General features: G+C 37.7%; 4 protein-coding genes across 4 annotated transcripts in view; 2 read left to right on the top strand and 2 right to left on the bottom strand.

Annotated features, from left to right (window-relative positions):
- Positions 1-9,079: 9,079 nt before the first annotated feature.
- Positions 9,080-13,366, bottom strand: LOC134619239 (cadherin-like protein 26). The gene is made up of 13 exons (XM_063465010.1): positions 13,322-13,366; positions 13,132-13,224; positions 12,881-13,024; positions 12,626-12,773; positions 12,224-12,390; positions 11,984-12,118; positions 11,726-11,911; positions 11,328-11,545; positions 10,412-10,557; positions 10,080-10,307; positions 9,760-9,975; positions 9,339-9,436; positions 9,080-9,244 (listed from the first exon to the last, which is right to left on the bottom strand). The coding sequence occupies exons 1-13, from the start codon at positions 13,364-13,366 to the stop codon at positions 9,080-9,082; spliced, it is 1,989 nt and encodes a 662-aa protein (XP_063321080.1).
- Positions 13,367-23,297: 9,931 nt separating this feature from the next.
- Positions 23,298-31,405, bottom strand: LOC134619238 (cadherin-like protein 26). Its single transcript, XM_063465009.1, has 14 exons — positions 31,361-31,405; positions 31,164-31,256; positions 30,912-31,055; positions 30,654-30,801; positions 30,218-30,387; positions 29,978-30,112; positions 29,713-29,898; positions 29,327-29,574; positions 27,387-27,532; positions 27,061-27,285; positions 26,738-26,953; positions 26,314-26,411; positions 26,154-26,220; positions 23,298-23,974 (listed from the first exon to the last, which is right to left on the bottom strand). Exons 1-14 carry the CDS (start codon positions 31,403-31,405, stop codon positions 23,298-23,300), a joined length of 2,598 nt encoding a protein of 865 aa, XP_063321079.1.
- A 12,837-nt stretch (positions 31,406-44,242) lies between these two features.
- LOC134619501 (dysbindin-A-like) lies at positions 44,243-57,805 on the top strand. Its single transcript, XM_063465338.1, has 4 exons — positions 44,243-44,701; positions 54,842-54,991; positions 55,172-55,321; positions 55,807-57,805. Exons 1-4 carry the CDS (start codon positions 44,659-44,661, stop codon positions 56,100-56,102), a joined length of 639 nt encoding a protein of 212 aa, XP_063321408.1. The 5' UTR covers positions 44,243-44,658; the 3' UTR covers positions 56,103-57,805.
- A 13,180-nt stretch (positions 57,806-70,985) lies between these two features.
- cdh26.1 (cadherin 26, tandem duplicate 1) overlaps positions 70,986-72,089 on the top strand; it is a 6,445-nt gene continuing 5,341 nt past the window's right edge. The window contains exons 1-4 of the mRNA XM_065469663.1: positions 70,986-71,009; positions 71,483-71,542; positions 71,651-71,743; positions 71,852-71,995. Of these exons, the coding sequence (XP_065325735.1) occupies positions 70,986-71,009; positions 71,483-71,542; positions 71,651-71,743; positions 71,852-71,995 (321 nt within the window). The remainder of the gene's footprint in view (positions 71,010-71,482; positions 71,543-71,650; positions 71,744-71,851; positions 71,996-72,089) is intronic.

The raw sequence follows: 72,089 nt of genomic DNA, 5'->3' as shown, positions 1-72,089 counted from the left end.
CACTATTCTTTGGACAAAGTTTCACATATGAAGAAAAATTATAGTCTAGTAGTCTTCATAAATTTAAATATAGCTCAAATTCAAATAATAAAAAAGTTATTCTCAGTAAAAAGTCTTATACTTTGTTAAGGCATAAAAACTGATAGAGCATTGTCACTGGAGTATTGTCACTGATGTCCACGAGGTTGATCTGGACAGCTTATGTGCTTTTTTTTCATGCTTTGTGGCAGCTTTTGAACATCTGTTGCGTCTATTAATGTCAAATCTAGCCTTTATTTAACAACATAAGCAAACTCTATGTTACAATGATTGCACAGCCATTAAGGATCAAATCAGTTTCTGAAAAATGTTCTGTTTTTTCTCCCTCTGCTTGCTTCTTACTGTCTTTGAGGCTCGGGACCAGCACTCCTGTTGTTGGACAGAAAGACATCAGTAAGTATTTTGGTTTTCCAATATATTTGCAACTGTCAGTGACATTTATATTAATCAGGCTGAACTTTAATCATACTTTAGATCAGCCTGTTTTACTTACTGTTTTGTTTGTGCTTTGGTTTGGGGAAGTTGTTTCTTTACTGATCTTTTCCTGTCTTCTGTTATTAGACTTGAGATATGACTGCACTATGCTGTTGCTGGTGACCACAGTTAATTCTACAAGACATGCTGTGTAAGTAGAGCTGGGCGATAAAACGATAACGATATGTATTGCGAAATAACCTTTTCTCGATAGAAAAATTAAACTATTGCGATAGACACTCGTCTCTCTTGCTCTCTTAAAAAAAAGAAAAGAAAAGAAGAACAGCCAATCCAAATTAAGTAGCGCAGAGCCGAACCAATCACAGCCGCAGCGTCACGTCACGTGACTTGTTACGTACAGCACGAGTTCCAAGACGCACATGTGTAGTTGTTTGGGAAGCAGCCAGCCACCGCGTGGGTCGCGAACGAAATGGCTCTTAGAGCCGAATCTTTGACGTGAACGTCGCGAGCCGGCTCCTTATTGCGAGCCGTGGGGTTTTTTTTCTTTCTTTCTCACCCTCTCTCTCGCACTTTTTTTCGCTTCACTCCGCACGCGAGCCTTGTGCTTTGCGCTGGGAAGAGGGGGGCGGTAGTTACACTCGCAGTGGCACTGGAACAGAGCCAGAGGGAGAGAGAGAAAGAGAGCCAGGGACAACAACGTCACATTAGAAAGGTATAATAATCATCCACAACTATTTTCAGTTGCAGATGATAAAGGATTCAGAAAGTTTAGAAAGCTATACAACAAGGAGAGATTGAAAATTTCCTTTTAGTTCTCAGTTTATTTGATATTGACAAAAGTTAGTCAATTTTGTCTGTTCTTCTGTAAAACAAACTAAGATTTATTTTTAGAATTAATATTTTGTTTCTAAGTGGAATTGACAATTTAGTAGTCTGTTTTGTTTGTTCTATTTTGAAACTTAAACGCTTTAGCGGCTGCCTTTTGTGTAGTTTGCAATATTTGCCTTTATTTATCTGAAAAAGTCTACCCTGTTGAACTTATTATGGGAAATAAATAAATATTAAAATCAAGACAAGCTGGTGATTATTTCACATTTTACTTGTGAGCAACGGCACATTTAAATCTTACACATATAGTTATTTGGCTTATATCGTGATATATATCGTTATCGCCTGAAATGAAAAAAAACATATCGTGATATGAAAAAATCTTATATTGCCCAGCTCTATGTGTAAGTAAACAAACAACAACAGTTTGGTCTGCATTTCTTGAAAGATCACATCCCCCAAACCTAGTTTAGAGGGTCTACACTGTATATAGTGAAGTCTGCAAGTTTTCTAACAGCAAAATTTGTTTTGTGCCCAAATCATTTTGCACATCATTAGAATGAAAGTTATAGGCCATGTTTGCATAGCCCTTTTTAAAATGATGCTTTCATGACATTATTGTGTGTCGGTTGGTGGTCAGGGCTATGCAGACTGACAAGTGGGACATTGAATGTCATCTCTCTGGTGGGGATGGGGCCTGAGATTGTTTAAATTGGAGTCTGTTTTATACCAAATGCAGAAAAAATGTTTTAAGAAAGCAATTAAGTTCATGTTCCAAAAATATGATTGTTTGCTTGCAGGACAACAGGAGAGACGAGTCCTCCTTCACAGATGGTGTGGTCAGTGAAGATGGTCGCCTGCAGGTTCAAGCTCATTGCATCTCCAACCCACATCCACTGCCACTGTACTTAAGGGAAGTTAAAGACTTTCTTCTGCACCTACATTTGGATCATCTCGATCCATGACAGTCATTCAGGCAGTAACACCTGGACTGGAAACAAGCATCCTTAAAATAATACAACATTCCAGCTCCTGTGTTGGAATGAAAAACAAATGTGTTGTTTAAATTAGAGACTGCACTTGTGACAGAACAATAAATATTTTATTTTGATTATATAAGTAATGTAAGTACAAAACAAACTTGTGGTAGGCCTAAACTTATTTTCAGAATAATTAAATCTGAGACTTTGTTTCATTGTAAGATTATAATTGTTTGTTGTTCAGCAGAACAGTGTCCAGTATGTTGGCTGTTATACTTTGTTGTGTTTGAAAATAAAAGTTGGGCTCATTTTAACATCATTACAAAAAGCGTTGTTAATTATTTTTAATCATATTCAGGTTACCACAAATTGTTTTTTCATTTAGTTGAACTTGAAATGTTTGTCAGTAGGTAAACAATTAGTATTGCACAGTCAGAGATATCAAGTTATTCTTAATGCTGCAGACTTGCAATGTATAAGTTGTCCTAACAGTCATCTTAAGTAAGCTTTACTTAGTTTTTTTGAGGCAACGAGTTTCCATAATTTTTTTGAGTTCTGGGAACTAACAAGGCTGTACAGTGTACTCAAAATGAGTAAGTTGCCCTAACTTGGTCATCTTACGTAAACTTGATACAATTTTTTGAAATACAAATGAGCTTGTACAGAGTACTCAAAATAAACAAGTTGTCCTAATTTAGTCATTTTTAGCTAAGCTTTACTCAATTTTTTTGAGGCAACGAGTTTCCATAATTTTTTTGAGTTCTGGGAACTAATTAGATTTTACAGTGTGCGTACCATCATCTATGGCAGTTATGACGACTGTGCAAACGTTCTTATCATCAAGAAATAGTGACTCTCTGTCCATCTTAGTTGATACGATCAGTGGCCACCCTCTCAGCTGCTTTGTCTAGGAGTACATACATAAAGAGAAATCAGAGAGTGGTGCTGAACATGTTAGGTGAAAATGCTGAATTGTAGCTGGTGGAAACCAAAGCTGTAGTTTGCTTGTGTACTGCAATACAAAGGGAATTACTACCTCAGTAGCTATTTCTAACTTGTTGTTATGTTCCTCTGTGACACCTACTGGCCTTGCAGTGGTGATGCAGTTGTACAGGCTTATTTTCATGATAATCCACGCCTGACCAGGTGTCGACATTCATGTTGGTGAAAAGTTGGTGTTGTTCTATATATGTTTCCCATGAATTTACTGACATAAATATCTTCATCAATCTCTTACGATCACAACATGTATTGGATATATATAATTTTGTTAACCATGCCACCACTACCATTTTAAAAAATGACCCTTCACAAGCATAAAAAATAGAAAAAGGGGGCAGGGTAAAATGCTCCTCCGCTAACTGCTGAATAACTAACATTCAGTTCTGTAAAGGAAGATAGAAAGAAAGATCAAGCCATCTTATATCATCTAACTATCATCATGGTCGAAGAACATCATCAGGCTTGATTTAATGACTTGGATAAGATCAACCACAGAATTACAGTATAGCACAGCATGACAAACACCGTAGATAAAATTAGAGTAAATAGTATCTCTTGAAAGTTTCTGTTTAACCGGAGCCCAGGAGTAGAAGGGAGATTATGATCAAACAACCAGAGAGAGTGGGAGGATGTCAGATACAGCACTGCTCTCCCCTAAGCTGCCTTCATAGGTTAGAAGTATCGGTATCAGTATTGGTACTGGCAATACTGGCCCTATGTTTACTTGGTAATTGAGCAATACCAAAATTTGCAGTATTGTACAGCATTAGTGTCATCACTGTTGTCAAGTCAAAGTGAAAAAATCATGTGGCATGTCAGTCCATTTCATTTGCAGCACATCAAAACAGTACTCAGTTGTTTTTATGCTCCCCACATACAGTACACAGTTGTGAATGCAATAACTCAAGAAAGAGGCAACATAGGATTTTCAAATTGATACCATAGGATCTAGGAGGCTGAGGGGCAGCACTGGCAGCAGCCAATATTATTTTAATGTTTATTACAAACAGAATAAACAGTTTAAACACACACACATAGCTTTGATAACCCCTGTTTTGTTTTGTGGTCATCGGCCCTATTATCAGTGTGTCAGCTGCATTTCAGTGAATTTGCATCAGTACTAAAATATTGATATTTTTTTCATACTTCTCAGCAATTCATCTTTGGTTAACACTATGTTAGCTACAGTTTTTAAGGGACTGTTGACGTGCCATAAAAGTTTGACAACATATCAGGTCATCACCAGGAGGCAATAGAGATGTTTTTCCTTCACTTTTGGGGAACTGGTAGGTCATCCATGTTTTTACAGTCACTGCATTGTCCCACACAAGCACCAATCAACTTATACATGCAAACCAGACTGTCCCAACCGCCATTCTGCTCACTTTAAATTGTTTTGCCCACCACTTTGAGGTTAAGGCTAAAGCTGCCTGTTGCCATGTCAGCAGAACTAGAATAAAAAAGTCTTGATTTCTGTCCCATTGCTTGTATTATATTATAGGTTTGTTCTTTTGAATAAATGCTATGAGACCTTTTCACTATGCTTAATTCACAACTTCAAGGAAAATTAGCTTTACCCTGGATTTATTATTTCTACGTGTAGCTTTAATGCAACTAGTTATCTGGGAACACAGTGGTAAAAATGTGAAGAAACTAGAAACACATATTGTCACATCATCATTTGTCAAACTAGTGTGGTGACCAGGGAAAATATTTTTAAAATAATAATCATTCTTCATCATATATTGAGTTGTACCAAAGGACTCTGATGGAGTTTATCTTTAACAGCAATCACTTAATTAAATAAAATTATAATATTAAAATAGAAAATATGACCTTAACTGGTGGTCAGTTTTGCTGTAAGTTTATAATAACATACCAGACTTGTGTGCGTGTGTGTTTGCATGTATAAAATACTTAATATCACACAAATATTTCCACAACCAATAAAACTGATTTTTCAGAATATCCTCACACAGCACAGTGTGATATTTTTAATGAAATCTGAGCTCAAGCGTGGTCAAGTGCATTCCAAATTACAGGTGGTGATATGACCTTAACAGTGAAGAAATGTTGGTCATTTGAAAGCCTATTTTGACAAATACATGGCACACAGCCTGATCTAAAATGGGGAGATAAAGGCACACCCTGTTCTCAAAATTTTTGTTTTTCTTGTCCACATTAAAACACAGCAAATGTGTTTTCAAAAATCTTCACCCTGCCAGGAGTTTTTCAGCAGCACTGTTTTCATCCAAATGTGCGGACAATGTGTATGTGTGAATGCAGTCTGAGACAACATAGTTTCAAAGAGGAAGCAAGTACTGATAAAGCTGAAAAAGCAACAAGCAAAACACACACACACACACACACACAGACACACAAACAAACAAGCACTCAACAACACCATCAAGACTGTAAATCCCCTTTTCTTCGCCTGAATGAATTAAACCTGGGAGTATCTGCATTGTGTAATAAAAAAAAATATGCGGTTTAAATGGTTTAATGCGGTTTCTCTATTTCCCAAAGACAGACTATGTGAAGAGCAAATAAACATCACATTTGATCTGTTGTTGGTTGAGATAATCTTTGATCTCGAGTTAATCTTTTTATTTCCTGACATTTGACATTCATAGCACTTCTTAATCATGCACACAGTTTCTGTTAACATGTGAACTAAAATGATCTGTAATGCACAATCCTCACCTGCAGGTGCCAATATTAACTTACAAATGAGGGAGTGAATGAGGCCTTGGTTTATATGATGAGAGCAAAAGTTCTTTTGCAGCTTTGAGAAACATCAGCCACCATAAGAGTTACTGTAAGTCCCCAAAGTCAGGCTGTAAAGGACACTGCTGAGTTGGAGTGCCTTCAGTTATAAATCTAAACAGATTGCCTGTTGAGCTGTGCAACTTGAAGAATAAACTGAGAACCTCAGATTTCATAGAAAAACTAGACGATCAGTCATATCTTATTGCTCTTCTCCTTACATAGTCTGCACTGTTTTCCATGGCATTAGTGGTTTGACTGGAACAGCCTCTTCCAGCTGAAGTGTGATGTAATTGATTGTTTGAAGGCTCTTACTGAGAAAGGGAGAGTGAGGGCTTGCAATGATCCTAAGTGCCTGTTAACTCCATCTCCCACATATGAAGTGTGAATGTGTGCATTTAAACAAGTATTTTAGGTAAACTGTGTATTTTTAATGACCTTTTCATGCTGTGACAACAGAAACTTCTGTGTTGAGCAAGAGCGTGTGTGTGCCTGTGTGTGGCTCCTGATTGTTAAATTAATTGTTAAACCGCCAATATTTCTTGTTTCTTCAGATTTCAATCATCCAAGCCAATAAACAATGCAATGCAACAATAGGAGTCCAGTGAGGGAGGATGGTACCAGCATATGCATTATGCATATAGCAACATCCTATGAATGGGATACATAGAAGTTATAAATAATTGTGTGCATGCTATTAGGCATTTACACTACTGTGTTCCTGTTTTTCTTTATTATTAATTATTATTATAGTTATGCATTGTTAAAGACACAATTTATTGGACATAGCTGACAGTTTCACACTTTACATGTTATCGAAAAATCTTGATGCATTTATGGTCTCAATAATACAGGCATATAATAAAAACACATTCTCAGTAATTACAAGACTTATGTTCTCTTAAAAAAGATTTTAACAAAAAAAAAACCCAGAATTCCTTAACATATTTTAAAAAAGCTGGAAAAAGTGGATTTGTAAAAAATTATTGTAAAAAGAAAAAAAGCTTCAAAGCTGGTAAAAAAAAAAAAAAAGGAAAAAAAAAAAAGAAAGAAACCCAACAACCCAAAAACCCTTGCTTTTCACACTCCTGTCTGCAAAAGAAGTAGAAATCTCAGTTTTAAGTTTTTGTTATTTTCTGGACACTTAAACAGCATTACACGAGTAATGTTTAAAAATACTAAAAAGTATGCTGTCTGTCACCTTGTTCTCAAGTTGTCGCAGTCACAAGATTTTCAGAAACCTCAAGGTCAAGATAACTAGGAATGAACTTTGTCTGAGATTTTTAGTAGTTGCACCTGGGATCAATTTGAAACCTCATTCGCCTCTTAAGTCTGACGTTTTTAGCCATTTCCGGGTCTAAACACTTCTTGAGTTCCCAAACAAAAGAGCGTTAAAAACTGTCTGTATTCTTTCATTTTTAATAAAATAACCAGTGTTGCCACTCCACCAGGTGTAACAAAGTTTAGCATTTAGACGTCCATGAAAACAGGGTTTATGAAGCCTAACGGCGTTATAAATTTCTGAAAAATTCAAACCTACATCTCTGCTGTCACTTCGGACATAAATGAAGGCAGAAAACTAAACAGCAGCAGTGGTTTCTAAAGTTGGGCTAGCTAGGATATAATAATGTGCTACTTGGTGGCTAGCTACGGCGGTATGGTTAGGATAATATAAGCATATTTGCACAGTGAAGCTGGAGGATGAACTCTAACTTATTTCTCCTCAATAAAAGTTAGCGTGATGGTCCCTGATGGGCAGAGACAAATGCAATCGCATGGCAAGAAAAAGATGCTGAAAACAGCCCAAACTTCAGTCAAGAGAAGATTTGAGATGATCCATCCCTAGCACAAGGTTAGTCCTTAATATACTACGAATATATACATATTAATATCCTTTGGATTATTCGCTATCAAAAATTCCCGATCCTGAGCTTCACGTACCAATTTAAATCTTTATAAGCCTCAGAGTGTAAAATATTTGTTGTCTGGCAAATCTAGAGTTGATGGGCTGTAGTTACATCGTAAGGTTTTAAAACTGAGCTCTAAAACGTGCTGCAGAAAAGTGCTAATATAAACCAGGAGAGGTCAGACTATTTTTAGGGGCTTCTTCAGATTAAACAGAACAAGACACAAAGCATTAAAACACATTAAAAAGACAACAGCCTTAAAGAACACAGTGTAGTTGGGACCAGGTGGCAGGGTGTATATGTCATCACTTAACATCTGGATTGCATTCACAACTTGGGTGTCCACACCTCCCGTCTGCCTGCCCAGCCTGCGGGGTGACGACAATACCCCATCAGCCTTTTACAGCTGAGGGGTAAAAACTGGTATTAGAGCAAATGGTCTATGATCTAATAATTACAACAATTAATATTCAGTGATCTCAACCAAAACCTTTGTGAACTGTATCACTAGTACGAACTTCATAATATCAACAACAGCTCATAAAAAAATTATACTATGTACTGGAATATAGGTAAACACAGCTAAATCCAGTTTTGAAATTTGATTGACCCGAAAACAAATATTTAAAGAATTCTTACTCACCATGATAGACACGTCATTTGTCATTACTAGGACAGTCTCGAATATCTAGTTGGGAAGAACAAGTTAATTAAGCATGGAATAGAGCCTACAGTATATTTTCCAATTAAATTCATTTTAAATTAACAATATTTGAAAACATTGCATACTATATCCTTACAACTCTACATTAATTATTACAGAAATTTTATTTAATAAACTTCTACCTGTATCTTATATTCAAAGGTTTCACAAATAATCAGTAAACATGATCAGTGCATCTAAGAACAAACGTTTCTTCTCTGTACTTCACTCACACTTTTTTAAACATCTATGTTGTAAGCATTTTGATTCACTATTGTATAAAAATGTTTTCCTGTATATAAAGCAAACAGCTTAACCATTGGTTTACATACTTGTCTGTTATCAAAGAAAAATATCATTATCACTATCATTATTTTTAAGCAGGGTTAACAGACACATTTTATGTAACTTGTCTTTGACTATACTATGACCGTGTTCAAATCGACACGACTGATGCTTCTCTGGGAAAAAGTCATCCACCAAAAAGGAAGACTGTCAGAGTTGAGAGCATGAGCACCTGCATTGTCGCCTGCATCTGCCACTACTATACTATCTGTTGGTGACTGGAGACAAGTGGACTCAGCCTGGAACGAAAGGGAGAAAGATTAAAAACGATGCTTCACTTGTGTGGAGCACACTGTTGCCTTGAATTTGAAACAAACAACACAACCAACCTACCTTGCATGAAGAACTCCCTTCTTCTTGGTTGTACATGCCCTCATGTTGTTGCACATTCTTAATCTTCTTCTTTACACACAAAAACACGATTAGGAGTGCTGCAGACACACATGAAAAAGTTGGTAAGAACACAGTGTGCACCTCATGTTTGTGTTTTAAACTGGCATTGCCATGTGTAGCAGAAAATCCCCTAAGTGGCACTTTAAAGCTGGCTGTAAACCAGAAGAGCTTTCATATTACCAACATTGAGGTGCCCACAAGCTGCCAAAGAGAAGTTGCTCAGTGACAAAAAAAAATGAGACCGTGCTCAGGAGCTGCTAATGTATGTCTAACTATGATTAGCGTATTCCTAAAAAAAAGTCTTTCTTTGAGTGAAATCAACCTGGACAAAAATGTTTTGACGTTAACCCCCCATACTCACACAAAAATATAAGCAATCTTGCAGTAAGTGCTCCAATGTCAGCTGGTCCAAAACTTATTGAAGGTGGTTCTTTGCAAACATCATTTTCTTCACATTCGCACACCATCAATTCCAGAGTATCATGTCCAGCTTTGTTCTGTTGGTCCATAATCACCAGGGGAATTGAATAGTTAAGATAAGGAAGTGTCTTCAAGCTAAAAAGAAAAGCATCCACACCTGTGTGAGGAGAGAAGATAGAGTCAGGGTTTGTGGCTTTTTGTGTTAAATTTTTGTTTATTATATATTATAATGATGGTTTACATATATGTAAATGTACCAACCATATTCAGGTTCTATTTTCCATTGTTGCTTTAGAATTTCATCATCCCCCAGAGAGAAGTAGAAGGGTCCACTATAAGGATCGGCATCTAGGTCCTTTGCACGCACCTTGACCCTGTTAACCTTGTTTCCACATATGACAGCGCTGTTGTTGACCAGCTTAGGAGTATTGTCATTGATGTCCGCCAGGTGGATCTTGACAGTGTATGTGCTCGTGGCTGGAGGTTTACCTTTGAAACCACAGCAAAATAGAAAAACTTTGGTTCATTATTCCAAGCATTTCTATAAAAAAACAATCCATTTAACTTTTGATTACAGTAAAGCTCCTTCGTACCGTCATCTATGGCAGCTATGAGGACTTTGTAAACATTCTTGTCATCAACAAATTCTGACTCTCTGTCCAGCTTCTTAGTTGATGTGATTTCTCCTGTTTTTTTATCAATGGCTACCCAGTCAGCTGGATCATCTAGGAGCACATACCTAAATGGAAATCGGAGAGTGGTTTTAAGAATACATTCTAATTCAAACAAAATCCTTGTCAGTCTCCACTTTACGTGATGGCCTAAGGGCAGAATGGAAAATCCTGGATTCACTTTAGACTCAATCGATGAGCCAGTCAAGTACTGTAGCACAGTTATTAGTATATAATACATAATTATAGCTGCAGTTTACATCATGCATGTGTAGCTGGATATAGTAGAGGCAAAGGATGAGGATAATAAATAAAGTTAGGTGTGCATAAACGTGTGTTAAACTGCTCCTAATGCCTATGCTGTGAAAAAAAAACTGTATTTGTTTATCGGAGGAATAGAGAGTAAGAACTAGCACATAATTAAAAAAACTAATTTTTTTTCTAACCAACTCAACTTTTATTGTCAGGAAATATTTTTGCTTAAGAGAATAAGCTTTTTGCCTTAAAAACATATGGTTGCCCAAGTTGAGGTTTGGATACTGTTCCATGTTCATATCACATCTTACTTAGAAAATGGGAATACTCTATTGCTGCTCAACCAGAAATAACAACTGAATCCAAACAAGATATGTTTTTCATAGATATAGACACAGAAACCTTGATTGCACATTGTAGTGAAATCACACGCATATATGAATTTCAATGCATTATATTACTATATAAGTGTCTGAGCATACTGCTTTATAAAGAAAAACTGCACAGTCATGCAAAGTCATGCAAAATATTGTGTTATACACTTATATGAGTAACCTTCATAGGGAGCTTGTAGACACCCTACCTGGTATTATTAGAGTCAACATCGTGAACCTTTGGCTTGAACAACACCTTTCCTGGCTCCTCTTCCTCCTTCAGGTACACGTTGTCTGTATCATTGCCATCAATCATGTGTAGTATGATGCTGGTTGAATCGAACAGTGATGGGCAAACAAATAAGTCTTCAACATTCTTTACTCCAATCTGCAAGTTCACTAAAGTCGTATGTTCATAGCGCTTTGACTGAAAGAAAGTGTGTGCACAGACACAAATACACATACATACACGCACACACACACACACAGTTTAATTAAATACTGGTGCAGTTGATTTTTATTATGTTATGTATTATAAAAGATTATTGGACTTCAGGTTTGCCCAGAATAAAATAATTACGTTTATGAGTAAGAAAAGCAGAATTACCTTGACAATACTCAGGACACCCTCATTTGTTTCTGGATCAGTTTCAATTTTGTAGGTTCCTTCTTCATTCCCTGCAATTATCGAGTACTTGGCACGCCATCCATCAGTGTTAGGAGTATCTTTATCCTCCACAGCAACTCTCAAAATGTTATCACTGGTCTCCATTTCTATTGCTTTACCGTAGTACTAAAAAGAAGGAAAAATTTCAAAAGTATGTGCCTCTTAAAAAGCACTTTTAGTAAGTCAAATAATTGGTACCTGTCTCTCCTTGAATCTTGGTTGGTGAGTGTTTGCATCGACAATGTTCAGGTTAACAACAGCAGTAGAGGACAGAGTCTTTGGCTTTGTTCCACGATCTTTTGCTTGTAAGATGATTTTATACTTTTTTGCTTTCTGAAACATATAACATACAGTATATCTGACATATTTGCAAAGTCCCCATGTGTGCTTTTGCATGTATATTTAACTTTTTAGCGAGAATATCTCAATGAATCTCACATCATAGTCAAAACATCCTTTCAAGACGAGTCGGGCCACTCCTTCGTCTTGCTGCACAGCAATTTTGGGCACTGCTGGACTCTGTGAAACCATTGTGATGTCAAATTCAGAGTTGGGTGTGTTCTCCTTATCTATGTCTGTGGCCACCAGGGTAACTGGCAAAACGCCTTTAAAAAGTTGGGTAAAGACAAACAAGGAGAGTTGGAGAGTAAATGTGGTATAAAGAAAATGTTTTCAGTCAGGAAAGCATAACTATAGAAGTATGTAGTATGATTATAGAAGGATGAAATATGAGACTTTGGTTTGAAATGATTCTATAATGATTCTATTATTATATATTCTCTCAGAGAGTCTTAATATCAAAGTGCACACTATGAGTTATTTACAAAACAGCATACTCACGTGCTTGTATATTTTCCTTTACATCAACTGTTATTTCAGGAAGAGAGAACTTGGGTGGATTATCATTTATGTCTTGTATTTCAACATCAAATGCTAGTTCCTTGTCTAGTTTTTCACCCGTATTTCTGTCCAAGACATCAAAGTTGATCTGTGGTTTAAAAAAAACACTCAAATGAAACATTTTGCATCACTTAAAAAGCATCGATATCAGTTGTGTTTATTATCAGATGAATTTATATTCCAGTATTAGCTCACATGGTAAAGTGGCTTTTGCTCCCTGTCCACTTTTCTATGTGCATAGATGGCTCCAGTGTTTTCATTGACCGTAAACACGTCCGGCACACCTTCACCACTTAAAAGGAACCTAAAGGCTTTACCCTCAATCTTGTCGTTATACATCTGGTCAAGATACAATCAGGCTGTTAGTTTTGGCATATTAGATTTGTCCATAGTGACCAGTCATATAATTTATCATGTCAGTTATTTCTTTCATATAATTTCCTTACCTGTGAAATCTCTATGGGGTACTGTGCGTCCTTTTCTTCTTCTAATTCAATTGTAGATAAGACCCATCCTCTTTTGGAACGCACCAGGAGATCCTGCCAAAATATGGACCAAACTTTACAACAGCTTTATTTTCTACAGAAAGTTTTTTTTTTCCACAAAATTTAAAAACAAAATAAAAACAACGTTTACCTGTTTAGAATTTCTGTCATGGTTGCTACCATAAGAATCTGCCATGGCTTCAAAGACAACCTATATCCAACAGAAAAATATAATCGCAAGAGTCATATTTACTATCATGAAGATGGTTTAAAAACAATTTCAGCTTCAATAAAACTCCTTGATAATTGATAGATGCCGCTTTACTCCTAAATTCAATTAAAATTTATTTGTATAGCACCAATTCAACAGCTGTTGCCTCAAGGCGCTTCGTATTACAATAATAAAAAGAAACCCCCAACAATCACAAAATTATGTCACTACAAGGGCTTAGTTTGTTATTAATTTTGATAATAATGATACTTTTTATTTTAGGTACCTTTCAACATGCTAAAGATCACGTTAAACAGAGGAGTTAAAAACATTCTAATAACAATAAGAAAGATAGTATAAAATTATTAAAAACAGAGGATTTGTATGACAGACAGATAGCAAACAAAGGAAGTATGCCAGTTTAAAGAAGTGAATTTTTACATGGAATGTGAAAGTGAAAAGCATCAGTGTAACAGACATCTGGTCAGAGGGAGCTTCTGGGGCCAGGAGCAGAGCAACTAAAGGCACAAACCTCATGGTGGTCAAGCTGGCAGGAGGTGCAGTGAAATGTAGAGAAGAAGACATGAGAGTAGTGTTGTTCACAAATATTGTGGAGAGAGAGGCTTTTATGAAGTAGGAAGAGAGTCTAATTGACAGGCCAGATATTTCAAAAGAGGGAATTTTCAAACACAAAAGTGATTGAGCAGAAGGGCCAGAGGGAACTGGTATAGAGAGAGAGTTAGTGATCAGTTGCTGGTTAATTTTGTTTACTTTAAATTAAAACATTAAAGATCTGTCCTAAAATGATTCAACTTATTTCTGGCGGATAGATCACTTTTGGTTTCAGTAGGAAACTTTAGGTCAGATGTAGCTGAATTTTGATGCGGTGTTCCACAAGGATCAGTTTTAAGCCCCTTGTTATTTTCATTATATGTTCTGCCATTAGGCATAGGATGCCAAACAATTGTCTGCAGCTGAACAAAGACAAGGCTGAGTGTTTAATTCTTGCTCAAGACAGTAAGGCCGCAGCAAGGCTGTTAACCCATAAATTCACTCATATCAATCCCTTGTTAAAGTCCTTCTGGCTTCAGGTTTGGTACAGATATCAGTTTAAAATCCTCACTCTAACTTTTATGTCTTCGCGAGAAGGGGCCCAAACTTATATCATCAACCTTCTTCACCCTTACTCTCCAAAACGGATTCTTAGAGCCACTGATAGTGGTTTTCTGACTATTCCACAGACCCATTTGAAAACAACAGGGGATCATGCTTTCCAAACCCTAGCACCAATACTGTGGAACAGTTTACCTCCCCCTCTACGCACCATCGACTCTGTGGCTTCTTTTGAAAAACAGCTGAAAACTGAAAAGATTATTCAGTTGATACTACACTTTTTAAAATAGGCAACTTGTCTGAAAAATTTGGATGGCACGAGGGACACACTGGGAAACATTATTTGTATTACCTGACATTTCTCTCTGTCATGTTTGCAAAATGCAAACGTTTATGCTGAGGATGCTGTCAATACCACTTGAAAAAGCATTTTAATGAATGTCCTTGATAATGCTAAATGAAATGACATGTGGCAGATTGTTTTGGAAAGTTAAGTTCACATGAAACGATGTGGTGATTAAAGCCAGTAAAATGAATAGAAGTGGCACTAGCACCACCAACAAAATAAGTATGCTGCTGCAGTCCAGAGCTATCCAAGCAGTATGTAAAGTCCCATGTGAGACCAGTTGATATTATCCATATGTATATCAAGATATCCAGCTATTCTTCGCTTATTATAGGTACAACGGCTCAGTTGTAGGGCAATTAATTCAGTTGAGTTATAAATAGGCACTAAAACAGGCAAGACTAGGGGTGGGCTGACCAATACAAATATTGATATTATCGATACCAATGCTGGTACTGGTATTGGATCAATAGCTTGTCTGTCACTACAATTCACACTCTGCTATCCCTCATCGCTCTCCCCATGCACTGTATTCACTGTTTTTTATGCTACAAATAAACCTCTGTCAAAGTATACACCTGGAATTTCAATAGGACATAACCTCTGTTATTTGGATGATTTAAAAAAAAATGTATTGAAAAAAATTCACAGCCAGAGCCGTTTTTAATGTTGGATTAGTTCTGTGAAAATAAAGTGCTTTTTTTGTTTTGTGCACAAATTTATAAAATGTTATAATAATATTGGATGACTAAATTCATTTGTCTGGTGTTGTTTGCCAAAATTTCAACTTGTCATAACAAACAGCAAATGTTTCTAGTCGCAGATTCGTCTTATTTATAAGCATTAGATAGAAAGTGCCAGCAAATCTCAAAGGCCTGCATTTCTGATGATACGTTGGTGTAAAAGAACAAAGACGGCATCTTTTTCAGGGAAAGCTTTGCTTATTTCTGCATATGCATCAATTACAACAGCATGGCTTTGTAGTAGAAGAGTTGAACAGGTCTATCTGCAGTCCAAACAATTTATCAATTAAAAACAATTAGAACATTATGAAATGTTATAAATGAAAACTGGAAACTGAGTGAGACTTTTAGTCAATGCATTACATTTTCTTTTTGAGGATATAAACTATAACTATGTAGTGAAGTTAGTCATTATGCTTATTTTCATCATATACAAAAACTCTCATGTTAAAGACCAACACGTTCTCACTCCCTAAGCGTAAAATATTACGCTATGTGACAAATCGTCAACATTTTACGCTTTCGGATACCCAACACGTTCCTAAATGACGAGATCGGAAAAATGAGAAAACATGAGAACCATTTGGACTCAATCTACACATGTTTGTTCATTTTCTTCAAATCGCTTTGGAAAACACTATTTCATGTCATTTCTGTGCTGGTTAAGGTTAGGAATAGGGTTATGGTTAAGGTTAGGGATAGGGTTAAGTTTAGGGCTGGAATACATGGCTGAAACGTATATTACCACGGGACCGTCATTCCACTGGAATTCAGCCATAACCCGGCGCGTACCATCAGAACGCAGAAGGTCACCTTTCGCGTTCCTCTCGAACGCCACGGGACGTGACAAAACGTCGGTATGCTACGCCGCGGGAGTGAGAACGACACGAGCATCTGAAAAAGCACAATCCAGTGACCTTCAGATGATTAGAAGACTGCTTCACTTCACTTCACTTTGAACATATGAATTTTTTTGTATTTATTGTAACTGTTGGAACATTCATAGTTCACAACAAGGGCGTAGATTTGGCATGGACGGAAGGGACGTGTCCCCACCAATATCCAGCGATTATTGAATTGTCCCCACCAATAATTTGATCTCTTCCAGTAAAGAAAAATAAACCCGATAGAAAGAAAAAAACGATCTGTGAACGTGTCATTAACCCAGCGGTGCAGAAAGAGTTAAATTACGTCCTCTACTGGAGTCCTACTGGAGGCCAATGTGATTGGCTGTGCCTTTCAGGGAGCTCTGTTTAGTTTTAGCAGCGGCAAGCCTGCGCTGCAAGGACCTGCAAGGAGGAGAGGAGGATGGCAGCAAAAAGGAAGAATCTGGATATAAGAAAGTATTTTTCAAAGAAACCTGTAAGTCACTTAAAGTCAAGTTCACTCATAAAATGTGTCCGTCATAATAACGTTACAGGCTATGCTACGCCATACATGCCAACACTCCAGATTTTTCCGGGAGAACCCTGAATTTCAGTGCCCCTCCCGAAAATCTTCCGGAGCCACCATTCTCCCCAGTTTCTCCCGATTTTCCACCCGGACAACAAAATTGAAAAACCATATCCCAGCTTGGCCCAGCCAATTCAAGTTTCCATCAATGGCTACTACTGCTGCAGCTACTTAGTTTTAATATTACTCTTATTAATCTTTCTGGGTCGCAAAATAAACTTTTAATATATTTTCAGGCGAGAATGTAGCTGTGTAAACCTCAAATATCTGTGTTATTTTACTTACATTATAATTAATCAGCTCCCTTTTGGCCCACATCAGTCTAAAATTATATGTAACCATGAATAACGTGTTGCCATGTCCACCAGGAGAGATTGGACAGTATAGATGTAAAACAAATATGCCAGCAGTTTATCTCAGTTAACGAGAGGAGAAGGCATGTGTTTGGCTCCTTCACATAGTGGACATTGAGTTGTTGTGTGGGGCACCAGTAGTCCATGTCTGTTGCTGTAACAGTAGTTCATGTTTAGAATAAAAAATCCCAGCTCACTGATTTGATCGGGGCAATAGTGGCTAAAATGTTGCATAATTTTGCTGAAAGATCTTTTACTTTGTGGTAATCTTAAATGAGTAGTTTTATGGACAAAACCCACCAGGTCATTCAGTGTTCCCTTAGTGCTAATGTATCAGAGATGTTGGTGTACTATAACTGAACTAATGTTGTTAAGTCCTTAAAGTCATATTCTTTTATTGTCATGACTGTATTTGAAGCTATTTTTATTTTTGTATGATACCTGATTTATATAGAATATGGCTGAAGTAAACTAAAGTCTAAAATACTTAGTCAGTCATTTGTTTAATAGTAATTTAACATTATATAATTCACATATAAAACTATGAAATCCATGTAGAATGCACAGGCAAGTTTTTTTCTCCTTTTTTTTTTATCAAGAAGCAAAGACAAAAAGAAAAAAAAAGAAACAGGGCAGGGTTCGGTGGTTGAATCATCCGTCCCCACCAATGCCAAAACCAAATCTACGCCCTTGGTTCACAATATGTAACACACTGCATAGAATAAGTTCTGCTTGCTTTTTTTCATCTATCTACCTTGATCTTTGCATAAGGTTGTTCTATGCAGTTTGATGCAACCTTAAAATGTATTCGATGTAATATAAAAACTATTACTGAAAAACTATCAACCACTCAATTTATGTTATGTTAGAATGTCATGCCTACCAACAGAAACAGGGTAATTATCCTCATCTTGCTCCACACTCCTTGATATGCTTGAAGTGCTCTGAGCATCAGAGACAGCTTAACTAAGAGAGCAAAGAAGACCTGCCCACAATTGCTAGATAGTAGATTAGATTGGCTGACTTTCCAGTTTGCACAGGTCTGTTTATTCATGCATGCAATTTGTCCAAATAATTTTGCACGTACACTTTGTGTAAGATAAGACCAGTTTAAAATTAAAACTGAAGTGAGAGTGAATGAGTGACTCTGTCACTCATTTATTTGTGATCAGAAGTTTCCATGAATAGGGAAACTTGTGATACGTGTACAGCCATCTTTTCAGCAAGGTTGCAGAACTTCATCAAGCTTGATTTGGTGACTTGGGCACAGATAAGATGACCCACATAATTACAGCTACATCACAACATAATAACCACTGTAGATACAATTTCTGCAACATCTTGAAAGTTTCTGTTTGACCAGAACCCAGGAATAGAAGGAAGATTATGATCAAACAACCACAAAGTGTGTGGATGGCGCTACAGCACAAATCAAGAGACCAGATGGCGTGTGTGTCTGTGTGATCACAATCATACATGCATCTTTTGCTCTTGTGATCATCACGCACTGTGTCAGTAAAAATGTCATGGTCTGGGTCTTTTAACCCAGCATTTTGAGTTGTGGACATTTATGTTATTTAGTATTTTGCTAGTAACGTTCTTGTTTAGGGGGTTTTCTCATTGTTGCCTCTTAAGCGAACCTATTGTTATTTAATTGATTAATTTAATTAACACCAAAACAACCCCTTTTGCTATTTATCTGACCAGATCAATATCCTGTTTGATGGTGCTTTATGCTATACTTTGATTAAAAATGAAAATTCTTTTAATTTTTTGAACAGTATATTAATGTTTCATATTTTATCTTTCAAAAGATGTAAGCTATACAGAATCAAAACCAAACCAAAACCACCAAAGCTAAATGAGGTTATGCTGAAAAAAGATCCATAGTCAAAATGAAATTAAGCATATATTTTAACTTATTAATAGATTTCTAAAATCATCATTTGCTTTCAACTCATAAGTATAAGGCTTTGCTATATTTTCTAATGTTTTGCTGAGTAAAAGCAGTAGTGGTATAATTAACTTGATATTTTAAGATCAAAATACTGAACAAAGATGAAAAATTAAAGGAGAGGCTGGTTTGTTTCAGACTGTTTACCAGAGTTTCAATAGTTTTAATGTTTGTTACAAACAGAGATAAACAGCTTCCACACAGACAGCCTTTTTTTTTAACCAGACAGCTTTGGTTAAACCCAGTTTTCTTCTGTGGGCACTATCCCTGTTATCAGTATGTCAGCTGCATTTCAGTGAATTTGCGTCAGTACTGATATACTAGTATATCAGTCTTTTTTCAGTCTTCTCAATCTTCTCTTCTTCAGTTAACACAAGTAATGAATTGTTGATCCCTTTTTTAATTGATTCAAATGTTTTACTTTACCGTTACTGTCCACACATATGTGGAGAAAGGCATAATCCTGTTTAATAATAATTTAAACTCAGCGGAGGAGCTGAAAGAGTCCTACCTGTTGCTCTTAAGGTTTAATGCTCTTAATAAGAATACAGTAACAGAGGTCTATACAGTTAGTGACTGTGATTTTTTTTAATGAGCATTCAAGTACAACTGAAATTTTTTGGTCAGAGTAAATTAACTCATCTGCATGGAAAATTGTCTAAAGTGAACGGACACCAGCTTTTTTTCTGATATCTAGCTTTTTCCTTAGCTAACTAACTGAGGATGTTTATTTACTAATTAGTTTCAAACACACATTTCACGTACCAAAAAAGTATGGCAAGCTCATTTATGTTGCTTAGTCCAATTTACTGTAGAACAAATGAAGCTTTTGTAGAAGTTGAATAAGGAAGATCTGTAGTCACACATCTGTCTGCTTCCCGGGTGTTTGGTGGCTCATCTAACCTTTACATCGCTTCCACTTTCCCATGATATAAAGCTTATTGCAGCATCAGAGGTGTAGTCCGACACTCTTTCTCCCAACTTCTTCAGGTCAGTAGGTCTTCACGCCGCATACTTGAAATCTCACTGCTCACCTGTAATTTTCCTTGTAAATAACTTCATGCAATTGTGCTCATGTCTTTGTCATTTTCTTGCTACTAGTTACATTTGTCAATCACTTCGATTGTACACAGTGTCGTCTATAATCCCGTCATGATACCAATCCTGGAAGCTCTCCTCTATAATAAAAGGAGTCACTGTTCCTGCATTGCATTACGTATGGCTACTTCCTATCTTCCTTTCTGCAAATTGTTGCTGTCAGTAATTCCAATCCAGCATATAGCCTATAGTGCAATTACAGGAGCATGTTTCAGTTTTTACATGTGCAAGCCTTTACCTTACCTACCTTCCATGCTGCTGCATCAGCAACAGCATGCAAATCTCTCCTGGGCTTATTGATACTATTTTCAACTTTTTATTACATTGTGTTAAAAGTTGTTAATATGTCTATCAATAAATGTAAATATTTTCGTAACATTTCAGGTATCATTCAACATTTTAAAAACTTATTCTGCTTTCCAGTCTTTGCACAACAAAACTCCCTCCTATGGACAACACAATAAATGTATGTGTGTGTGAGTACATGTGCACAAAATGCATAATATCTCACAAATATTTTTAATTACCAACACAAATACAAATTATTCAGAATATCTTCACACAGCAGAATGTGATATTTTGAATAGCATTTTATTTTTAATAAAAATCTCTGTTTTCATTGTCCACATGTAAACGCAGAAACTGAGTTTTCGAAAAATGTGTTTCTCTTGATATGTAAACTAAAATAAGCTGTAATACACAGTCTTCATCTGCAGGTGCCAATATTAACTCACAAATGAGGGATTGTGAGTTGTTGAGAAGTACGCTAACACACTCTAAGTCAGTGTGTCAGGTTTATATGGTTGATTGTCATTTATGCTTAGAAATATTTACTCATATATGCTTAGAGTTTATAATCGATGGCATATTGATAGGGGTCTGATCCTTAGTAGTCTGCAAAGACTTTGTGTGCATTCCAGAGTGTTCTGGCATACACACTCACACCCTAGGGTCATGAGAGATCTCGTATCTTCTCTTGCTGATATATGGTATGGCAAACACACGTATATCTGTTTTAGTATAAGTGCCTTTTGTTTAGATGAACTGCTGGACTTCCAGACCAGCAGGATTAGGGAAGTCGTTTATGGGGTCACATCTTGCCCCCCCCCCCACACACACACACACACAGACGGTACTCTTTGTTCACATGTGTACCTATGTTAATAAACCTATGCATACTCATGTAACCTCAATAAAAGAGCAGTGTTACGAGGGAGCAGATTAGAGCAACTGGGGTCAAGCGAAGGAACGGCGTTTGTCCAGTTGGGCCTCCCTCGTGCATGAGAAACATAAAGAACTTTGCCTACTCGTGTCTTGCTTTGCTGTGTAGTAGAAATTCTCTCGTTCCAGCGGCGGGTTTGTGCTAGACAGACCTATCACAGTGTTTTTCAACCTTTTTTGAGTCGCGGCACATTTTATAGATTAAAAATATCTTGCAGCACACCACCAACCAAACTTGCTCCAAAATGACACATTGTAGCCTAATACAGTACATATAATGGCAAGTTAGTCTCTCAGTTTGTTTATACTCACTCAGTGAGTATAAATGTCACGGCCTGAGGGATCAGCGAGACGCTGATTGGCCTTTTCCGTCTTTCTCTCTCTTGTGCTCTCTCTCTCTCTCTCCTCCTCTCTGTCGCCGGGGCAGAACTCATTGCGGGTTCACGCCCTCGGCCCACGCCCACGGGAAAGAACACACCTGGTGCCCATCAAGGTGAACAGCATTTAAGCCAGGAGGTGACTGCTGGTCTTCGCTGGATCGTTGTCTGCCACGCGTCAGTGAAAGTCGAACCTCAGCTCAAGATAAGTCAAGTGCTTCTGTAAATATTGTTCTCATTCCTGTCTTCTGATCTGCAGACCCCCTGGATAACCCCTCCCGTGTGAATCTGTGTCAAGTGTGAAAGAAGAGGACTGCTGTCGTGTATGTGGAGAGCTGGAGAGCGAGTGATTCCCCCCTTGGATTCCCTGGAGCCCGTCCCTCACATTTCTGTATATAGCACTACCCCGCACTCTCTGTATATACACTTTGGTGACCCCTGTTAATAAACCCTTGTCTTAAGCTGATTCAGGAGTCCCGCGTTTGAGTCCCCTGCGTTGAACCTTAACAATAAACCTCACTCACCTGGGCCTGTCTAGATGAACACGAAGATGATATTCTGGCAGGAATTAAAGAAAGGCATACACGAAGCTCTTCCTCAACACCTCTTAATCTCTCTCTGTTTTTAGTTTTAACAGCAGCCATGCTCGTAAAGCGTAGCTCACATAGATATGTTGTGGAAAATGGGAGCAATGTCAAAATGGCTCTGTTTGCCAGAATGGGGAACTCCTTGGCAGCAGTCAACCAAAGACTGTCCAAAGATAGATCAGCAAAGCTCGGCTTTAAACCACGGTCTTGTCTCAGTTCAGTTAGTTCCTCCTGCTCCTGCAAAGTCAGTTTTCTTTCCGAAAACTGCTGCTGAGCTATGTGGGTCCCTTACCCAGTCAAGGCATTCAGTGGAGACTGAGGGGAAATAAATGGGCAACTTCTCCTCAAGCGTTTTTCAAATGTTTACCTATTATTTCACACAGTGTGGCAGTTTTGATATCTCCTTGCCATTTCTGAGCGAGTGGGAACATGATAAGGTTGGCATTTTCCAGATGTTGTTGCCAGAGATGCACCTTTGAACAGAATGCATTTATTTTATCTGTGCTTGTGAGCAGGTTTTCATCTCGGCCTTGCATTCATGTGTTCAGTTCATTCAAATGCTGAAATATATCTGCCATGAAAGCCAGCCTTGCACACCACTCATCACTTGCAAGCAGCTTTGCATCATTGTACTTCTCCTCACTCAAAAACACTTTTAGCTCTTCTTGCAGCTCATACACACGGGCCAGTACTTAGCTGCGTGACAACCATCGGACCTCCGTGTGCCGCAATAAGGCAGCAATGTGCAGCAATGTATGCTCCCATTTCCTCAAACAGAGATGCAAATATGCGGCTTTTCAGAGGTCTTGTCTTGATGAAGTTTACCATGCGCACGACATCGTCCAACAAAGGAGCTAGGTCTGCCGGTAAAGTCTTGGCAACGAGTGCCTCACAGTGCAGAAAACAGTGTGTAACAATAACATCTGGATGTATCGCTTTCACTCTGCTATCGAAACCTTTGGTGCGCCCAACCATGGCTGCTGCTCCATCAGTGCAGACACTCATGCAGTTTTCCCACTTAAGTCCTGCTTGTTCAAGATATTCGGATGTAACCCGAAAAATTTCCTCTCCTGTTGTTTTTTCTGGCAGCGCCTTGCAAAATAGAACGTTTTCTCTGATGGAGTCTCCATCCACAAAACGCAGATTGGCCAAGAGTTGGGAATGTCCACTAATGTCCGTAAACTCATCAAGTTGCAATGCAAACTTCCCACTGAAGCGTATCGTCTCCAAAACCACACTTTCGATGTCTGCAGACATGTCATCAATACATCTGGCAATTGTGTAATCTGAGAGCGTGACTTTGGCTATTTCTTTAACCGCGTCAGGGCCCAGCATCTCATTCACAATGGCTTTGCAGGCAGGTAATATTAATGTCTCTGTTACAGTGTGTGGTTTTTTGGATTTGGCTATGTTCAGTATAAGCTAAGTAGCTAGCTTTGAGAGCTCTTTCAGACACCTTTCTGTTTTTTCTCATTAAAGTTACCTGTTTCTCAGCGTGTTCACGCAGGCGAACAAAATAGTCTGTGTTCTTGTTTTGAAGTGAGGGATGTTTTGTGTGGAGATGGCGTTTAAGCTTGCTTGGGACCATGGCACTGTTTGAGAACTTTTCTCCACACACCAAACATAACGGAGTCAGTGCAGTCGGATCTCCAGTGTAAGTAAATCCAAACGAAAGATAACTTTCGCTGTATTGCCTCAAGCTCACCATTTTTGCTTTCTTTTGACCACCGCTCGTACTAAGCTCTTCTGGATTAGAATTTTGTCCAGGGCCCAGTTCGGAGTTCGGAGTCCGCAGTTTTTCTTTTCAAATATTTATCCATCTTTGTTGTACGACTTGCAGCTGCCACGTACCGCGCGCATCACTAACTCTATAGTCTTAACTTAACAAGAAGATATTGCGCTACCCACTGCCCCCCCCCCAGAAATGAAAGAGTAATTACTCTTACCAGTCACTGCATTGAAAGCACAGATGCCCAACAATGATTTTATTACTTGTAGTAATTATTAAATTGTATTTTTTGGACCAATTAATTAAAATTAAATAATTTCCCATGGCACACCTGACGATCTCTCGCGGCACATAGGTGGTTGGGAAACACTGGGTTAGGATAATATAAGCATATTCGCACAGTGAAGCTGGAGGATGAACTCTAACTTATTTCTCCTCAATAAAAGTTAGTGTGATGGTCCCCGATGGGCAGAGACAAATGCAATCGGTTAGTCCCTAATATACTACGAATATATACTCATTAATATCCTTTGGATTTTTCGCTATCAAAAATTCCTGATCCTCAGCTTCACGTACCAATTTAACAATTTAAATCTTTATAAGCCTCAGAGTGTATTTTCTCACCCGTTAAAATATTTGTTGTCTGGCAAATCTAGAGTTGATGGGCTGTAGTTACATCGTAAGGTTTTAAAACTGAGCTTTAAAACGTGCTGCAGAAAAGTGCTAATATAAACCAGGAGAGGTCAGACTATTTTTAGGGACTTTTTCAGATTAAATAGAACAAGACACAAAGCATTAAAACACATTAAAAAGTCCACAGCCTTAAAGAACACAGTGTAGTTGGGACCAGGTGGCAGGGTGTATATGTCATCACTTAACATCTGGATTGCATTCACAACTTGAGTGTCCACGCTTCCCGTCTGCCTGCCCAGCCTGCAGGGTGATGACAATATAGCCTTTTACAGCTGAGGGGTAAAAACTGGTATTAGAGCAAATGCCGGTGTATTAGATCATAATTTGGAGCGTAACTGCATTAGTTTATAAAAGAAACAACAATTAATATTCAGTGATCTCGACCAAAACCTTTGTGAACTGTATCACTAGTACGAACTTCATAAAATCCACAACAGCTCATAAAAAAATATTATGTTCTGGAATATAGATAAACACAGATAAATCCAACTTGATTGACCCGAAAACAAAATATTTAAAGAATTCTTACTCACCATGATAGACACGTCATTTGTCATTACTAGGACAGTCTCGAATATCTAGTTGGGAAGAACAAGTTAATTAAGCATGGAATAGAGCCTACAGTATATTTTCCAATTAAATTCATTTTAAATTAAAAATATTTGAAAACATTGCATACTATATCCTTACAGCTCTACATTAATTATTACAGAAATTATATTTAATAAACTTCTACCTGTATCTTATATTCAAAGGCTTCACAAATAATCAGTAAACATGATCAGTGCATCTAAGAACAAACTTGTCTTCTCTGTACTTCACTCACACTTTTTTTAAACATCTATTTCTAACATCCATTGTAAGCATCTCGATTCACTATTGTATGAAAATGTTTTCCAGCTTAACCATTGGTTTACATACTTGTCTGTTATCAAAGAAAAATATCATTATCACTATCATTATTTTTAAGCAGGGTTAACAGACACATTTTATGTAACTTGTCTTTGACTATACTAAGACCGTGTTCAAATCGACACGACTGATGCTTCTCTGGGAAAAAGTCATCCACCAAAAAGAAAGACTGTCAGAGTTGAGAGCATGAGCACCTGCATTGTCGCCTGCGTCTGCCACTACTATATTATCTGTTGGTGACTGGAGACAAGTGGACTCAGCCTGGAATGAAAGAGAGAAAAATTAAAAATTACGTTTCACTTAGTGGAGCACACTGTTGCCTTGGATTTGAAACAATCAACACAACCAACCTACCTTGCATGAAGAACTCCCTTCTTCTTGGTTGTACATGCCCTCATGTTGTTGCACATTCTTAATCTTCTTCTTTACACACAAAAACACGATTAGGAGTGCTGCAGACACACATGAAAAAGTTGATAAGAACACAGTGTGCATCTCATGTTTGTGTTTTAAACTGGCATTTTCATGGGTAGAAGAAAATCCCCTAAGTGGCACTTTAAAGCTGGCTGTAAACCAGGAGAGCTTTCATATTACCAACATTGAGGTGCCCACAAGCTGCCAAAGAGAAGTTGCTCAGTGACAAAAAAAAAAATGAGACCGTGCTCAGGAGCTTCTAATGTATGTCTGACTATGATCAGCGTATTCCTAAAAAAAAGTCTTTCTTTTTAGTGAAATCATCCTGAACAAAAATGTTTTGACGTTAACCCCCCATACTCACACAAAAATATAAGCAATCTTGCAATAAGTGCTCCAATGTCAGCTGGTCCAAAACTTATTGAAGGTGGTTCTTTGCAAACATCATTTTCTTCACATTCACACACCATCAATTCCAGAGTATCATGTCCAGCTTTGTTCTGTTGGTCCATAATCACCAGGGGAATTGAATAGTTAAGATAAGGAAGCGTCTTCAAGCTAACAAGAGATACTTCCTCACCTGTGTGGGGTAAGAAAAAAGTAGGAGAGTTTGTGACTTTGTGGCTGATTTTTGAAATGTTTTTTATTATTATAGTAATAACTGTTTACATATATAAATGTACCAACCATAGTCAGGTTCTAATTTCCATTGTTGCTCTTGTGTTTCATCCCCCAAAGAAAAGTAGAAGGGTCCACTGAAAGGATAAGCATCTAGGTCCTTTGCACGCACCTTGACCTTGTTAACCTTGTTTCCACATATGACAGCGCTGATGTTGACCAGTTTAGGAGTATTGTCATTGATGTCCGCAAGGTGGATCTTGACAGTGCATGTGCTTGTGGCTGGAGGCTGACCTTTGAAACCACAGCAAAACAGAAAAAATTGCTTTGTTATTCCAAAGATTTCTTTAAGACATTATCCAGTTTATTTTAACTATAGTAGAGCTTCTGTGTACCATCGTCTATGGCAGCTATGACGACTGTGTAAACATTCTCGTCATCAACAAATCGTGACTCTCTGTCCATCCTCTTAGTTGATTTGATTTCTCCTGTTTTACTATCAATGGCCACCCAGTCAGCTGGATCTGTTAGGAGCACATACCTAAAGAGTAATCAGAGAGTGGTGCAGAACATATTAGATGAAAATACTGAGTTGTAGCTTGTGGAAACCAAAACTGTAGCTTTTTGTGTACTGCAGTGCAAAAGGCGTTACTCCCTCAGTAGTCATTTCTAACTTAATCTTGTTATGCTTCTCTGTGACACCTACTGGCCTTGCAGTGGTAAGGCCACTGTTGTATAGGCTTATTTTCTGGTAATCTATACGACCAGGTGTCGATAAAGACATGATTAGATTAGCTTGGGATAGCTACCATTTCTTGTTGCTTATCACGCTTTGCAGGATCTGTTTTTTCTTTTATTTTTAAGAAGAAATGAAAAGGTTTAAATAAAACCCTTGTCAGTCTCCATTTTATGTTGTAGCTTACAGGCAGAATGGAAAATCTTGGATTCACATTAGACTCAATCAATGAAATTATCATGAACTACAGTACAGTATAGCTCAAATTAAGTCAACTGACCCAACCTTTATATCAAGAAATGTTATTGCTGAAGGGACTTGGGCCACTTGAGGTTTATTCTATAAACATGGCAGATTTAGTCATAATTTAGTAATTATTATCAATTATCTATCAATTACTCCACTGATTAATTGAGTAAACAGATAAGATATGTTTATAAATGACCAAAAATCAATATTAAAATGAGACAAAAAAACTTTTAAAGTTTAACCGCATACAACATCTGTCAAAAAACGTAACCCTTTCATTTTAATTAAGTGTGTTCATGTGTATGTTTCTATATCAGTGTGTGTCTGCATGTTTTAGTGTGCAGGTGAATGAATGAGTTTGTGTCTGTATGAGGTGGCTACGATGAAGAAAGCGAGCACATCAGCATTCTGAAGTTTACCATGTCCCTAGATACAAAATTATGTGCTGCTTAAAACAAGACATTATGTAGACTTTTATAATGCCCGTTAAAAAAAAAAACCTCATATATCATTATTTTTAAATATCAATGTGGGTTTATTCATAAGTTATTCTATTTCACTTTTATCTGAAAAATGATGTTACTCAAGCCTTGAAATATGATGTAGTACACCTTATGTCCCCCTTTAAACTCGGCCATGTTTCCTGCAGGTATCACTGCGATAGAAAGTGGGAGATTTGTCAGCCTTCAGCAAGCTGCCTAATTTAGTAATTGTATCAGACTAAATTGACAGTTTATCGGTATGTAACTTCTGTTGCTTTACTGTACTTTCTTGCTGTATAAGAAAACAGTGGTGGATGGAACAGCAACAAAGTTCCTTTTTCTTCATGTTAGAGTTTTTTGATCAGTCGGTTGAATGAAGGACTCCCGCTAGCTTTTTTCCAGTAAAGGTTTTAATGGTGATTACAGGAACAGCACTACTAAAAACACATTTTCTTTCACTCTACCTGAGGTCTTAATAGCTCCACCTCTTTTCTCTTTTGCCGTGTGTGTAGACAGACTCCACGTTAAACTATGGCATCTACATCACTGCTGCTGTTGTGTTACCATTTTTTTGTTGAAAAACTGGGGGCTGCGCTGGCTTAATGTTGTTATACTTTTATTGACGTCTGCTTCTAGATATGTTTCTACTGCAAGTCTATTCTTAGGCGCAAATGTGGGTGAAGCACTCAGGTTTACATGGGGACAACTGAGCGCTACATAGCCGTGTGTTAAACGAAGTATCAAAGAAAAAATTTGTGTTGAGAATTTTTTATAATTGAGTTATTCGAATGACTCAAAGAATCATTGCAGCCCTTATATATTTATGTCAATCAAAATAAGCTTTGTAGAAAGGTTGTAGACACCCTACCTGGTAACATTAGAGTCAACATCAATAACCTTTGGCTTGAACAGCACCTTTCCAGGCTCTGCTTCCTCCTTCAAGTATGTGTCATCTATAGCTTTTTCAAACTCTGGTGGATTGTTGGTATCAATCATTTTTATAGTGACATTGGCTCTGTCTGTAGGTGGATTTGTGCCAGCACAAACAAATATGTCTTCAATGTTTTTTACTCCAATCTGCAGGTTTGTTGAAGTTTTGTGTTTAAATTTTTTTTTCTGAAAAACACAACACGTACACACACAAACAACTTTTATTACATATTGATATAGCTTTTGTGATAAAACATTAGTGGACTAGTTCTTCCCTGAGTTAAATAATCAAGTTTTTAATCCAAGTGAAAAAAGCAGAATTACCCTGACAATACTCAGGACACCCTCATTTGTTTCTGGATCAGTTTCAATTTTGTAGATTCCTTCTTCATTCCCTGCAATGAAGAAGTATTTGGCACGCCATGCATCAGTGTTGGGAGTGTCTTTATCCTCCACAGCAACTCTCAAAACATTAGCAATGGTCTCCATTTCTATTGCTTCACCGTTGTACTAAAAAGGGAGAAACATTTCAAAAGTTTAATATGTGCGTCTCTTAAAAAGCACTTTTAGTAAGTAAAATAATTGGTACCTGTCTCTCCTTAAATCTTGGTTGGTGAGTGTTTGCATCGATAATGTTCAGGTTAACAACAGCAGTAGAGGACAGAGTCTTTGGCTTTGTTCCACGATCTTTTGCTTGTAAGATGATTTTATACTTTTTTGCTTTCTGAAACATATAATAAATATTTGAGATATTTGAAAATTCAGCATGTTTATTTGCATGTACATTAACTTTTTAAAGATTTAGCAAGAATATCGCAATAAATCTCACATCATAGTCAAAGCATCCTTTTAAGGTGAGTTTGGCCAGTCCTCCTTCAAGCTGCTGCACAGCAATTTTGGGCTCTGCTGGACTCTGTGAAACCATCGTGATGTAGAATTGAGAGTTGGGTGTGTTTTCCTGATCTATATCTGTGACCACCAGGGTAACTGGCAAAAACCCTTTAAAAAGTTGGGTAAAGAGAGCAAAGGAGAGTTGGAGAGTAAATGTGGTATAAAGAAAATGATTTCAGTCAGAAAAAGAAAACTAAAGAAGTATGCAGTATGACTATAGTAAGATGAAACTTACTATATCATTTCAAACCAAAGATGAGACTTTGGTTTGAAATGATCCTATATTCTCTAAGAGTCTTAATATCAATTTTTTTTTGTTTGTTTGAAATAGGAAATGTGCACACTATGAGTTATTTACAAAACCATATACTCACTTTCTTGTATATTTTCCTTTACATCAACTGTTACTTCAGGAAGAGAGAACTTGGGTGGATTATCATTTATGTCTCGTATTAAAACATCAAATGCTAGTTCCTTGTGTAGTTTTTCACCCGTATTTCTGTCCAAGACATCAGCATTGATCTGTAGATAAAAAAAAACCCCACTCAAATAAAACATTTTGCATCACTTAAAAAGCATCAATATTAATTGTATTTATTATTATAGGAATTTATGTTTCAGTATTAGCTCACATGGTAAAGTGGCTTTTCCTCCCTGTCCACTTTTTTATGTGCATAGACGGCTCCAGTGTTTTCATTGACCGTAAAGACATCCGGCACACCTTCACCACTTAAAAGGAACCTAAAGTCTTTCCCCTCAATCTTGTCATTATATATCTAGTCAAGATACAATCAGGCTGTTAGTTTTTGCATATTAGATTTTTCCATAGTGACCTGTCATATCATTTTTCATTATCAGTTTGATATTTCATATCATTTTCTTACCTGTGAAATCTCTATGGGGTACCGTGCATCCTTTTCTTCTTCTAATTCAATTGTAGATGAGCCCCATCTTCTTTTTGCACGCACCAGGAGATCCTGATTAGGCCAAAATATGGAACAAACTTTACAACAGCTTTATTTTCTACAGAAAGCTCATTATTATTTCAGAAATTTAAAAACAAAATAAAAATAACATTTACTTGTTTAGAATTTCTGTTGTGTTTGCTACCATAAGAATCTGCCATGGCTTCAAAGGGGACCTATATCCAACAGGAAAATATAATGCAAGAGTCATATTTACTATCATAAAGATGATTTAAAAACTATTTTAAACTTAATAAAATTCCTACTTAATTTCTAGATGCCTCTTTACTTCTTAAATTCAATTCATTTTTATTTGTATAGTTCAAGGCAACAATCATGAGGCAACAATTCACAACAGTTGTTGCCTCAAGGCGCTTCTTAATACAATAATAAAAAGAAACCCCAACAATCACACAGTTTCTCACTGGTCATTTATATAAGGTCTTAATTTATTATTATTAATAATGATAATGAAACTTTTTATTGTAGGTGCCTTTCAACATGCTCAAGATGACATTAAGCAGAGTAGTTAAAAACATTCTAATAACAATAAAAAAGTGTAAATGTCATTGCTACTGGATCTCTTTGCAAACAAAAGAAGACAGTTTATTTACAACGAGGAACGCCTCAGTGCTATATATATGTACAGTGAGTTGGGAGGGTGATCCAGGGCTCCTGGGAGAGGGGGTAATTCACACACGCTTCCTCTTCAGCACAGTCACCGCCACAGCTCCTCCGCACTCACTCACTCCTCTTCAGCCGCACTTGCTCCAAAACCCAACTCACGCCGCCACACACGTTACAGCGGTGAACTGCTCTGTGTAGTGATGGTAAATTCGATTCTTTTTACTGAATCGAGTTTTAATGAGTCACTCACCAAAGTGAATCGGGTTTCTTGAGTCATTTGAGTCACTGAGTCAGTTGACCAGAGAGTGCAAAAATGTATATTTTCACTCAAACTTAATTTGTTTATCTTTTAATGTAAATCCTACTGCTAAGATGAGTGATTGTAAAAGAAAACAACTATTTTCTTTAGAGCAAAAAAGAGCAAAAAAATTCTAAAGGGAACATTTATTTATTTTTATTTTTATTTTATTGGTATTTTCCTTAAATGTGTCAAATATATATTTTCTCATCTAAATGTCCACTGAGCTGTGAGCCAGGGGCGGTAAAGTGCCTTAACATGGTTGCCAACCAAGAAGAAGAAGAAGAAGCTGCGAGCCAGGAGGGAGGGGGTGAGTGAGTGAGTGATTCGTAACAGGAAGGGAGGGGGTGAGTGAGTGAGTCAGTGATTCGTTCAACTCGTTTGAGCTGTGAGCCAGGAGGGAGGGGGTGAGTGATTCGCCTTACGCTATGATTCAGCACAGCAAGAAGGGGGTGAGTGATTCAGTGATTCGTTCAACTCGTTTGAGCTGTGAGCCAGGAGGAAGGGGGTTAGTGAGTCCTGAGTGATTCGCTTATGCTATGATTCAGCACAGCAAGGGAGGAGTGAGTAGCTCAAATGTGCTGTTAGCATGCTAGCTAAGCGATGCTACTGTGAACCGAGGAGCTATTGTCTTGATGTGAGCTTCTACTCAGGGTTTTTTCTTCCAGTTCAGAGCAGGAATGTTTTTGTTAATAAACTGGCTGTTGTTTTTTTTCCCCACAATTTTAATTATAAGCTAGATATATTTCTACTAATGGAATTAGTTTGCTAACAGCAACAGGGATGAGTCAGTGAGTCAGTTGCGCTTGTGAATCATGATTCACGAGTCAGTAAAGTGATTCTCGAGTATTGAACGATTCGTTCACGAATCGAACATCACTAGCTCTGTGCCACTGCCTTAAATAGCAGCTAGGGAAATCAGCCAGATCAGCAGCAGGTGGTGACAGTCACACAGGTGCATGGGCCAAGAGGAGGAGAAAAACAAAAACAAAACCTGTAGCCAGCGTGAGCCAGCCAGAGAGATACGGGGACCATGATAGTCAATAAAATCAATCAAACATTTATATAGTTTAAAATGATTAAAAACAGAGGATCTGTAAGATTTGTAAGCAATCAAAGTGAGTATGCTAGTTTAAAGAAGTGAATTTTGACATGGGATGTGAAAGTGAAAAGCATCAGTGTAACAGACATCTGGTCAGAGGGAGCTTCTGGGGCCAGGAGCAGAGCAACTAAAAGCACAAACCTCATAGTGGTCAAGCTGGCAGGAGGCACAGTGAAATGAAGAGTGTAAGACCTGAGAGTGCAAATGGGTGTGATGTTGTTCAGAGGAGCTGTCGATTTGTCAATGCATTATTGCACTAAATATTGTGGAGCGAGAGGCTTTTACCAAGAAAGTAGGAAGAGAGTCTAATTGACAGATCAGATATTTCAACAGAGCGAATTTTCAAACACGAAATTGATTGAGCATAAGGGGCTGAGGGAACTGGTAGAGAAAGTGTTAGTGATCAGTTGAGTGTTAATTTTGTCTACTTTAAATTCAAACATTAAAAATGACATTTTAGAATTACTGATTCAGTAAAAGGACTAGATGTTACAATCCCTGGTAATGAGATTCCTCAAATGGAGAAAGTCTTAAGGGATGGCTGCTATGAGGAAAGGCGGCCCAGAAACTTTAGCAGCGGGACACATCGTTGTGTGCTTCGACTTCACAGGGTGTTTCGGTCTTTTATCACAAGCTATTCTGCCATTTTTTGTTTCTTTTTACCTTCCTTGGTTAGGTTTAGAGATCTGATCTAAATTATAATATTAAAATTTGGGACACATCATCAGTAGTGGACCTTGGATTCATTGGGTGTTTCGGCCATTATCACTAGAAACCCTCATCCAAGGATGAGAGTTGATCAGGCCCCAGAGTGTGTCACTGGTTTACGTTAGATTGTTATTTCTCTTCTACTTTCTTCCATTTAGTTTTCTACAATTTATTTTCTTCTATCAATTCAAAATGAGAATACTTACCTCTTTAATATTTAAGGAGCCTCACTTCTTCAAAGGGATAGAAAAGGTGATAGAGAAAAGAAAGACAAAAGAGACAACATAGGAGAAAGGATAGCTGGAAGGGGGGCGCCTAATCTGGCATCCCACACCTCCCCGTCGGCAGTTGAGCACAGATGAGGAAGAGGATAGTTGGAGAGTTGGTTGACCCTTGTGCTCCCTTAATCTGATTAGACCTGAGCAGTGAGTAGGGTTTGTTAAAGAGAGACTATCCTTGGTTTGTTAAAGAGAGACTGTAATGAAAAATATAGATATATACACTTGTGTACATATATGTACACTTCTTTGTGATCAGCAAGTCCAGTTGTTCCAAGTTCCAAGAAATGGCTGAGTTGGTGTAGTTCAAAGACATCCAGCGGGGCAGACCCAAGCCCTGAAGGTTGGAGGGGCCCAACAAAAATGACTACTAAGCAGACCCCTGTACTTCATTATATTGGATGCTCTTATTAATGCCATTATAATAAAATGGTCATATTACAAAGGACATATGGGAAACATTATTTGTATTACCTGACGTTTCTCTATGTCATTTGTGCAAAATGCAAAAGCTTATGCTGAGGATGCTGTCAATACAACTCGAAAAAACATTTTAATTAATGTCTTTGATAATGTTAAATGAAATGACACCTGGCAGATTGTTTTGGAAAGTTAAGTTCACAATAAATAATGTGGTCAGAAATGTGGTGATCAAAGCCAGTGAAATGAATAGAAGTGGCACTAGCACCAACAGCAAAATAAGTACAGAGCTACAGCCCAGAGCTATCCAAGCAGTATGTAACGTCTCATGTGAGACCAGTTGATATTATCCATATGTACATCAAGATATCCAGCAATCATATGTTAGGGAACAGTTGGTAAAGATGGACAAGAAACGCAGCAATGTCATTTAGAAAAACTTTTTTTTTTCGCTTAGTATGGGTACAACGGCTGAGTTGTAGAGCAGTTAATTCAGTTGAGTTATAGGCACTAAAACAGGCAAGACTAGGGGTGGGCTGATCAATACAAATATTGATCTTATCGATACCAATGCTGGTACTAGTATTGGATTAATAGTTTATCTGTCGTCACACTTCACACTCTGCTATCCCTCATCTCTCTCCCCATGCACTGTATTCGCTGTTTGTTTACGCTACAAATAAACTTCTGTCAAATTATACACCTGGAATTTCAACAAAGCATTACCTCTGTTAATTGGATGATTTAAAAAAAATGTATTAAAAAAAGATATTTTTTCACAGTGAAAGGCCTGCATTTCTGATGATACGTTGGTGTAAAAGAACCTATGGAAATGACAGCTTACACATCTGGAAAGCCACCAGCAGTGCTGAAAGTTATATACAGGTTGTAGGCCATCCAGATGGCATCTTTTTCAGGGAAAGCCTTGCTTATTTCTGCATAGTGCATCAATTACAACAGCATGGCTTTGTAGTAGAAGAGTTGAACAGGTCTATCTGCAGTCCAAACCATTTATCAATTGAAATCATTAAGAACATTATGACAAAAAAACAAAAAATATGACAAAGAAGACCCGGGACTGTTGAGCAGCTAGAATCCTATATCATATAAAAGTGTAACACTTAATATTATTCTACTTTGAATAAAATACAGGTTTTTGAAATTTGCACATCACTGCATTCTTTTTCTTAATTTCCATTTTATACATCCTAACATTATAAATGAAAACTGGGAACTGAGTTAGTCTTTTAGTGAATATAAACTATAACCATGTAGTGAAGTTAATCACTATGCTTATCTTCATCATATACATCATCTGACCACCACCAGGCAAACATGGGGTTAGTATCTTGCCCAAGGATATTTGGCATGCAACCTGGAGCAGCCTGGGATCGAACCACCGACCTTCTGGTTAGTGGCTGACCTGCTCTGCCACCTGAGCTACAGCCACCCCGGTGCAGTGTGTTACATATAGTTCACAATATGTAACACACTGCATAGAGTTCTGCTTGCTTTTTTCATCTGTCTACCTTCATCTGTGCTTAAAGCTGTTCTATGCAGTTTGATGCAACATTAAATATAATTAGATATAATACAAATAAATATTATTGAAAAAAACTGTCAGCCACTATTATGTTATGTTAGAATGTCATGCCTACCAACAGAAACAGGGTAATAATCCTCATCTTGTTCCACACTCCTTGATATGCTCTGTCAAAGTGCTCTGAGCATCAGAGACAGCTTAACTAGGAGAGTAAAGAAGACCTGCCCACAATTGCTGCATAGTAGATTAGATTGGCTGACTTTCCAGTTTACACAGGTCTGTTTATTCATGCGTGCAATTTGTCCAAATAATTTTTGCACGTACACTTTGTGTAAGATAAGACCAGTTTAAAATTAAAAGTGAAGTGAGAGTGAATGAGTGACTCTCATTTATTTGTGATCAGAAGTTTCCATGCGTAGGGAAACTTGTGATACGTGTACAGCCATCTTTTCAGCATGGTTGCAGAACATCATCAAGCTTGATTTCGTGACTTGGGCAAAGATAAGATGACCCACATAATTACAGCTACATCACAGCATAATAACCACTGTAGATAAAATTTCTGCAACATCTTGAAAGTTTCTGTTTGACCAGAACCCAGGAGTAGAAGGGAGATTATGATCAAACAACCACAAAGTGTGTGGATGTCACTACAGCACATATCAAGAGACCAGATGGCGTGTGTGTCTGTGTGATCACAATCATACATGTATCTTTTGCTCTTGTGATCATCACGCATTGTGTCAGTAAAAATGTCATGGTCTGGGTCTTTTAACCCAGCATTTTGAGTTGTGGACATTTATGTTATTTAGTATTTTGAATTTAACCCTCTACTGCATAGCGTTGCCCTGAGGCAACAAACCACATTTTCATGCCTTACACTGGCCCTTCAAAAAGAATCCTTTTTTTTTTTTTTCAAATAATGCTCTTTCCAATAAAATGATGAGTTGAAAGTGGTGTGACTTTCATATGGGGGGGGGACCCCTTTCTGCAAGCCGCACTACATGAGAGACATCTCCATTAGGAGGTAAGATAAAGATCACAATTTTACATGTTTATAGTGAAAGAAATGTATATTAAAAAAATAGTTGTATGTGCATGAATATGTTAAGAAGCATATATGATTGTCTCTTCTACTTTTTAAAATTTATTTATACAGTAAAACTGTTTATTTTCATTCGTTGCCTCAAGGCAACACTGTGCAGTTAGCCTTATTTTTTTCAGGCAATAATCAGCATTACCATATGTATGTAGAGATGTGTTTGTGTGCATTTATATGATCAGAGTCAATGTTTTTTACTTTACAATCTACTGATAATTACAGGACATGGACGTAAAAACCTTTTATGGAAGGAAACCAAGGGAATGTGCACTTTTTGTCCTCAGAAAGTGAGGACAGTGAGCTTTCAGGGAGTGACAGTGAAGTGGAGGAGTGGATCCCTGAATCAGGTTTGAGGGACACTTTGGAGCTCAGGGGTCAGTTGGTAAAGTAATTGTGTCTGTTAGTGTGTGTGTGTGTGTGTGTGTGGTCGTGTATTACTTATTGTTGTGGGGACACAAATTTGTTTACACACATTGTGAGGTCTCGCCTACTTTATGGGGACAAATTGCAAGGTAAATCATTAAATTTTATGGTGAAGGCTTGAGTCAGGGTTACGGTAAGGTTAGGTTTAGGATAAGGTCAGGGTTACGGTTAGGTTCAGGCAGGGACTTGTGATGGGAAGGGTCAGGATAAGTCTCCAGGAAATGAATGTAAGTTAATGTAATGTTCCCAAAAGTGATGGAAACACAACATGTGTGTGTGTGTGTGTGTGTGTGTGTGTGTGTGTGTGTGTGTGTGTGTGTGTGCGCGCGTGCGCGTGCATGGGGTTGCGGTCAAATGTTGGATGCATTTTGGTGTTTTATTGTTCTGTGAAATGTTTACATTGAATATTTGTTGTTTATTTATTTGTTCATCCTTGTTGTGCTAATAAAACTTATTATAGAATAACTTTGTTTGACTACCCTTGTCGCAAAGTGTTGCCTTGAAGCAACAAACCAATATCTGTTGGTTGTCAAATTTTATGATTGATATATTATTAGGGACCCTAAAGCTCCCCCAAAATAGGGAGAAATATTTTTTCCCCCAAAATTAAAAAGTCATGCAGTAGAGGGCTAAGTTATTATTTCAAGTTCTTGGTTACAGTTTTGAATTTTTTTTACTGTATTTTTATTTTTTGCAGATATTCACGCTTTGCTTCTATACCCTCAGGCTATCCTTAGTTTTAGCTTTGCTATCTAGTTTGGTTCTTGAATTTCAGTTTGTTCTGCCTCATTTTAAGTCTCCGTCTCTGTGTTATGTGTTTTCATGTTTCAGTTCATTCCTGTTTTCTTTTGGTAGTCTGTCTTTTGTGCCTAATATTCAGTTTTACTAACTTTTAATTTTGTTTTACTGCCATTAGTACTCAAAATAAATTAAAAAAACACTTTTTTTCAATACATGAAAAAAACAAAAACATGCTAGACGTCTCTACTGATATGGACAGGGAAATGAAAGCAAGTTATATCATTTAATGGAAATGAAAATGATCAACCTAAAGAGGGCTGAATTCAAAGACACCCCCAAATTTAAAGTGAACAAATTGTGCACCCTGCTAATCCTTTTTGCTAGAATTTTGCTAGTAACATTCTTGTTTTGGGGGTTTTCTCATTGTTGCCCCTTAAGTGAACCTATTGTTAATTTAGTTGATTAATTTAATTAACACCATAACAACCCCTTTTGCTATTTATCTGACCAGATCAATATCCTGTTTGATGGTGCTTTATGCTATACTTTGATTAAAAATTAAAATTCCTTTAATTTTTTGAACAGTGTATTAATGTTTCATATTTTATCTCTCAAAAGATGTAAGCTATACAGAATCAAAACCAAACCAAAACCACCAAAGCTAAATGAGGTTATGCTGAAAAAAGATCCATAGTCAAAATGAAATTAAGCATATATTTTAACTTATTAATAGATTTCTAAAATCATCATTTGCTTTCAACTCATAAGTATAAGGCTTTGCTATATTTTCTAATGTTTTGCTGAGTAAAAGCAGTAGTGGTATAATTAACTTAATATTTTAACATCAAAATATTGAACAAAGATGAAAAATTAAAGGAGAGGCTGGTTTGTTTCAGACTGTTTACCAGAGTTTCAATAGTTTTAATGTTTGTTACAAACAGAGATAAACAGCTTCCACACAGACAGCCTTTTTTTAACCAGACAGCTTTGGTTAAACCCAGTTTTGTTTTGTGGGCACCATCCCTGTTATCAGTATGTCAGCTGCATTTCAGTGAATTTGCGTCAGTACTGATATACTAGTATATCAGTCTTTTTTCAGTCTTCTCAATCTTCTCTTCTTCAGTTAACACTAGTAATGAATTGTTGATCCCTTTTTTAATTGATTCAAATGTTTTACTTTACCGTTACTGTCCACACATATGTGGAGAAAGGCATAATCCTGTTTAATAATAATTTAAACTCAGCGGAGGAGCTGAAAGAGTCCTACCTGTTGCTCTTAAGGTTTAATGCTCTTAATAAGAATACAGTAACAGAGGTCTATACAGTTAGTGACTGTGATTTTTTTTAATGAGCATTCAAGTACAACTGAAATTTTTTGGTCAGAGTAAATTAACTCATCTGCATGGACACCAGCATGGACACCAGCCTTTTTTTCTGATATCTAGCTTTTTCCTTAGCCAACTAACTGAGGATGTTTATTTACTAATTAGTTTCAAACACACATTTAACGTACCAAAAAAGTATGGTAAGCTCATTTATGTTGCTTAGTCCAATTTACTGTAGAACAAATGAAGCTTTTGTAGAAGTTGAATAAGGAAGATCTGTAGTCACACATCTGTCTGCTTCCCGGGTGTTTGGTGGCTCATCTAACCTTTACATCGCTTCCACTTTCCCATGATATAAAGCTTATTGCAGCATCAGAGGTGTAGTCCGACACTCTTTCTTTCCAACTTCTTCAGGTCAGTCAGTCTTCACGCCGCATACTTGAAATCTCACTGCTCACCTGTAATTTTCCTTGTAAATAACTTCATGCAATTGTGCTCATGTCTTTGTCATTTTCTTGCTACTAGTTACATTTGTCAATCACTTCGATTGTACACAGTGTCGTCTACGATCCCGTCATGATACCAATCCTGGAAGCTCTCCTCTATAATAAAAGGAGTGGGGTTCCTGCATTGCATTACGTATGGCTGCTTCCTATCTTCCTTTCTGCAAATTGTTGCTGTCAGTAATTCCAATCCAGCATATAGCCTATAGTGCAATTACAGGAGCATGTTTCAGTTTTTACATGTGCAAGCCTTTACCTTACCTACCTTCCATGCTGCTGCATCAGCAACAGCATGCAAATCTCTCCTGGGCTTATTGATACTATTTTCAACTTTTCATTACATTGTGTTAAAAGTTGTTAATATGTCTATCAATAAATGTAAATATTTTTGTAACATTTCAGGTATCATTCAACATTTTAAAAACTTATTCTGCTTTCCAGTCTTTGCACAACAAAACTCCCTCCTATGGACAACACAATAAATGTATGTGTGTGTGCGTACATGTGCACAAAATGCATAATATCTCACAAATATTTTTAATTTCAAATACAAATACAAATTATTCAAAATATCTTCACACAGAAGAATGTGATACTTTGAATAGCATTTTATTTTTAATAAAAATCTCTGTTTTCATTGTTCACATGTAAACGCAGAAACTGAGTTTTTGAAAAATCTGTTTCTGTTGTGTCATGGTCCTGAGTCTGTGACTCAACGGTTTTGGTTATTACTATCCTGTGTCTAAAGTTAATTCTTGTTTTCATGTTCTTTGGGATTGAGTTTTGGTTATATTTTGTGCTCCTTATGTTCTATGTCTCCGTTTCTCCTGAGTCTGCATCTGTAAGTTCTGTCTGTGCGTTTCCTGTTTTACTTTGAAGGTCAGAGTCTCGGGTTAATGTATTCTGTTTTGCTTCCCTCAGTCATCGTCAGGTTTGATTGCTCTCAGCCGTGCTCCCCTTGTGTGTCTCATTTCCTTGTTAATACCTATTGTATTTAAGCCCTGTGTTCTCCATGCTTAGTGTTGCGTCATAAATGTCTCATCCCTGAAGCTGTGTGACTTTCCCTGTGTTTCCTCGGTCCTCAGTTTATCATTCCCAGTCTAGTGTTATGTTCTGTATTATTGTTAAGCCTGCAATAAAGCAATGATTTTTGAGTTCAGTTTTGCTTCCGTGAGTTTTGCGTTTGGGTCCTCACCTGCCTGCATACAGCCAGTTCATGACATGTTGACATGTGAACTAAAATAATCTGTAATACACAATCTTCACCTGCAGGTGCCAATATTAACAAATGAGGGATTGTGAGTTGCTGTGAAGTATGCTGACATACTTTCAGTGAATTAGAGTTTTTATGTTGAAAGCAAAATGTTTCTCTTTTTAGAAACGTCAGCCACCATAAGAGTTACTCTTAGTCCCCAAAGTCAGGCTGTACAGGACACTCCTGAGTTGGAGTGCCTTCAGTTATAAATCTAAACATATAAATCTAAGCCTGTTGAGCTGTGCAACTTGAAGAATATACTGAGAACTTCATAGAAAAACTACACCATCAGTGTAGTGTTTCTGGAGGTAAAAATGAATGCCACTGAAGCTTTAATTTTACTGTTAACCTCAAAGGAATATTCAAATTTGGTAACAAGCAAAGTTAAGTTGCCAGAACTCCTGAAAAGTCAACAATATTCTGTCCTTGCAACGGGTTTCCATTTTCACACCTACTGTAAGTAGATATCGCACACTATGAACTTTTCCTTTTTTTTTTCTTTTTTTTTCTTTTTTTTAAACCTGTCCCGTTTGGATCTTTTGCCATTAGAATTATTGTCTAAAGGCGAAGAAAGATGCCCAACGGATTTACTTTACCAAATGGACCATCCCAGCCTTGCCGTAATGGTCTATTTGATTCACCTTCTATTGTTTATTTTATTTTTACTTGTTGTATGCGGGACAGACTTTACTGGGGGAAAGAAAGGGGAGAAAGAAAGAGGGAAAGAAAAAGAGCTGGGAAGAAGGACGGGGAAAAAGGGCAAAAAAACAAAAACCAACAGAATAAGCAGACAAAAAAAATACATATTGACCACCTGGATCACCTGTTGAGAAAGAAAAAAGAAAACAAGCAGAACAAAACAAGAGTAATAGAATAAACAACATCACAATGATATATGGGAATATGGCAGTAAATATTAAATATTAAACATTATTGTGCAGCACGTAAGATTGACAGCGCACAGTGTGCTTTGAGGTAGGAGCCAAAAAGGGTGTAGTTTGTGTGTGTGATCACCCGTGTGTACACCTGTGGACATGGACGCGCTTGATTTTTTTAAAAGGTTCTGTAGAATTAAAGAAATTAGTTTACTGCTGAACTGTATATAACCAGCATCCTTATCATTACATTAATTATCATTTCATCAAAGCATTTATTGAAGCTGTCGGCATGATGTTATAATTTGTATTACAGGGGTTATCATAATCAAATATTAACATGTTTATGACAGGTGCAGTTATAACCACTTTAAATCGTTGAGGTAAATCTATCATCTTAAAAGCTTATAGTTACAGGTGACACAAGGAGGACAAGTCCATGGGGACCTCAAAGGCCTGAGATCATCACCATATTTGGATGGATGCCAGAAAGGGGAACTTCTGTGTCTGCAGTTATCTCTTAAAATACATGAATGCTCTGTACATGCAAATTATGTGACTGTAAACGCAAGAGGGGGCGTTACAATACCCTGATGTTATAAAAGCAATCTAGAGTGTATTTTGGGTAGAGATGTACAACTGATGTTTTGCAGTTTACACCTCTCCACGCTGCGTGCATTCATTAAAATCAATTGTTTGACCGACCTCTTCTGGACTATCATTGTTTTACTCTCGTCCTCAATTTCGAACCCGTAACAGTTCCTTCATGTAATGATCTGCTAGAGGGTGTGGGGGGCCACTGCCCCGTCCTCCAGGGCATGAAGCAGGTGTGGAGGAGATCAATACTCCAGACATCCAGAGGCCCCCAGAACACAAGAGACCAAGGAAGACCAACAGAGGGGCAGCCGCGCCGCTGTCCCAGAAAGAGCTGAAGAGAGTCCCAGATGAGGGGTCACTCAGCAGCCGCGGAGCAGAGGCCAGGGGGGGTTGCAGTGACGTGCCCGTGAGCTCCGCCGGCAGCCGGCTGCGCCAGAGTGACCGAGCCCCGGGTCGGACTTTTCCAATAAAAGCAGGGCATAACTTTTTTTAGTTTACTGAAGCTTCACATAACTGATTATCCTCTGTTTGTTTTTTAATAGTAGGTTTACACCAGTATTTAAGTGTTCCCATTTATTATACAGTCCAAATGTTTGTAAATGAATGTAGAAGAAAATGCCGTCACTCCACACTTGACCAAATTTAAATTACTTGGGTTGAACAACAATTTATCAAACTTAAAATGTCACACTAACAGAAACAGATATAACATAAAAGAAAAAGAATAATCTCCCAGCAGACAAATTAGTCACACCTTGCATTTTGCCATGCCTGACTGCACTTCCTTAATGCCAGAAGGTGGTACTGTGGTTGAAAAAGCAGTATTTTGTTTTCTTTACTGGAAGCAGAACACACATCTGTCACAAGGTGAGCTAACTCAGAAATCTATTGATTAATGTTACCTTGATATTTTGACTTTTGTCACCGTTTTCACCCTGTGAGAACATGATAGAGTCAGTCATGTTTTTTTCTCATATGGTTTTCTTATTAGAGTTCACTTCCAAAGCAAAACTGTGTTAATTTTGTAAATAATAAAAAAGTATGCTAAACAAGGATGACTGAAATTGGAGGCTTTTATATTTGGTACACTCCTCAGTGTTATGTAAAAAGACTATACTCCTCCTAATCCAGATGTCCTGATGACCCCCCTCATAAGCAGTTGGTACAGGCCACAGTGCTCTAGCCCACTATCAACCCCTTCAAGCCACACACACACACACGCCACCCTACAACACAACTGAGCTTGTCTGACAGAATGAGCAAGACTGCGTGTGTGCGTGTGAGACACCGAGAGGCAGCCAAGATGAAAGTGTGAAGCAGTGAGAGGGAAAACCTAGAAAAAACAGCAAAGGCGATCAGAAAGGGAGGGGAGAGGAAGAGTCAGCGAGCACAGCAGGAAAGGCAGAGCAGAAGAAAAGACAGAAAAGAGCAAAGGGAGATAATGTGAATGTTACATCTTTAATAACGCCCGTACCAAAGCCAGGAGATGTAATGGCTAGATGACCATCCTCTACAAACACACCAGCATCCTGTCCTGGAGCCTTGACAGGAGGGGACAAAACAAATTCAACACCTTCAAAGCTAAAGGCTCTTCAACCAGTCCCACACCATCGAACCATGTCGTCTGCTGGGTCAACTAACCTCAACAAACGCCAGGCATGTAAGTAAATGAGTTAACAGAAATGTAGTTAGAAAAACAAAGCCGTAAACAGACCTGCAGTGCATAACTTTATGACCCACACTGGAAATTACTCTGCAGAGTAATTTAGCAGCTTTAGTATTGTAGCTCTTTTTCAATTTACAAGGGTAATTTAACAAATTGCTTTCAAGAGCACATTTCAGAATATTCCAGGCAGTGAAAGTCTTAATATACAACTGCACTGAGATTTCTAATTTCCTCCTAGTGCAATAGCCTTACGTGACTCACAACCCAACATCCAGAGCCTCAAAATATATTTTACATCTCCTTCATATGACATCTTTCATTTAGCATCATTAAGCTCTTTTATAAGATAGCAAAACAACATACACTACTTTGTAGGTAGACAGTAGGTATGACATGCATGTTATGTTAACTTTATTTAAAGACTGTTGCTGAAATCTGGTAATAAATTATTACCCATGATTCATTTATCAGTTTATATGATCATACTTTTCCTTTCTGCTAAATGAGCTGGACAGAAGTACAACATGAGTAATGCTGATGTTGTTTAATCACAATGAAAGGATAAGAACTAGTTCTTAGAGTCCAAGGTGTCTTCTTATAGTAACAGGAAAGATCTGCTGACACTGATTTACTTTCCGGGGAAACACAGTCAGATTTATAATTGAACCATTGTAATGTTAAAGTGTCCACAGAGTAATTTGCGATATTAATGTGCTCTTTAATAATGTCTTTGTCTGTGGGGTTGTGTATGGGCAGTACTGTACACAGGAAGATTAATAAAAATGTACGTCTGATAAAAGCACTATTTAGACTGGCCTAAATATGGCATGGCTGGAGGTCATCTTTGTTTTCAGCTGTGAGTGAAGTGCTTTAATGGTTTGGGGAATGGGAACAGCCTGGGAACAGAAAATTTGATCAGACATATAGAGAGTGGGTGGTCAGAGGAGGTTTACATATAATCTCACCACAGGAATTTGAGATGAGAGAGAACTAATAAAGCATTAAGAAGCATTAAAAAGTGTTAAGTAGGCTTCAAGATAAATGGGTGGAGAAGATAAAAGAGTAATGCCACATATGTATTAAACTGTAGATTAATGTACTGTCAAGTATTCTTGAATCTAGGCTTCAGGCTGTGTCTCTTGTAGTATAACATAGGCTAGTATAATGGTGGTGCTGGGTGTTATAGTAAGAGCATGCTGTAAATGACCAGTCTTGATTTACTATCTGCCACATGGCTGTGTGTTTAATGGATATGTGAGTGTGGGCAGCGAAAGGAGTGAGGAACCACATCGGGGGAGGTGGCTGTTGTGGTGCAGTGACCTCACTCATAAATGATTTATGCTTGATGGACTACTGTTGCTACAAAGCCAGGAGAAAGGAGTGGTTGGCTCAGTAAATACTAGTAGTAATTTCTAAAAATTATGAAGCTGTATACTGCTGTTAGATGGGGATCTCCGGGGGGGGGGATAGGGTTTAAGATGGATGGGCTGTCACGTGTTATTGGTCATGCAGTGTGACTGCTGTACCAGCTTTCTCACGCACATAAGCACCCAATCTCTATTCACTGAAAATGGAAAGATGATCATGGGATTTCTTTCCACTTGCCACAAGGGGATTACATGTTACACCATGTGACTTTCCAGTTCAATAGGAACATTTGTTTCCAGCGCCTAGTGCAGTGGCAGAGAACTCTTGATATACAGCTGCACCATTACAATAACACAGATTCATATGTTAAAAGATGAATGTTGTTATCACAGAAAAGACACTTATATCCAATAAGAAAAGCCAAGCATTGCAGATTATCAGAAGCAGAACAGCTGAAGAGGACACTGAATCATACCCCGGTGATCAGAGGATCAAAAGGAAGAAAAGAAAATCATGTGCTTCAGCTTAATTGTCACCTCTGGCCCTGGAATTCATATATATCCTCAAGCTCAGGAACTCACACATCACCAATACCTTTTGTGTTCACTGCAGAAGGGATCAACATCAATGCATGCATAGAAATGTTTCAAAGAAAAAGAATGTGGAATGTGGATATATATAGGAAGAAGAAGGAAAGCTTTCAATATTAATGCAAACTCTATTATTTCTATGCAATGTCAGATAACAAAAGCATCAAACATGCATGTTTGCACTGCATCTTTGCATTTGTCAGAAAGAGGTGTAGCTGAGTTAAGCAGACCAAAAAAGCTCTTTATCCTCAAATCACTGACACTACAGTTACTTTAAACCAGGGATAATACACAGCAGAATCAGGATCCAGAACCACAATCAGCTTTCTTTTAAAAACTTTCTTTGAAAAACTTTCTTTCATTCTCTTTTTCTGGCTGTCATAAAAATCCTGCACACATTAACATGCACTGCAAACAAACCATTGAACTAAGTCCTCATGCAGTAGGAGTCCAGTGTAGGGTGTGCAGATGAGGATGGTACAAGTATTATGTAACAGTAAGATCTAAGTATATATGATGTGGGTTGAGCTCAAGAAAGGATTTCTGGAGGGGTCAGGGTAGGGGATGGGAACACGTCATGTAAGAGATCACAAGCATCGTGGGACTCCATCCATCCATCTATTCATCCACCCATTTTCTTCCACTTATCCGTGGCCAGGTTGCAGGGGCAGCAGCCTAAGCAGAAAAATCAAAACCTCCCTCTCCCTTGACACCTCCTCCAGCTTGTCCGGGGAAACACCAAGGCATTTCAGGCCAGCCGAGAGACATGATCTCTCCAGCATATCCTTGAATGCCAGCAGTATTCCTGAAGACTACTTAAATAAATTACAAGGAAGCTTGCAAGATAGTTTAGGCTGTGTTTTGTCTTATATACTGCATTTATATTGAAATGGTTTAATTTAATAGTTTGCACGTACTTCAATAAATTGCTATTTTCATTTTCCTAGCAAAATATAAAGAAGCATTGGTTGCACAGCACAAAATCAAACGCACCGGAGCAAAAGTGCAACCAAAGCATTACGTAATGTGTTTTTCTGGTTTGATGTGAAATTCAAAAGATACCATATCTAGCTTATTAGCATACCACCTACTTACCTCTAATTGGGAGTCAATTTCTAATTAATGGATCTTATTATACAGCACTAAGGATAACAGCACATTTACAGCTCCAGGATAATCATCTGCAGAATGAGTTTGAGATGGAAGGTGGTTCTTGCACACAGCAGTTATACATAAGTATTTCTTCTGGTTCAATCAGTGACTGTAACTATATCACTGTGTTTTAACACACAGTAACACTTGCAATAAATATGGTAAATCAATTTGGAACCCACATATTTGTAGCCTTGTATTTTTCCTTTCATTTACTCTCTCGATTTTATTTTCTTCTGTATTGCTAATAAGCTTCCTGTCCCGAGGCCTGCATTTCCCTAACAAAGTAAAACTCACACATCATCTGCTTTCTCTTTGCTGACCCACCTTTAGTAAGCGCTTTCTATGTGACCTATATTTTGCTGCATACATTTATATAAGAGTGTGAACAGAAATGGATGTGTTCCACCATTTACGACTATTTTACATACAGTACTTGCAATGTCAGGTCAAAAGAGATTTTATCATTAGCTGTAACCCTTATTCAACCCCCAATTCCAAATAAAAACAGAAAATGATTTGCAAATCTCACAACCCCACTTTTGTCACAACAGTATATAGGAAACACATCTATGCTTAAACTGAGAAAGTTTACTATTTCAAGAAAAAAAAGGTAAATCACTTTGAATTTAATTGCAGCAACATGTCTCACGGAATTTGTGACAGGGCCATGTTTACCACCACGCAGCATCTGCTACTTTAATGTACTGTCTTGCTAAAATATGCAAAGCCCTCCCTGAAAAAGACATTGTCTGGATGTGAGGACATGTTGCTCTAAAACATGTACATGCCCTGATGTTGTTGTTCTAGATATGCAAGGTGGTAATTCCATAGGTACTTCTGCACTATCATACCATCAGAGATGATGGTATTGTCATTACAACATCTAATTTATATCTATAAAATCTGGATGATGCATGATATAGTATGATGTCATTATGCTGACTAGAAAACACCAAACAACAGGTTAGGTCCTCTTCATTAGTTTAACATAGGAGTCCCTGAAAGTTACTGTATATTTGTGTAATGTACAGGGTGGGCCATTTATATGGATACACCGTAATAACATGGGAATGGTTGGTGATATTAAAGTCCTGTTTGTGGCACATTAGTATATGTGAGGGGGCAAACTCCTCAAGATGGGTGGTGACCATGGTGGACATTTAGAAGTCGGCCATCTTGGATACAACTTTTGTTTTTTCAATAGGAAGAGGGCCATGTGACACATCAAACTTATTGGTAATGTCACAAGAAAAACAATGGTGTGCTTGGTTTCAACATAACTTTATTCTTTCATGAGTTATTTACAAGTTTCTCACCACTTATAAAATGTGTTCAATGTGCTGCCCATTGTGTTGGATTGTCAATGCAACCCTCTTCTCTCACTCTTCACACACTGATAGCAACACCGCAGGAGAAATGCCAGCACAGGCATCCAGTATCCGTAGTTTCAGGTGCTGCACATCTCGTATCTTCACACCATAGACAATTGCCTTCAGATGACCCCAAAGATAAAAGTCTAAGGGGGTCAGATCGGGAGACCTTGGGGGCTCTTCAACTGGCCCACGAAGACCAATCCACTTTCCAGGAAACTGTTCAACTAGGAATGCTCGGACCTGGCACCCATAATGTGGCGGTGCACCATCTTGCTGGAAAAACTCAGGGAACGTGCCTGCTTTAGTGCATAAAGAGGGAAACACATCATCATGTAGCAATTTCAAATATCCAGTGGCCTTGAGGTTTCCATTGATGAAGAATGGACCCACTATCGTTGTACCCCAAATACCACACCAAACCATCACTTTTGTTGTTCCAACAGTCTTGGAGGGATCCATCCAATGTGGGTTAGTGTCAGACCAATAGCGGTGGTTTTGTTTGTTAACTTCACCATTCACATAAAAGTTTACCTCATCACTGAACAAAATCTTCTGCGTGAACTGAGGGTCCTGTTCCAATTTTTGTTTTGCCCATTCTGCAAATTCTGTGCGCCGATCTGGGTCATCCTCGTTGAGATGCTGCAGTAGCTGGAATTTGTAAGGGTGCCATTTGTGAGTAGCTAATATCCGCCGAAGGGATGTTCGACTAACGCCACTCTCCAGTGACATACGGCGAGTGCTACGCTGTGGGATCTTGCTGAATGAAGCTAGGACAGCCACTGATGTTTCTTCATTAGTGACAGTTTTCTTGCGTCCACATTTTGGCAAATCCAACACTGAACCAGTTTCACGAAACTTAGCAAGCAGTTTGCTAACTGTAGCATGGGAGATGGGTGGTCCCGTAGGGTGTCTTGCATTGAAATCTGCTGCAATGACCCAGTTACTGCGTTCACCAGATATCAACACAATATCGATCCGCTCCTCACGTGTTAACCTCTTCGACATGTTAATGGCTGTGAACAAAAAGAAACTTGTAAATAACTCATGAAAGAATAAAGTTACGTTGAAACCAAGCACACCATTGTTTTTCTTGTGACATTACCAATAAGTTTGATGTGTCACATGGCCCTCTTCCTATTGAAAAAACAAAAGTTGTATCCAAGATGGCCGACTTCTAAATGGCCACCATGGTCACCACCCATCTTGAGGAGTTTGCCCCCTCACATATACTAATGTGCCACAAACAGGACTTTAATATCACCAACCATTCCCATGTTATTACGGTGTATCCATATAAATGGCCCACCCTGTATATATGTATATACAATGTGTGTTTGTAATATCTGTCTGCGTGTCTACAAGCCAGTCTACTCTTTAGTTTGTCTTTTGTTCACTGGTTTCTCAAGAAAAACATATCTTGATCTCAGTGACAACCTGTTTAAATAAGGGATTTAATAACAATAATAATTCCTGTCAAAAGCACAGGATTTCCCTTTAGAAGCTATGAACTCTGTTTAAATCTCACACATAGCCTAGTAGTAATGCAACCTTAGCCAATTTGCATGGATACCTCCTACACGTCTTCCACAGCAGTGTGGCAGGAAACTCAAAGGTTATCTGAATGAGTCAGTTTTTTACATATATGTTTCTCTCCCACGTCAGGGCAGACAGATGGGGACATGCGGCTGAGACTGTGTGTGGGTTGGACATGTCCATTGGTCAACTCAACTTGAGTAATGCAATATGATTTTTAGATAAACAGACAAAGAGGAAGAAGGCAAGAGAGAGCCACAGAGATACAGAGAGAGAAAGAGACTTCCATATGGCCAAGGGGCAAAACTAAACTTTATGTAAGCTGTTCAGTTTAATCATCGTCAAGTTTCATCATTATTAAGTAAGCAAGTACTTAATTTGTATCAAAAATTTCACTGTTGCCAAATGATTCCTCTAAAATATTTATAGACACTGGCAGGTGGCAAGATGGTGGAAGGGTGATTGTAGTATTTTGCATGTCCCTCATTATTTAGTCAAATATCATATTAAGTTTCATACTATTCCTCCTGCAATTCACTGTTGATTTGAACAACTTTGTTTTGGAGTGTAGTCTAGTAAAGGCATGTCATCTAAAGCTTTAGCAACCCTATATGAAAAACAGATGTAATCACTGCACTATTTGCTGGAAGGCCTTCACTTTTGCTTTATGTGTGTCAACATATTGATTTTTTGGAGTTAGAAATGATCAGACTTAGAAGAGGGGCTGAAGTGCTAAATCATCAGCTAAGGCCCCGGTTACACAGTCCTTGACTTGACTGGTCAGCAACCCCGAAAACAACTAGTCGCAATGAAAAAATGTGTATTTGCCATCTAGCTGGCCAATGGCTGCAGGCGGATGGTGGTAGTCACTAGGTGAAAGTGCAATTGCTTTGGTCGTTTTCATGGAAGATGCAGGGTAACCTGCAAACACACACCAGCTGCCCTCCGAGTAGGAGTGATACTCCAAACAGTGTGACACAAACCCAAAATGGAGACTCACTTTTACTTTGAAGTGAGACTCGCTTGGAGTCTCACTTCAAAGTAAAAGCATCTTTTGAAACATAATGTCTGCAGCAGTGAGACCCAACTTCTGCTTTAAAAGTCAACATTTTTTCAAGCTTTACTGACATTCAGCAGTAGTAGTAGTGTTTGCAAAGAAGTTAGCATTTTTTCCATACTAAATGGGTGATCACAGCAATCTGATAGTGACCAAATTAATTACAAGAAAGCTGTTGGTGAAGCCCTTTTCTGTGATCCACTTCACCTAACAACTGCCAGCAAAATCCAGCAACCCCTTTGTGCTTTGTTTAACATATATACATGTTAATTATATCTCTGACATTGGCCGTATTAACATGAAAGTCATTCTTCAAGTGAGTCTCAAGTGTTTGTTTTTTAATCATTGAACAGTTGAGTTTGTCAGATGGTTTGAGTATATTTGTATTTTTAAGCTAGTGTAGTACTGACATGTTCATTTATTACATCTATGGTCTGGCACTGGCATATGCTTAAAAACACAGTACACTTTTTTCCACTGACTGTCTTCCCACCAACTGCTTAAAGGGGCAGGCAAAGGGACAGAACTTCCTTCTCAGACCAATTGAATGACAGAATATTGGGTTATCACTCATGGATGACAGTGGACACACAATCTTCCAGGGAAGAAAAAAAGTACCTGGCAGACTAAATGGGTCTCTGGAGAGAGAAAAAAATTAAGGAGGAGCCAGGGTGACACAAATGGGCTGTTGTCTTTGTTTTTAAACAGGAGAACATTAATGCTCAGTGTAGGAAAGTAAATACTTCTCTTCATGTGCTGACATCAAAAGCATGTTGAGTTCACTGAGTGACAGAATACAAACTAAATAGCATGAATGCATAAGCATTCAGTCATGTGAACATGCTGACACTCTCAGATTTACACATACATGCATGTACACATATCCCCAAAACAATGATGACATGACTCAAAGTGTCAGCTAAGGGTGCCTGGGGGGAAAGAGGCCCTGTGTTTGCTGAGGAAGATGTAGCACAATTACACAATCACAGCCTGTTGACCCAGTAGAGGGCAATGCACGTGGCAGAACTGAGGACAAATGCTCTCTTATTTTTCATAATAATAATTAAAAAATAGCTCAATTTCCCTAAAATCGTCAGCTTCACTGAACCGATTCACCAACTATATGTGAGTCTGACTGTGAACACTAGAGGTCAGACCACCATCATCATTTTTTTTGCGTTAGGTAAAGTTACATAAGGGCTGAGTGAAACAAACATGGAAAGAGAGCAATAGTGAAAGAAGAAGAGCAAAGAATAAAGTATGGAAAAGCAAGAATGACAATTTCTCATTAGAGACTCTCCATTTCAGTGAGTTTCACTGTTAGTACAAAGTAGTGTAACGTTAAGAAGTGAATGGGGACTTAAAGTATGATACTGATTTCGTATAACTGCAAGAAAACATTGGTAAATTGACTGCTACTTATAGTGTTTTTCTACTCCAGCTGAGTATTCAAAGCACCTTCTCCTACAAGCCTCATACAGCACTTTCATTTTATGCCTTTAAACATTTTGTCTAATACTTAAACACACACACACACACACACACACACACACACACACACACATAATGTATGTATGCGAAACAACTTTCAGTAGCTTGTCCAAGCTACTGAAAATCACATAGACTGGAGGTACAAGGGATTGAACCACCGCCCTTCCAAATAGTAAACGATCCATTCTTTTTAGTTACACATTAAACGTATCAGACACAAAATTTTTGACTAGACTAACACAATCTTGAATGCTGTCAGAGATACATTTTTGAGCTGTGTTTGTTGTCCTGCGTCCTTCCATATTTAATGAACATTTACAGAATTTTGTTATTACTCAGCTCTTGGCATGATAGTTAGGTGTGAACTACACCGCAAATCCAGTGACTTTTACACAGCCTTAAAAGACAATGTGAAAGTTACTGACAAAACTAAAAAAAAAAAAAGCACAGCTGAATCAATCCACAGTTGTACAAATTGAATTTAAGAAGAAGAAAGTTATTTAAATGTTTTGAACTACCCTATGAACTGTAGAGCTCTTAGGGTTAAGCAGGTAGACTCTGCCCCAGGCCATTTCCTGCATGTCTTCCCCCTACTCTCTGAGCTTTGTAAGTACTGTTTACCAGTACTACAGTACTGGTAAACAGAGCTGAGTAGTTGACAGTGACATGCTGAGATACATAGTATACTGCATTACATAGAGTGGTGACAAATACGAGGAACAACCAACATAAAGTATCTTGGTAAGGCGTCTAACAAGGTGTCTGCAATAGATGTCCAAGTGGGACAAGTGTTATGTTGTCAACAGATGTTGACAACATAACACTTGTTTTTCTTTGCATGACGGTTGCACGGTTATTATTTACCAGTAAAAGAAACGTATTATTATTTACCTGTCTGACCAGTAGGCTACACTTGCATTTCTGGAATTCATTCGGCACATGTCATCTGTTTCATGGTATGAGTTTGAATTCAAGAGAACAAAAAAAAAAAAAAATGAAAAGAAACTTTTGTTGTCCCTTTATTTCTTTATTGATTTTACGAGGTGAGCATTAGAAAAATTAATCTGTACAATAGATTTTCTTGGTTAGTTTTTAATCCTGTACTGCAGCTCATATGAGGTATATAACACAGCTCACAGGAATGGGTGGCTTCACACTGCTAAAGATGCAGACAATGAAACAGAATGTGAGGTGACGTGATCCTTTGACCTTTCACCTGTTCGCCAACTTTCATGAAAAAGCTGTTTTAACCCAACTCCGTCTAAAGGCCAAACAGAATGAATCAAAATATAAGGTTATAAGCACGTTTTAAGGTTGATTTATGAAACTACTCCACTACTACTGGGCGAGGATGTCGTTATGTTTATCTGACTAACAGATTATGTTGCATTCAGAAGAGCTGCCCTTCTAGAGCCTTTATGTATGAAGAAAAGAAACCCACATTTTGTACCCTAGAAAAAAGACACCTTCTGTTCCTAGTTATTAGTATAATACAGTGCTACATTGAAAGGAATGTAAAGCCAGTGCTTTAATGTGCTTTCTTGTCTTTTTCTCTTTGCTTGATCAGCTGAGACAGACAAGACTCAGAAGCTGTTAAACAATGACTCTGCTCAACACCTAAAACTAAGAGAGAGACGGCGCTTTTTTGAAGAAGTCTACCAGCATGACATGGATAATTACTTACCTACTGCCCAACTGCAGATTGACCACAGGAAACGTGAGTGATAATCTATCTAATCCCTATCTAACATATATATATATATATATGTATATATATATATATAGATAGATAGATAGATAGATAGATACACACAAACACAAGCACACACGCGCATATAGACAGATAGATAGATAGATATGAGCATGATAACGTGTGCATTATATCCTGTTTATGCAGCCCCCATGGGTAGTATCTCTTCGATGGAGGTGAATGTGGACACCCTTGAGCAGATGGACCTGATGGATGTATCGGATCATGAAGCCCTCGATGTGTTTCTCAACTCAGGCTCAGAAGCAGATGAGGGAGCTCTGGCGTCTCCACTACCAGGTGCACCGTTTGCCTCTCGGGCACAATTAATCTGCTGCCACTCTACTATTCAAAAGCCATTTTGTATATAGATTTCCCATGCAGACATTTTTTAAGCACACCACTTACTCTGGCCCTTTCAAGATCTGTGTAGATTTGTTGATGAATTTTTTAACATTTCTTTCATAAAAAACGTTGTTTCAAAATAGGACATTGTGTTATGAAAATGTTTTTATTTTGTTTTTATTTTTGGTCAAACAATGACACAGTGCTGTGCTGAAATAGTGTCTTGATTCATATATTCTAATATTTAGGTGTACTGACATTTTTGGTTACTTCTCTGGACAAAACTCGCTTGAATAACAATAACACTGCAGGGCAGTTTGGGTCAAAAGTTAAAGGCTTTATATAACATTAGGGGGCATTTGGGTGAACCTGATCAAACCCTGTTCAGACTTTAAACATGCTGACAGGTACCAACATATTCTAACAGACTTTAATTGCAGAGGGTGAGGAAGACGATGAAGACGATGAAGATGCCGAGGTTGTCTACAGGGAGTGTGCATCTCTGAAACGACAAAATGAGCCGTTTCGTAGCTCGCAGTCTCGCATTTCGTCTACATCGTCTGCTTCCAGTGATAGCAGCGCGAGTGGCGTGGACACACCTGTGATCCAGTCGGATGATGAAGAAGTCCATGCGGACACTCTGCTGCTGACCTCTGCACCCCAAACTAGGGATGAAGAATCAGACGATGAAGAAGCTGAGGAAAGATACCATCTGACTAATCATGATAAAGCCTAAATTTGAATCACTTAGGAGCAAAAATCTCTGTGTGTGTCTCTTTCTCTCTTTATGTAATTGAATTTCCTCCACATGGATGCAAACCCCAGCATGGCTGGCGCAGCTGCAAAGTTCAATGTTTTTTGAAAGTGTACTCATCCAGAATTTTCCTTTGCAATGTAGTGTACACCCTTTTTAATTTTCCAAATAACTGTGGCATACTTAATTAATTAATTACTAAGTGAAATTTTTAGAGGCTGTGTCACTAATAGCGCTTCTATGCAAATTGCCATATGGGACATTCCATGCTCATGCAGCAACTTGTTTTGGTTAAGAGGAAATGGCTGAAAGTTGAAGCTATACACCTCTTACTGCCGGAGGGAACTTTCCCTCCTCCCCATTCTTGAAACTACAGGTTCCAAGCAGCCGTGTGAGGAACAAAACTGAACTGAAATTGCATTTGCTGAGCAAACAAATCTTTATAAATGGCTTGCATACATGAAAAAGGAAATTCAAGAGAACTGTAGTAATAATATAAAGCTTTCTTACGTTTCACACTGAAACGTAAAAATTCTGGGCACCTTGGATCATCTTTTTCCTCTTAATTGGCAATTACAGTGCAACAGATACTACTCCCATCATGCAAGTTATCAGACTTCTCTATGAACACCTTCCTTAAGGTGTGACTCATTTCAAAGGGCCGTGACTATGAAACCAAGATCTCCTGACCTAAATAACTTGTGCTGGAAAGACTTTCATGCGAATCAAAAGCTGCATAATACAGCTCAATTCTTAACTTTACACTTCCAGAAGGGTGCATTTATGTTTAACTTTATGTCTGCTATGTATATGTGTACACATTTAAGCAAGGCTAAAACAACACGTCACTGTCTTCAGTTCTTCCTCTCAAAAAAGAGAAAGTAATTCTGAGTGTGAGAGAGTCTAGAAAGGAGAAAGTCTTTATCCAGCAAGGAAAGATAAAAGTTAAAGTTAAAACAAGTAAGTAAAAACATTTTTATAAGTGAAGCTCCACTTTTAACCTTGAGACCTCAGTGATCGAAATAAAAGAAGAAAAGTTAATGGACTAAACAGCTCATTCTATCTGTGACTTCTTTGTCCTAAGTGTGAGAATACCTTTGTGCAAGTGTTCAATCTGCCAGCATCTGGCTCGAAGGGTGATGTGTCTATACAGAGTTCAAAGTGGAAAATACACAATAAAAGTCAGGGCACTCTCCTCGTTGTGATGAAAAGATAAAAAGAAGAATATTAGAAATGAGTCACCAAAGCGAGTCACAGTGAATACCCTCCTCCTGCTGCCAAAACCTATATTTCTTTAAGATTTTATAAATTATTGCTTTATGCAGGTGGAAAATACAGAATCATGAATGGAAATATTGTATTTACAAACGCATGGTGTTTTGTTCTTGTGACAACTTCATATGTCTTCAGTACTACTAGTGTTGCATTATTGAACTATGCAGGTGGCACCTGTTCTCCATTTGACATTTTTTTTTGGACATTGCATATTTATAGCTAGAAGGAGTGGCAGTGACTCAGGTGAAAGCGGTTTGTGTGTGAATGCTCAGTGCTTAATGTGCGTCTACGCAGATGCCAAACGTTTCGTGCATTCCCCAGCTCGGCCCTGTGACTACTTTCAAATCAACCTTTATATAGTGTTCCTATGATGTGTGCATCTTATTGCAAAATAAAAATAAAAATAATAGTTGGAACAGTTGGAAGTATTTTCATTTGCTTCAGATTTTGCGGATTTTGCTTCATTGTTGTTTCATTATGCAATGCTGATGTTCCAGCATTGCATAATAAATGGCCTGCAAGAGAAGTAAACTCACTGCATGTAAAAAATTTTAATGGCAACTCACAAAGATATATAGTTCCATAATATACTGGCTGCTTTAGTGCCCAGCAGCTAGCTTTCTAGTTCAACCAGTTTGACAAATTTGTTTTGGATTGCCTTTCCTAGGAGCAACTGCTATCTGTGGCTTCTTTGTTTTGCCCATTATCATAACAAGCAGCGTTTTTGCTGAACTGCTTAAAACCAACGCACTATAACATGTAGCTGTAAACCACATAGCTTGTGGGAATCACAGTCAATCCTTCACTATTAACCACATTCTGACTACTTTTGTCGACTCCATCCACTGCTCATGTTTTCTGTGTAATGCCCTGTGGGTTTTAAGTAGACTAACAACAGCACTGCTGTGGTGGGCCTTCAATGCACCACCAACCTAAATTAAGTATTTTAATGTATAAGAATAAAACACCCTCTACCCACTACATTGCTAGTCAGATTCTGACTTCCAATACTGGCTATAATAATATAATATAATAAGCTCATTCCAGCCCATTTCAACCAGCTTTTACAGACGTCACACACTTTTAGGGAAAATTCTTAACTCCTTCCCAGAGTTTAAGGGGCCACACTTTCTAAGCAGGGCAAATTGCTGCTAGTTTGAGTTTCACAAATGGGAGTGGAGAGTTCTGTGGATGATCCAGTAACGAAGACAGCCAAAAATGAATAGACCAAATTTGGCGAGAGTAACATTCTAACAAAATGAATGCATAAAAGCACGCCAAAAGAAATACAGACAAATCATATATATAAGAAGATGCTGAAGGTAAATCAATGTTTTTGATACAAGGATAACTATTCTTTTTTAAAAGCTGCTGGGGACTGCTGTCCTCTGTGTAAATCATCTGGATCTTCTCCTGATAAATTAAGAGAAGAGCTGCGTTATTACAAACTATTCCACGGTATAAACCTTAAATTGTCTGTAATAGCTGACTTTTATGTTATCTTGAAGAAAATATAATATTTACCATTAATTCTCAGCCTATCCATATGTTAATGAAGATGTCACTACTGTGCCATGTGCATGTTTTTTCTACAGGCTGTGTGAGACTATGTGAGACTGAGGGGATTCCCCTCCTTTCTCTTACACTAATCAGTTCAGGTAGGTTCTGGTCTGCTTCATCGGGACACTACTTACTTAAGAGCAGGGATATGCTAGGCTTGGCTCTGAATATGCAGGGTGAGGACTCAGTGAAGAGTTACAGGGCAGAGCCAAATTACTGGCACTGCAGTCATAGCTTCCATCCATCTTTGCCAGTTACGCACTTGTTCAGATAACATCTCCTCCTCCCATTCCAAATAAATAAACACTTACATCTATCAAAACCACATCAGGTACAAAGTAAGACATGCTTCTTTGTGGTAAACTGTTGGCTGCAAACCTTAGTCAACCCCTTTTTGTGTGTGCTTCATTTACAAAACCTCCTTCTGAAATTTTGAGCTCAAAAAAGGAATCTCCTACAAATACATATATAATAAAACCAGCTGCAAATATACCTGTTTCCACACCTTTCATTCACTAAACTGACACTTGAAACATTTTTGTGTGTTTATATTTGTTATTTGTGCATTGTCTTGTGTAACTATTTTCTAACTGGCCAGGTCAGGCTAGGTTTTTTCATACAGTATCAACCTACTGTAGAGGCAGGTATAGCAGTAATAAGTACAAGTACTGAACCTAATATGCAGGTTTGAACTTGTGTGCACTTTGCTCCATTTTCAAACACAATATTGTAACTGGCACTTTACAATAGGCAATACTCATGTCAGTTTTGTAGGTTGCCTCTTGCCCCATGGCAGCTGGGATAGGCTCCAGCCCACCAGCAACCCTGTATATAAGCAGAAGAAAATAGATGCATGTATGTTTTAAATTAGGTTATGACCTAAGATTTCTTCTTTTTTTTGTAATGGTTTAACCACCAACTTATGGTTTATGCTAAAGCACTATAATGAAATGATATTTTTAATACTTAAATATAGTTGTTGTTGTTATAATGACTTTTTAAATTGACTTTTATTTTGTACAAAAAAACGAAAGAATAGTAAAAATAGAATCCAAATGCCAAATTAGTTATTTACTGAAATTGAAAGACAAAAACTAGTTTTCGAGGTTGAACCTTACGCTTGATTAAGTTCTGGCTTCTCCAGTCAAGTTGGCTTGCTCAAATGTGGGTATAAATAAAATAATTTAAACAAGTTTTGACAAATTTAACAGTCGACGCGTTGTTTGAAGCTTCGTTAGATCCTGAAAGATGCAGGAATAAGTAGTAGGATTTAAGAGTGTAATAATGGACTAAAACAGATGATAACAGCAATGCAATACAAGGATGCCAGCTGCCGTTACATGCCAAAGAAGAAGAAGCAGTCTCCGGTATTGTAGCTGTGTCCAAATTCAGGGGCCGCATGCTTCGGAGACCGCATTTGTAGGCCAATTACGTTACAGCAAAGCGACGAAGGCTGTCCAAATTTGAAGAATCCTCCAAATGCCCCCTTCATTTCCCCAGATTTGAAGGATGGGTCCGGTATATCCTTCGTGGCCCAACCTATCCCAGAATTCATAGCGCGGCCCAGCCAATTCCATGTTGCAACAATGGCGGCAGCTACTGAGTTTTAATATTACTCTTTCTGGGTCACAAAAGAAACTTTTAACATATTTTCAGGCAAGAATGTAGCTGTGTAAACTTCATATATCTGCTCGATTTATCAAGACATCACATATTTGCAAAAGTGCTCTGACGATTTCGGAGACATCTGTTACCCACCAGCTCAATAGCTAGCCGGGGTTCAAGGCTCACTAGAGCTGGTGAGAACATCCCCCGTGGTCTTTTGCTACTTCAGTTAAACATGATATATAAGTCACTTAGATACAGTGGGATGCAAAAGTTTGGGCAACCTTGTTAATAGTCATTATTTTCCTGTATAAATCGTTAGTTGTTACAATAAAAAATGTCAGTTAAATATATCATATAGGAGACACACACAGTGATATTTAAGAAGTGAAATGAAGTTTATTGGATTTACAGAAAGTGTGCAATAATTGTTTAAACAAAATCAGGCAGGTGCATAAATCTGGGCACTGTTGTCATTTTATTGATTCCAAAACCTCTAGAACTAATTATTGGAACTCAAATTGGCTTGGTAAGCTCAGTGACCCCTGATCTACATACACAGATGAATCCAATAAAGAGAAAGAGTATTTAAGGGGGTCAATTGTAAGTTTCCCTCCTCTTTTAATTTTATCTGAAGAGTAGCAACATGGGGGTCTCAAAACAACTGTCAAATGACCTGAAGACAAAGATTGTTCACCATCATGGTTTAGGGGAAGGATACAGAAAGCTATCTCAGAGATTTAAGCTGTCTGTTTCCACAGTTAGGAACATATTGAAAAAATGGAAGACCACAGGCTCAGTTCAAGTTAAGGCTCAAAGTGGCAGACCAAGAAAAATCTCGGATAGACAGAAGCGACGAATGGTGAGAATAGTCAACCCACAGACCAGCACCAAAGACCTACAACATCATCTTTCAGCAGATGGAGTCACTGTGCAGTTCAACCATTCGGCGCACTTTACACAAGGAGATGCTGTATGTGAGAGTGATGCAGAGGAAGCCTTTTCTCCGCACACAGCACAAACAGAGCCACTTGAGGTATGCTAAAGAACATTTGGACAAGCCAGCTTCCTTCTGGAATAAGGTGCTGTGGACTGATGAAACTAAAATTGAGTTATTTGGGCATAACAAGGGGCGTTATGCATGGAGGAAAAAGAACATAGCATTCCAAGAAAAACACCTGCTACCTACAGTAAAATATGGTGGTGGTTCCATCATGCTGTGGGCCTGTGTGGCCAGTGCAGGGACTGGGAATCTTGTCAAAGTTGAGGGACACATGGATTCCACTCAGTATCAGCAGATTCTGGAGACCAATGCAGGGGCGGATCTAGAAGGGTGGCATGGGGTGGCAAGTGCCACCCTAAAAGGATCCCTTGCCACCCCAAGTGCCACCCCAGTTTTGCATATGACAGTGTTGTTTGTTAAAATAATATAGTATTAACACTTTGAGCGTAGTTACAGTCAGCAGTGAATATAAATGCTAAAACTGAATATATTGTATAGTGTTATATAATATTTTTTTAATGGTTGTACAAAATGAAAAAAAAAACGCAGGTGTATTGGCTGCATTTTTAGATAACTAGTTGTAAATGTTTACAAAATGTACAATTTATATTTGCATTTCAAGTTATAAAAATTTACTCAACATGTCTGTGTTTTTTTACAGTAAAAAAATACTACTAGGATTTTAAGTTCTTTGTGTGATTTCAGATCAGTAATAGTACTATTAATAGTAATAGTAGTGCTAATGCAGTATGCCAGTGAAAAAACAACTACATTCTGTTGAGCTTAAAAGAATGATACCAAACAAGGCAAGGGGAAAAAATAAAATGAAACAATTTGAGGGTAAAATACAAACGTAAAGTCAAAAGGAGTCAAAAATGGGCAGTTGTATTTCAGACCTCAGTGGGTTAATCCAACAAATCATGAAAAATTAGGTTTAAATGTTTGTTCATGACAGTGCAGATTTCTGACATTTTTAATTTAAGCATGTAACAATGTGATTGATTTCTAACAAAATACAGTGTGAAACTTAAGTTAGATTTGTGTTTGTAAATGAATCGCCCCATGTTGTGTAGCTTTCTGGATTTTATACTCTTTGGGCTACATATTTATTTATTATACAGGCTATACAGTACATACGATCAAAACTCACATGTTTTATGTAACTAAAGTGTTTAATTATGTGGGCTACAGAGTTATAGACTATTTATAAGAAAAACGTGTATACTTACTGCATTTGAATAATTTTAACCATATGTAACCACCTGCATATGTGTTTGGAAAAAAAAAAGGCTTTGATTTTGCCACCCCATTTGATTTCTTTGCCACCCTCATGCCACCCTAAGAAAATTTCTCTAGATCCGCCCCTGGACCAATGTCCAGGAATCAGTGACAAAGCTGAAGTTGCACCGGGGCTGGATCGTTCAACAAGACAACGACCCAAAACACTGCTCAAAATCAACTATGGCATTCATGCAGAGGAACAAGTACAACGTTCTGGAATGGCCATCTCAGTCCCCAGACCTGAATATTATCGAAAATCTGTGGTGTGAGTTAAAGAGAGCTGTCCATGCTCGGAAGCCATCAAACCTGAATGAACTAGAGATGTTTTGTAAAGAGGAATGGTCCAAAATACCTTCATCCACAATCCAGACTCTCATTGGAACCTACAGGAAGCCTTTAGAGGCTCTAATTTCTGCAAAAGGCGGATCTACTAAATATTGATTTCATTTCACTTTTTGTGGTGCCCAGATTTATGCACCTGCCTGATTTTGTTTAAACAATTATTGCACACTTCCTGTAAATCCAATAAACTTCATTTCACTTCTCAAATATCACTGTGTGTGTCTCCTATATGATATATTTAACTGGCATTTTTTATTGTAACAACCAACGATTTATACAGAAAAATAATGACTATTAACAAGGTTGCCCAAACTTTTGCATCCCACTGTAACTTAAAAATCTTATTGTTTGGCTTTTTTCAGTGTTTTATTTGTTCCTGAGTAAATCAATTTGGCTGAGATTAAAGTTATAGTTTTCACACAGCTGAATAAACATCAAACAGAAAACAGAAGTGTGAGATGGTAGAGAATTTGCTCCAGTGTCCTGTTATAGCAAGGAGCAGACGGCTGAGTTTATTAAACTCCACCGAGACAATTTGCCAATTTCATTAAAAGTTTAATAAACTGTCATCTTGTCTTTATTTTTAGTTAGCACATACCTTAAATACTTCAAGCTGTAAGCTAATGATAGTTATATAAGAGCAGACGCATCATTACTTCCAATGGATGCATGAGCTAATTAGTTGACTAATCGCAAAAGTAATCGGTGACTAGTCGACTATCAAAATAATCTTTTGTGGCAGTGCTACTACCAGAGCAATGAAAATTCGCTTTGAATATCATGTCAAGGAATCACAGATAGTTCAAATTCAAACCCTATTTTGCTTTAAAATGAGAACTGCAGATTTGTGCACCATATCCACTGATTCAGCAACTTAGTGGAAGAAGTTAAATAGGTGCAAGCACCAAAAATACAGCCTATAAGTGGTTTCTTCCAGTAATTCCATAATTGTAACACACTTAAATCTTAAAGAACATGTAATTAATTACTCCTTCCAGGCAATTTTTAAGATAATGTAAATATAATTCTTATCAACCAAACAATAATTATTATTAGAAAATCAACAATTTTGTACTGTATCGGGTGGGTTTGGGCTGTTAAATTTGTTAATAGTCACAGAATAGTCATAGAAAGAATAACAAATTACAAAAAGAAAGCTAACTTCATTGACAGAGAAAATAACTAAAAAGAAGACTACAAACATTTATTTTCAGTGAAAATACAGCAGGTTGTAAAAGCCATCTTTGCGTGACAAACATAAAAGCCTTAAGGTTACTTGGGTCTAAAGATATAGGGAGGAGCTCATTTCTGTGCCAAGAGTTTTATGTTTTATGTTCTGACTCTGCAGTGGGAAACATTTTGAAAAATCACCTAACTAAATCTCTGTGTGACAAGGTGCTACATGTAGTGATTGGTAAAAGTCATGCAGATTTTTAAATATGATTGTGACTAATTCGTTTGCACTGTTGGATTGCTTTGTTCATGTTTTGAGGTTTTGGAAAAACCAAACTATGAGCACCAGAGTAACTGTTAGGCATCAGTTACTCTGGTGCAATCAATAAGCAAATGCGAACACTAGTTTGATGCCAAGAAAAGTATCAATAACACTACCTTCTCACTGAAAATGGAGTCTTCATTGGAACTGGTTATTGAGAAAGCTTTTCCCACAACTCCCAATTTTTTTTTTCCTTGTTTGCTTTATTTTTCTCTTAATATCTCAACTTTAATGTATATATAGTGTTTAGAGAACCTCTATGTGTGTGATTCAGAGAGAGAAAGCATGAGAGGCTATCAGTGAGCAGAATTTTTTTTCCAGAATATATCCCTGTCTTTCCATAGATGAAGGCTGTTTGTATATAATTTATGTACAAAGATCCACAGCAGGATTTCTCTCAATTCAGCTCATTTTGCCAGCTTTATGGCACGCCACCCAAAAAGCCCTCAGGAGGTTGGTATGTCATTTACATAACTTTATAAAAAATAACTTCAAAATACAGAGCAAAGACACACCAACATTAAAACTAAATGTCCATAACATTAAATGGTCTAAATGTTATCATAAAAGTTAAATACATATATACACCTAAACTATGTGGTTCTTGTTTAACACATTAACACTAATTCACACTCGAGCAAAGGTTTGGGGCTGCAGTAAATTATTTGTTACTTAAGTAAATATTATTGTTACATTCCACCTATGGTCCTTTTCCAGCTTTGATATAATGGTATGGGTATTGTTAGAAAGATAGTACTTACTACACTATAACTTTTTTGGAGAGGTTTGGCACTGTGCTCCCACAAATACAGACACACATATACACATATACATACGCTGGAGGCAACTACTGTAAGCCTGCAGATAACTCCACAAGAATCTGTCAGCTGATCAGCCAACACTCTTCATAGAGCCAGAATTCATTTTGTCTGGTTCACCAACCTAGCATGCACACTGTGGTTGTGTGGAACATAGTGGAGGCTGCAAGGAAGCAGATGAAAATAGGCAAATTACTTTCCCACATGTTTAAGCTTGTTGAACAGGTCGTTTTACAAATGACTATATTTGGTTTCTTCAGGGAAGGTTTACACATTCACATACTGTTAAAAAGATGAGATGTCAACTTTTGAAAAAGGTTTTTATTTCAGATTTGGGGTTTGCCCTCCTCAGTGTGACGCTATCATCACTATTCCTGTGACCAAACTTTCTGTTGAAAAAAGAACAAATATAGGGATAAATATGTAAGAATAGGTATTTACAGTTGAAACTCATCTATTTTTAGTGAAATGCAAAAATGTGAAATTTTAAATGCCTGTGAATCACTGTCATCTTGAAGCTCTGCGAATATGTCTTGACACAGGTGTACATGTTTTAAAATATATCAGGAATCCCTGGAAATCTTCATAGGAAGATCTTCCCTCAATAGCAGCTTAAAGCCTTAGTAATACTTTCCATGCACACAAGTCTGCTAGGGTCCACTGAGGGCCAAGTTACATAAATTTCATCAGATGAGTCCGTGTGGATGCCTTCATGTTTGCCTGTTTTTTGTGACTTCTCCCAAGAGAATTTAAATTACAATGCACCAGCCGCACATGTGGCCCAGGCAGACTCCAGGCCAAGTATAACAGGAATGAACACTTGGCTGTCGGGTGTCCAGCTGTCCTTGTCTGCAACATATAATCAAGGCATAGTTGACATTCACAGCATTGGACAACACTTTAATGACAGTGTTAATTTACTAAGAAAACTCAATTATTGTTGTCTAAAAAGTGCTATGTTTCTCCAAAGCAGTGCCAGATTGAGGCTAAACAAGGTCAACCAGGAACTAGAAAGAAACAACGGCGACCTTGCTCTATTTGATCTGCATAAAATATCATGCCAAGTCACTAGAACTGGACCACAATGGAACGATAGATAAGATACTCTACTTCTGGTCTTTTTTTCATTCATATAATGTCATATATACACCTTATCACTGTATTTTTTGTTCTACAGACAAGTTAAAATTATAGTTATAATTTTCTGAAATTATAGTCCAGTATACTGACTATCTGTATCAAGTCTGAAACTTTCTAGTATCATAACAATCCTACTCCAAACATTAGTAGGAGGCCCAAACAGCCACCGATTTATGCAGCTCCCTTTTTTTATTGGCACTGGGCCAGGCCTTGCTAGTGTCAAACCCTACAGATACTTTCATTCTTGCGTTCCATCCACAGAAATAAAGCCTCCCCTCCCATCACGGTGTACTGAAACAGGTTATAAACTCATTGAACTCATTAACTGACATTAACTGAAAGTGGTTAATAAACAAGAGTGTGGCGTTTTTTTTTCCCAGCCTGTCCTGCCTTACAGATTGTCATACTGTTACGTAATAACTGAAATAACAGATAAAACAAACATCTTAACAAGAGAAGCCTATAGAGAATTTATAGAGCTAATGATGGAAAAGCAAAATGTATTTGGCACATTAGCGCATTCAGATCATAACTCTGATTGTAAAAGCTGCCAGACCTTTACCTCCTCCGTAGATTTTAGAGATTAAAGAATTTAATTTTCTTTCTTTAGTGGCCACGTGTCATTTAGTAATGGCATCAGTCTATCAATGTACTCCTTTAGGCTTGGTTGTTTTACTTTTTTACTGAGTTTTAAGGTTTACAATTTGAACCTTCTTTATGTTGCTTAGGAAGGCTCCAGGATATGAGTTGCACTTGCCCATTTTGTGTACTTTTAAAATATATTTAAAAAAAAAAAACAAAGAAACAAAAAACCTGGAAGCTTTTTTTTATATGTGGGATGTCGTGGTCAAGTTACGCTAGGGCCCATTTAACATAATTTTTTTCTGATTTAGCTTCTATATCCCTTTAATTTATACAACACAAGTACAAGTACAGAGTTATTCAATTTCAATTCAATTCAAGTTTGTATACATATACATATATACACAAACAGTATTCAAGAATATAGCAGTATTCATATATCAGTTTAATAAATTATGTGTTAAACATCAGTGACGAAGTAATTTGATTCCATGTTAAAGTAGTGAATCACCATCCAAATTTATTTTTTTAGATGTGGCTCGCCTCCTTAAATACAGATGCGTCATTTTAATAACCAGGCTTAATCAGTGGGAACTGTTTATCTGCAACTTTGTGGAATCAAGCCAAAACTAATACCTCCAAAACCTGCCAATAAGCATTGCCTTTGGCAAGGTGGACACGGTTACCATTAGTCAAGGATTACATGATAATAACTGTTAATTACAATTCAAATCCACTGACTCTGAGTCTGAAAAGAACTGCAAAGCTTCAGTACTAAATATTTAGGAATTATGGGAATACGCAGGTAGAGAAGGCACGTACAGAGTGTATGTAACATATCACTGACTGAGCATGAGTGAAGCGAATTTTACCTGTGTGCTTAAAAGGTTCTTAAAGCGACTCTAGTAGCTGAAGGATCTGTGGATTCGAACTCCATTTGCATATGATGTAGGCCACGCATAAATAAAACACGGTAACCTGAGCTGTAGAGCTGGAGGGATGTACACCTGAGCTGCGAAGCACACCCACAGACTAAAAACTCACAGCAGCTTATACATACTCTCTCATAAAGGACATTTATATAGGCACATTTATGGGATGCATATATATATATATAATACAAAACCAACTGGTCTTTTCCTGCACAAAAACTGGAAAAAAAATTACATTTATTGCATCCTGATACATCAAATAGCACAGCATGAAGACGCACGTCTGTGTAGACTGGAAAGTCAGCCAATCTGCTCTCTACAGCAGCTGTGGGCAGGGCTTTTCTACTCTCCTAGTCAAGCTGTTTTTGAAACTCAGAGCACTCCAGCAGAGGATATCAAGGAGTGTAGAGCAAGATGAGGATCTCCCTTTTTCTGCTGGTAAGCACAACATTTTTAATAATCTTCAGTATTGGTAAGGCATTGTCTTATAAATTCTTATTGTTATTCTTTTTCTTATTCTTACTGTTAAACCCAAAAAAGATAATTGTATTCACCACTGAAGATAAACATCAATTTCAATGTTTGATAATTTTTCTGTAATGTTTATTTGTATTATATCTAATGATATTTTCATGTTACGTTAACCTGCATAGAGCATTTAGCTTCTGTTAATGTATAAATTCCCATCCGTTCACAAGAGCAGGTAGATAGATGAGCAACGCAAGCAGAACTTGTTCTATGCAGTGTTGTTACAGTTTGTGGACTATGAACTTTAACACAATGTAGTCGGTGAATAAGCCTTTAGGTGCTCAGGTGCTTTAGGTGTTTAAATTTACTTTGCAGTATATTTAGTTTCTGTTGTGGGAAAGACAATCAATCAGGAAGCTATTTGCTCACACACCTATATGATCACTCCCAGGTTGATCCATCATACTATATGTACTAGCCTACAGACCTTCCTATTATTGTCTGAAGCTCATTTACTTATTTACTGTTTTATTTAGTAGCTAATAACATGATATATGTCTTGTCATCTGCACTTGGTAAACTAAATGCTATAATACTGCATGTTTGTGAGATGATTGCTACTCTTCATTCAGAAAAAAAAATCCAGAAAATATTGATATAAATGACTTCAACAAATTTTGGGTACTTTGTTTGAATGGTTTTCCATATTTTGTATTTGAGGGAGCCAATTATTTTAAAATAAACCACAAAAATGTTTCATACTGTAGCAAAGGTTTAAGTACACTCTTCACTTATTTATTTTATATGAAACTTGCAGAAGCCCTTTAGGCTTTAAGATGAATGTGGATAAAAGCATATATATATATAAAAAACTATGCAAAAAAAATAAATAGTCCTAATCAAAAGTTTCAGAAAACCTGAAAAATGGCAACAACAAAAAATTGCATGGTTGGATCTTAACAAGGTTCCCAGCAGAGCTTCAACATGCAACAAAAAGGAATGGGAGTGCTTTTAATAAATTGCATACTCAAAAAATGTTTTGTCTCACTCCCAATCTTCTAGCACGTTGAAGCCCTGCTTGGAACCTTGTTAAGATCCAACCATGGAATTTTTTGTTGTTGCCATTTTTCAAGTGGTCTTAAACTTTTGATTATATATCGATAGATAGATACAGATTTATATAGATATATATATAAGCAGGACCTCATTGAAAGGCTTTGGTCAAGGTAGTATGCAGTGACCCTAGAGCTCCCCTCTTGCCAGCTCCACCCAACAGTTCCTGTCATTTCTCAGTAAAATACTGTGTGTTGTGCCAGTATCTGTAACAGAGTTGTTGGGGATTTATACACTTGTGTGGGGCTCATGGTTGTGTGCTAGGGTGTGCAACTTGTGCAACTATAGCAGTTACACAGCAACCTGAACAAGATGAGGACCAGAGGTTGGTGCACCTTACTAGTAATCTGCAAATTGTTTATTTGAGTCCCTTTTCAGATGCTGCCATATATGAGACATCTGTTTTTGTATGTGATCCCTGGTGAAAATAAGCATCATGAACAACCTAAACTAAACTAATACTTAAAAATGTCATTTGTTCTAAGCCATATGGTGAGGCTGTGTAATAGTTTCGACAGGTTGCCATAACCAAGGTCACGTTTATTCTCTATAAAAGTAATGTAAGTATTCATTTGTAGATATGTTAAACACATTAGAGCAACCAACAAAGACACAAAACACAAAAATCACTCCCCGTATATTCACTCCTCTTCTGTAGGACTAGCTAGATGCCAAAGTACCACAAACACAACTTCTGTACATCTGCTGTTGTGGCAAAAACAAAACCAAAAAGCACCAGTCTACTTTTAACCTGTAAATTTGGTACACGTCATCTCTTTTTATGCAACATCCTCTGGTGATTAATGCATGAACAGGACTGCCACTCACGTGTTTCTGTTTAGGCTCAAATCGGTTTGATGTTTGAAGGGTCACAGAGACAAAATAATAACCCACCCAAATGTGTTAAAGCTGCTTTGAAAGTGTAAGGAGTAGAAAGTATAGACACTTGTTTAAAAATGTAGGCAGTAAAAGTAAAAAGTAGTCTGTACTTAAGTACAGTAACGAAGTATTTACACTTCGTTACTTCCCACCTCTGATGATATTTATTTTGTGTGTGAAGATCTCTGCATGTCCCGACATAGGACTATAGGTTCTCCTTATCATTAACCTGTTTTGACCTGTCTTAACTTTAGGATTAAAACTGTTAACATTAATCACTGGGACTGCTGTTTGTGCTACTCCTTTCACCCTCAAGTTAATGATTTATTTACTATTATGCTGTCTATATGTGCCCTTAACAGTCACTTAGCAATGGCTTTTGAGCAGAGGAAGTCTGTAAAGGCAGGGGGGGAGAGAGCAAGAAAGAAGAGACAAGGTTTCATTTCAAGTCACTTATGGCCCGCAGTTACACAATGCTACAGATGTTCACCTGAAAATCATTAGTTCACTGTAATTATACTTCATGAATCATGTTAGAATTGCAGGAGTTGATTAAATAATGATCACTACCCGCTCATTACTGTTAATTTCTATGACTCATCAGGCTGTCATAAAAAGTCAACATCTTATTATTCACTGACACATTCATCATGAGTTCCTTCTCCAATACTTGTACACAAATGATTCTGTTTTTCTTATGAACGTGCAGATTAATTTTAACTAGAAACTGACTTCCCCATATGTGTGAAGGGACTCCTGTGTATATTTGTTTTGTGATAGAAGGGAGACCTGATAGTTTCTGTCCTAGTGCACACTGAAGTTTGCTACAGCAACTGAATCTCACAGCAATGTTTTCCTGTTGCATTTAGGTTGCTGCAGCAGCCGTGGCAGATTGTTATGGTAGCAAGTACAGCAGCCCTTCCAAAAGGGTAAACATAATTTTTACTTTATCTGTTTGTTAAGGCTATTTTTGTAAAATAACTTTCTGTAAAAAACAAAGCTGTTGTAAAGTTTGGTCCATATTTTGGCCTTATCAGGATCTCCTGGTGCGTTCCAGAAGAAGATGGGTCTTATCTACAATTGAATTAGAAGAAGAAAAGGAGGCACAGTACCCCTTTGAGATTTCACAGGTAAGGAAATTATATGAAAGAAATAACTGATACTGATAAATGATATGACTGGTCACTATGGACAAATCTAATATGCAAAAACTAACAGCCTGATTGTATCTTGACTAGATGTATAACGACAAGATTGAGGGGAAAGCCTTTAGGTTCCTTTTAAGTGGTGAAGGTGTGCCGGACGTGTTTACCATCAACGAAAACACTGGAGCCGTCTTTGCACATAAAAAAGTGGACAGGGAGCAAAAGCCACTTTACCATGTGAGCTAATACTGGGATATAAATTCCTCTGATAATAAACGCAACTGATATTGATGCTTTTTAAGTGATGCAAAATGTTTTATTTGAGTGGGGT

This window comes from Pelmatolapia mariae, linkage group LG20 (assembly GCF_036321145.2).
Source record: "Pelmatolapia mariae isolate MD_Pm_ZW linkage group LG20, Pm_UMD_F_2, whole genome shotgun sequence".
NCBI classification, from domain to species: Eukaryota; Metazoa; Chordata; class Actinopteri; order Cichliformes; family Cichlidae; genus Pelmatolapia; species Pelmatolapia mariae.
The sequence above is the reverse complement of the archived record's forward strand: the minus strand, read 5'-3'. Positions and strand labels throughout refer to the sequence as shown.

Excerpts from the sequence above, each read along its gene's own strand:
- LOC134619239 (XM_063465010.1), bottom strand. The coding sequence starts at position 13,366 with ATGGCAGATTCTTATGGTAGCAACCATGACAGAAATTCTAAACAG. Across the intron at positions 13,025-13,131 it reads ACCCCATAGAGATTTCACAG|ATGTATAACGACAAGATTGA; the intron begins GTAAGGAAATTA and ends TATCTTGACCAG. Across the intron at positions 10,558-11,327 it reads GTTGACTCTAATAATACCAG|GTATGTGCTCCTAGATGATC; the intron begins GTAGGGTGTCTA and ends ATTTCCATTTAG.
- LOC134619238 (XM_063465009.1), bottom strand. The coding sequence starts at position 31,405 with ATGGCAGATTCTTATGGTAGCAAACACAACAGAAATTCTAAACAA. Across the intron at positions 30,113-30,217 it reads AAGGATGCTTTGACTATGAT|AAAGCAAAAAAGTATAAAAT; the intron begins GTGAGATTTATT and ends TATATGTTTCAG. Across the intron at positions 27,533-29,326 it reads GTTGACTCTAATGTTACCAG|GTATGTGCTCCTAACAGATC; the intron begins GTAGGGTGTCTA and ends ATTACTCTTTAG.
- LOC134619501 (XM_063465338.1), top strand. The coding sequence starts at position 44,659 with ATGTCGTCTGCTGGGTCAACTAACCTCAACAAACGCCAGGCAT. Across the intron at positions 54,992-55,171 it reads GCAGATTGACCACAGGAAAC|CCCCCATGGGTAGTATCTCT; the intron begins GTGAGTGATAAT and ends CTGTTTATGCAG. Across the intron at positions 55,322-55,806 it reads TCTGGCGTCTCCACTACCAG|AGGGTGAGGAAGACGATGAA; the intron begins GTGCACCGTTTG and ends CTTTAATTGCAG.